This window comes from Lampetra fluviatilis, chromosome 69 (genome assembly GCF_964198595.1).
Source record: "Lampetra fluviatilis chromosome 69, kcLamFluv1.1, whole genome shotgun sequence".
Lineage (NCBI taxonomy): Eukaryota > Metazoa > Chordata > Hyperoartia > Petromyzontiformes > Petromyzontidae > Lampetra > Lampetra fluviatilis.
This window is the reverse complement of record NC_136343.1, coordinates 4890464-4951411: the sequence shown is the minus strand read 5'-3', so window position 1 is coordinate 4951411 and position 60948 is coordinate 4890464. Positions and strand designations below refer to the sequence as shown.

Here is a 60948-nt window from a genome sequence, read left to right as displayed (position 1 = left end):
TAACATCTCATAGCCAACGTGGCGTTCTGGAACGGTGGCCAAGAGACATAAGCCGACACGCCACAAACACTACCACTGTTCATTCCCCCAGTCGCTCCCACTGATCCAGCACTGAATGCATGTAAACACGTATATCGCAGACATTGTATATTGGTTTAGCCTAGATTTACTCTTCAAAAACGCTAAATTTTACGTTAATAAAACATTTACTTGTAAAATATCATTTTACACATCTGTTGAGACAAATAATAGTGTTCTGATAACGAATTCATAAAATAACCTTTTTCTAATCTGAATCAACAATGAAAGTATTCTGTACCCATCAACGCATTAATCTGAATTTCAAGTCCGAGGATACAGGGCGGCCATTCTGCGCATTTTAAAAATGAAAACTGATAAAATAAAAAACATTTAACAACCCGAATAATGGCCTCTGTTTTTTGTTTGTTCACTAACCATAATGTATTAATCACCTTCCGATTACTGTATACGCCTTAATTCACCTCCGATTGACCAAAAACAGCGAAGTTATTTATGCTTTTGAACGTAATTCAACAAAGGCGGCCATTGAGGGGGATCTCGGACGCCATTTTGTTTAGATACACTTTGGGGGCCAAAAAACGCGGCCCGGCCAATTACACAATAATAAACACCGAAAGTTCAGATCTCGTCCCTGCAAGTTGCCAAGAGACACTACATCAGCCCAAACGCCACGCAACATCACGCTGCTCAATCCTCCCATAGACTGAATCAAGCAAAGAGGTGCTTTGTGGATGGACAGTATGTTGAAATTATTTTGCAGTGTATGTAGTCAACCATTTTGAGACCGCTGCTGGCAAAAATCGCCAGAGCTGCACATTCAAATGCCCAGAATCGACTATGAGCACATATATTCATCATTCATTATGCCTTCCAAGCCTCCCTTGCATCACAGGGGGAAAGGGTGAAATCTGATTAATGCCGGAAACAAGAACGACCCAACAGATGTCACTACTCAATAAAATCAACAGTCAGCATTGCTTTTTATTGAGATATTCTAATTTGACAATATTAATGAGTGTCAATGAGTGTCAATGATGTCAGTAATTTTGGACGGGTCGCTGCAGCCAAACCGCTTGAGCACGAATCCGTGCAGGTGCCTGTCTGGGCGTGGCCTATACACGTGCACGTGACTCAGGAGCCAATCCCCGAGTCGACGTTTTGCGTCACGTGACGGAGCGGGCGACCGACCCTGTCAATTACACACCGAGAACGAGAACGCAACGGCAGCGAGATGCAGGGCAAGACGAATACTACTGGGCACCGATGGACTGAAATAAAAACCCCAGCTTTGTTCGGTTTAACATTCAGGCCAAATAATAAAGTCTGTTTTGGGGGTTAGATCCCTTGAATATGAATGTCTCATTCAGACTCTGCCTTCTCGACAGACCTGTTCTCCACCTGAAGACGGCTGCTTGCGTTGTGGCCGAAACGTCGTGAGAATTATTTTATGTTTTATTTTTATTATTTTCCTTCTACGTGACTTTACCGAAAGAACCAAGAAGTAATATGAATGTCTCGTTAACCCACCACCAGTCGACAGAATACGTTAACGGGTTTGTCACGCAAACGAAACGTATTAATTAAGTTACTTCGGCACTCGCTGGTGTTGTAAATGTTGTGGATTCAGAGAAAATAGGACTGCGTATCTTCGTCGTGTGAATATACTTTACGTGTGTGCATTTGGAAATATGACCGTACTGTATATACGCGTTGGTGTGTCCATGTGTATGTTTTAATTAGTGAGGTGCACTATAAAAACGTTGCCACTGGTGGAGACATGGGCGGTCGGAAGTGTTGGCTACAAACTCCCTCGTGTACGGTGTGGGCCGACAAGTGCTCGCTAACAGCACTTGCCCCAACAGTCTGTTAAGGCTATACGGGCGAGCTTTGTCTAATTAATGTACAAAGCTCATGCGAATATATATTTGCATGTATATGTCTGCATGCTGTACGTGTGCGCGTGTATGTCAATTAATCTGAATCGGTGTATGTGGCAAGCTGTTAACTACCTCGCCTTGTACACAGGAAATCGTGGGTTCGATCTCGACCCTGATGCCTGTATATTTGGAGTTTGCATGTTCTCCCCGTGGTCGTGTGGATTTGTTTCCCTCCGCATTAAGAAACATGCGTTTAGAGTGGCTGCTGCTACAGTTTTACACGTGTTAAGCCACTTCTGAAAAAGTGCTACCTCGCTCAATGCGTCTTACCTGAAAAAATAAAAAATAAACTTTTTTTTAATATGTGAAAGTAAATATAAGCTTATAAAAGTATGTGTACATATACACAGAATGTATGTTTATGCGTGATGAACGGTGGCCAGGAAAAACAGGTTGTGCGTGGTGGCGGTTACAGAAGGCCAAGTCAGGTTGTGAGTTGAATGGTTAAAAGCAAACCCACCCCCCCCCCCTAAAAACTAGTGCAAAACTAGTATTAAGATCAATGAAATGAAATAGATTACTATATAAAAGGGTGAAAAAGATACGAAATAATAGCAGCCGGCAACAGAGGCATGCTTGCTTCTGCAGCCGTCTGGAACACTTCCGATACTAGGAAAGCACTGGGAGCTGTGCGCTCTTAAATCTCGATTGAAAACCAATTTCTAAAGAACTGCTTTTCGTGTTTAGTTGATTGTCCTTCCCTCGCACCTCTAATTATCACGTTTTCAAACGTACGGCGCAGAAGAAGTTCAACATACATACACACGCTTTGGTTTTTTCAGTAAAGTCACAGTTCTTGCAGTCACGAAAGCTCCAAATCATTCATACACACATTCTTGTCCACGTCCCCTGCTAGTCTCATTTAATTTGGATGAGGTCCTAATACAATAATACCTCGATTCACATCTCCCCCTTTTGCATCGTTTCGCCAAGACTTCATCACTTTATGAATACCGCTCCCCGATTTGCGTCACCTCAATCCCATACTTGCGTCGACAGCATCGTTCATCCTTTCTCATTATCCGTCGTCTCTCAGCCTTCGCCTCCACCACCGTACCCTGTAGACCGCTTCATCAGCCACTTCGTTGTACTATCATTTGTGATGGCCAGGTTGTTTCTGAAAGAGCCATATTAACAGTGGACCTTACCTGGTAAAAAAAATAGTTTAGTTTTAGTTTAATATCGAGGCAAATGCGACATTTAGTGGTGTCGAGTGGAAATGTACTGAAACTCAAGTAAAAAAAAACCCAAAACCCCATAAATATTTGGAGAGGCTTCAATGCCTCCCGTATTTTGACAGGAAATAGACGCGGTGCTTTGCTTTTGGCGTTTGCCAACGCTACACTGGAGCTATTGAGGCTCGGTCTTGTCTTGGCTGGGTCAAAGCCAAGCCAGCCCCTGGTTGCTGCCTTTAAAAGCTGGGGCTCAAACTCCAGGCTCGTCACTCCGAAGTGAAGCTTCATCAGCCTCAACTCAAGCCCTTCTTTCTTGTCGTCGACAGCGAAAGCAGAAAACCCCGAAAGCAAAATGGCCGCCGCTATTCAAGCTCTCCTCGTCCTCGCCCTCCTTCACCTCGCCACTGCGACGCGTAAGTTGGATGGAATCTCTGTGTGAGTGTGAGTCTGTGTCTTTGTGTGTCTATCTGTGGATCTCTGTGTGAGCCTGTGTTTATGGATATCTGTGTGTGAATCTATCTTTGACTGTATGTGTCTATGGATGTTTGAGTGTGAGTCTGTGTCTTTGATCTTTCACTTTGTGCGAGTCTGAGTATGTGAGTATCCTTGACTTTGTCTCTATGCATGTCTGTGAGTGTTTTTGTGTCTCTCTGTGGATCTCTGTGAGTGCGAGACTGCGTCTGACTTTGCGTGTCTATGGATGTATCTGTGCGAGTCTGTGTGGTGGTGAGGATTTTTATCCAGGTTCTCTAATTTTCCCCTCCACATTCAGAAACATGTGTTTAGAGTGTTTGGCTGCTGCTATACATTTTCACATCAGCCACTTTGTTAAGCTATCATTCGTGACCAGGTCGCTTCTGAAAAAAAGCTACATAGCTCAATCGACCTTACCTGGTAAAATAATACAATATTAAGTCAGTGCATCTATTTGTGTGTCCGTGTGCACGCGTCTATGGCTGTCTCTATCTTTTTGATTTCTGTGGTGCTGGTCATTCACCCGCTTGTGTGCCGTTACTTGCCTAAATAATTGCTACTCGTGAACGACGCTTGCCCCAACAGTTTGTTAAGGCTATAGGGGGAATCCTTGTGGGAGCGTTGTGGTGTAGTATTTAGCGCACTGTGCTATACACCAGTGACCTGAGTTCGATTCCCGCTCACAACTAATAACGGTAGAGAATATTTGAACTGGTCCTGGGCCTTTCTTTAACTCAGCATTAAAAATAATTGTAGGGGTCAGTGTATAAACATCACCAGTGGGGAGACAAAGGCGGCTGGCCGTTATGCCTTCTAACAGCACTTGCCCTAACATGCTATGCAGGCTATGAAGGGGATTGTTTTTGTCTCTGTGTCTATTTGTGTTGCGTGCGTGTCTCTGCCTTGCCACAGCTGTCGTTGGCAAGCAGACTGTGAGCACTTTATCTACGGGATTCCTGGGCCACCCTGTGGGTGAGTGAAGTTCATTACAACTCAGCGAAACTACACTCAATGAATCACAATGCTAAACGGTCTAAACAGTGATGTTGCCAGTGCATTGGAAAAATGTGAATGAATGGAGTGCCCAATTAGTGCGGTTATGATGCCTCTAACCTTCGATTAACACGGTTGGCGATGTAGGGTGCGAAAGATGTTCAACATAGTGACAGAGTCATATCGTATATTATATTGCTCTAAGGCGATTTTAGTTAACGTGTTGCATGGTCTAAAATCTAAATAGACAAGTGGGCGACGGGGCATGATGAAAAAGCCCAAATAAGTGACCTCCAATTAAAAAAAAAAATCTGTAACTTGCAAAAAAATGGCGACATGTTAAAAACACACAAACAACCCATATAAAGGAGGAACCCTTCAAATAAATGAAAGCATAGGCCAGCAGGCAGCATAGTTCAGCAGGCGGCAGCATCTTAATGTTTCAAATGTGGTCACAGGCCAACACGCACACTCATATTGTCACGCATACATAGTCGCTCACATCCTAACACTCACTCACATTTTCATGCACCCACTCACACATGCTCACAAACACTCACACATTCTTACATGCACTTAAACACTCATTTGTGTACGCATATAAACGTGTTTTTTTTACAATGTGTCTCCATACCTCCCGATGTCTCATCGTTAACCCGTGGACAACTTATAGTGGGCAAGTCGTTGGCCCATCTCACTCACATCAGTCTCACGAATAACCCTGTTCTATATACTTCTATATGCAACGCATGATAGACATAATCAACGTTTTTGGGTTTAGATCGCGTTATTTATAAATGTGTCGTAACCCTCCACCACCCGACACGGCCAATCAGTAAAAATGTGTCACGTTGACAAAAGACAAATAGTTCACTGCTTTAGCCCACCGGTGTGTTGAAGCCACAACATTTACAATTTGAGTACGACGTTTCGCTGGTAATTGCATCCAGCATCATCGAGCAATTCGCCAGAATTGCCCGATGATGCTGGATGCAATTACCGGCCGTGTCGGGTGGTGGAGGGTTACGACACATTTATAAATAACGCGATCTAAACCCAAAAATGTTGATTATGAATAACATTGGTCGCGAAAGCCTACGTGTTAAACTAACGCATGATAGAGCCTGAACCCACATTCTCCATTCTATTCCCTCTCGCTATTACAGGAGGTCTGGGCTATGGAGGCCTGGGCTATGGAGGCCTAGGCTATGGAGGCCTGGGCTATGGAGGCCTGGGCTATGGAGGTCTGGGCTATGGTGGTCTGGGCTATGGTGGTCTGGGCTATGGTGGTCTGGGCTATGGTGGTCTCGGCTATCACGGAGCGGCCCTTGGAGGTGCCTACACGCACCATGCTTGTAACAGATCCATACACTATGCCACACACTCGACCACCCGTACAAAACAAGTCATGGTGAAATTAGCATTGGAAATTCCACACTCCCATGGCAAGGGGAGAGTTGATCCACACGACAAACCACTGTTGATCTTCCCTACTAAGTGTACTTGTTTTAGCCATCAACCAAGATTTTAACTCTCAACTTCATGATTGCGAGCTGCTCAGCTCTATGGCGGAGCCACCTGGTCAGTTAGGCTCAGCTGCTCTCTAAACGAACGTCAGCACCCGCCCTCTTCGGACAGCCACGCCCACTCGACCCATCTGGACCAGTCAAAGCAGAGCGGTTTGGTAGACCCACTAAGATATGCAGCTATTTTTCAGAAGCGACCTGGCCACAAACGATAGCCCAACGAAATGTCTTATCACGTGGAAAATTAAATCAGGCAAACACTCTGAACGCATGTTTCTCAATGTGGAGATGAAATACAACCCCCACGTGACCACCACGGGAGAGAACACACAAACTCCAAATACAGAACATGCATCGTCTGGGTCGGAATCGAACCCATGACCTCCTCTATACCAGGCGAGGTAGTTAACATCTAAACCACCGTTTCACATCAATCCCTCGTCAACTTCACATCGAATCTCCTCCCCCGCCCATTAAACACAGAACTGTCTTTCCCTGGCAGCTGAGCTCGTTCACCCTTATGGTGGGCTCGGATACCATGCACCCCCAATCACCGCGGTGGGTATGCTGCATGTGCATGCCCTTGCATGTGCCCCCCACCCCTACCTAATTGTTTGAATTGAATCTTAAAATCCCCTCCCCTACTAACACCATCACCACGACATCCAAAGATGAACGTGAGTCACGAGCAAAATTGGTTTGCCATGATTGCAGTCAACATTGAATCTATTACGGTAGAAGGGAGTGGAAAAATGTATGTATAGGAATAAGGATACATCCTATTCTGAAGAATAGGTTTTCCCATTTTTTCTGGCAACAAAACAGGTGTTAAAATGTTAAAACACCAAACTTAAACCTTTTGCAAATAATTATATCTGCATTAACCACATGTTCTTTTGGTGAAAATACAAACAAAAAACATGCTCTGAAAATATATGATGCATTGTCTTTGAAACTGATTGGTCCACACCAGAGAAAGCTTTCTTTTAGAGCTTAGTCTCAAACAGTGTTAGACCAGAGGACGCCAAATCATATTCTTATTCTCATCATGGATGAAGGTGCAGCAATACAACTGCCACCGGTGGCAGGTGCCTCAATGAGAGGTGAGCTCTACAGGATATTTGATTTATCCGGTTTAATTTTCAATGCCGGCACGTAGGAGTTCACGGAGGTGGGAGTCACTTCCCACAGTTCCCCTCCACCGCACGCAATCTGGCGATCGGCAAAAACTGTGCCGAGCCTATTTAATATTTCCGGGTGAAGAGATGCAGAACTGCATTTCCTCAATGAAATCATATCTCAGAAGTTAAGCAGATCTTGAGCCTGGATAGATCTTTGATTGGGCGAAAAACCGCCAAGCATGGACCAGGTGTCAAGGGCTGTTATAATTGGTTCTGTAAAGTTATTGCCACGTTAATTCAGTGGCGACCGGTTCTATTTGTGCGGAATATTTTCGCTTCGAAACGCAAAGGCTCAAACGTTCGGGAATGTCGTGTCGGTGGTGTATGGGGATTTAAACAGAATAGTCTAATCTTTAACGATCATCATCGATATCATTAATTTCAACAACCACTGTTGTTGTTTTATAATGAAACCTAACCGGTAGTTTGTCCGAGGTTAAAGCAACAGCAACCGATGACAAGACGGTAGTTGGACCATGAATATTTTGTGGAATAAAAGTGACGACGTTTCGATCACAACACAAGCAATGACGATCGCTTGTGTTGTGATCGAAAACTCGTAATTTTGATTTAATTAACTTTTCGTTTTCATATTTTTTCATATCTACGTGACTTTACCGAAATAACCAAGAATATGAATTCCTGCAGTTTTAAGTCAAACCACAAAACACGTACCTAGCCAACTGTGCTAATCGGAGGTGTGGAGGAAGGACAACTAAATACGAGAAGTAGTTCGCAAGAAATCAGTTTTCAATCTAGATGATGTAAAATTACCACAGCTCCAGTGGCTTCCTAATATCGGAAGAGCGTTGCAGATGGCCGCAGAAGCGCATCTGAAAGGGCCGCGCGATGATGCGGTGACGGTCTTTGTTCGATGGCCAGCCAAAAGCCGCTGCGAGCGTGTGTATGTTAGAACAACTATCACACCCGTTCGTTGCAAACCGTGCTAATTCGAAACGTGCTGGGTGAGGTTTAATGTTTAACCACCATTTAACCCTCCCTCCTGTGTGTGTTGTTTGCAGCCCTCGGCGGACTCGGCTACCCCCTCGGCATTGGCGCCGGTGTGGTGGCTCCTCACGCGGTGAAAAGCAAAATCGGTGAGGGTTTCTCTTTCCCGCCGGCAAATTCCCGGCGCATAAATGTTCCTTCGTTTATACAGCTCAGCTACGGAGTGTTGTTTAATGCGTGTATTAAGGACTGTGCTCGTTGACTGTTGGATGCGTCATTTACTCTCAAAAAAGTCTGCTGTGGTCAATATTATATTGTAACAGGCACGTGAATCTCCGTTAACCTTTGTACTGCGATATGTGCTGTGTATGCAGCTGCCCCGTTGGCGCCTTTTGTTGGTGCCATCTAGGTCGTCACCGGTAAGTGAAGGTCGCAGAGACACCAGAGGCTCACGCAGAGACCCGTACACTAAGACAGAGACTCATACACCTACCGAGACACCCAAAACACTTATCCAGAGACCCATAACTGTTCCCAGACAACCATACACTTACAGAAACTCAAAGATTTATGCAGAGATCCTCAAACTTGACAAAATAATAGCCAAAACCTCCCGAACCGAGTATAACCTTCCCAAATAGAGTATTGAAGCTCCTGGGTGGATTGGTGGCAAAGCGATTAAAAGTGTAGAGATGCACATTTCTCGACACAGTGGAGGGACACGTGGATTAGAGATCACATGAAGGTTATTGTCCCCCCCAACGACAACAATAGGGGGTAACGCTCACAATGACCAGAGCAACCAGATGGATGATAAAATGTGTCAAGTTAACACAGTGATGAGCACATCTGCAAGTCATCTCAGTCAGTGCATAGCAGCTCGGTTTGTAACCATGACCTGCTAGCATCAAGTGCCTCCCAAACATCACCTGACCCCGTCAACGTGCACCTAGCCTAGCAAAAGCACCATTGTGACCATCACTTTAGTGGTGATTCGACCGGGGCTGTTGTTGCTGTTGTTGCTGTTGTCTAAATGTGTCGTGTATGTGTTTGTATGTCTGTGTACAGTGACAGAATTGCTAGGCGATCGTTGACTTGCCGCACCAGGTAACTATTCCATGTAATTGTTCCATTATTCTTGGCACCAATTGGCCCATGCCCGCATTTGCGGCATTAAGTTCGTGCTGCCTTCTGCACTTATTTGACGCGATGCATTAATTTCCTTAGATCATCTGGAAAGTTCGTGGTTCACGAATTCCTCCTCTGTATGTGGAGTTTTATTCCCCAGGCCCCATCCCTTTATCATTATGCCTCACCCATCCCCCCAGACAAGGCATGGCTTGTTCTTTTAAAAGGAAGTGGCAATTAGTTTTCACCCCACGTGGGAACTAGCAAACTCTGGGCTAAACCCGAGTCGATTTCAGTGAAAAATTGTGAGAGTGTATGATCGGGGTTTTGGAAGGAGGGGAGGGGACACGTATTATGTATATGTTGAACTTCTTTGGCGCCGTACGTAGCCAACCGCACTCATCGGAAGTGCGGAAGGACAACCAACTGAACACAAAAAGTTGTTCTAAAGAAATGCGTTATAAATCTAGATGATTTAAAAGTTTATAGCTCCAGTGGTGAAGGGTTCTTAAAATATTCTTAGAGATACAGGTTTGGTCCGATCTTTATGTGGGCCTAACCCACAGATTGATGATTTATAATGCTGGCTATGAAGGTAGACTACGTTTGTTGAGTGCAATTTAATGATCTGGGATGCGTGCGCGTCTGTGCCCAGCCCTGCGTCCCATCTGCAGTCACTTCAAACAGAAGTGGTGCCTGTGGAAGTGACTCAAGACTCCGGTGAAGAAGTGACTTGAGGAAGGTTATGGACAGCCTCGCCAACCACCACCCACCAAAGGGAGCATAGGTTCACCACCTACTCCCCTCCCATACCTGCCCATTCATACCGACTGACCCACCCATCCTACCCAAGCCCTTGACTCTCACACGAATGCTCATCGGTGCAATACTATCATTTCGCCGTTCGTTAAGTTCCTCACCCCCTACTCCTATGCCAATTTCCTGCAAATTACGCCATTCGGACCCTTGAGTGCGTGCGTGAGTGAGTGTGTCATCGTGTGACAGAGTGAGTGTCGTGATGCAAGTGGGTGGGCGGGTTTGCCGGCGTCTGTCCATAATGTTTTTCTGAACTTCTCGGCATTAACACAAATGACGATGAATGAAAACGACCTGGAAAACAAAATCTACCACGAATAGAAAAAAAAATATATATTCTTTTTTTAAAACGAACCCTGACATTAATCGTAAAAAAAAAATATCTGGTGGCGAGGGAAGCACGCACACGGATTCCGATTCTGAAATTTGGGGGAGTAAATACATTTGGTGGCTGAAATTAGTCTGTGATGAAAGCTGTTAAAGAAAATATATTAACATTTTAATCATAATGGGACTTAGGAATCGACTCTTCGACTGGACAGAAACCAAACATAAATCAGCTGGATTGGGATGGTGGGTGCAATGCCAATGGGAGTTTGATTCACAGATGAATATATATACACGAATGATATCTGGGTTCCAAACGCCCGCTCCCCCATCTCTGTGTGTGCCCCCCTCCCCCTGCACTGAGTATACACCTATCGTTACTTAGCTCTTGTCAGCTCCAGAGTTTTGTTTTAACCGGCCGTGAAGTGAGGACACCTCCAAATCCTCCTCCAAGAATTCTAGATCATTGTGGGTCAAATATCTGGTTGACTTTGGCCCCAAAACGTTTGATAGTGGTCGGTCGAAAATTTTCGACACCGGATTATGTGTGTCTGCTCACGCCAAGTGTCATTAACAGCTGTCGTGGTTTTGTCATTCACGATTATGATTTCATTGGCCGGGAATTCAGTTGCACTGTGGATAACGGATGTAAAGTTACGAGTGGCTTAACGATTGAATTACTCGGCCGATGAGATGGGACAGGTGTCTGTTGGATAGTATGATGAAGGTTGTTAAGTTCTGGATTGATCCGACGCGACTTGGGTGGGTATGTTCTGTGAAACGTCCTTCTTGTGTTCCGGATTAAAATAAAAATCTGTACTCAATGCCCTTACGCGTGCCATTGCGTCATAAACCAACTACCGTGTATGTGCATGCAAACGGGTGCATGGAGTACATTGTTACACACCAACTCTCACATGACCCAATCGTTAACCAAAGCAACCAAAGTATGGAAATCGTACACAGTAGTAAACCGTTTACCTTCTAGTCCATTCACGTATAAAAGAGATTAACCTGCCAGACACCTGGTCACCCAGACTTCAGTGCAGTTAAACTGTTACGGCTTGAATTACAGATACAGCTTGCACAGATTCAGCATAGCCACACAGCAGATTAGCTTCACAAGAATTCTATGAAAGGGAAAAACCAGAGGAATCAGAGAAAAATCCACGCAAGCACAGGCAGAACATGCAAACTTCAAATATAAAGTCATTAAGAGTCGGGATCGAACCCACATCCTCCTGTATACCAGGCAAGGTAGTTAACATACTGCCATCAAGGCGATATGCTGGGAGACCAGCACTGAGGCTTCACGCCTGCAGTCTCTAACTTTAGGTAATATGCTGATCCGCCCTTATTGGACTTATGTGAAAAAGAGCTTCATAGCTGATCCATTCCTCTCGTCTAAATAAAGATTCTGATTCTATTGGCATTTGAAATGTATTGCTACAGGATACTGCGTCTGAACTGGAGCCATAGAGTAACCAATGTCGAAGTAAGAAAAGGGTCGCGCATAAAAGAAGACGAATTGATGATGCAGGCAGTAATGAGAAGGAAACTTGCACTATCCGGACACACATGAGGATGGACAAAAGGAACAAGTAAATTATGTTAAGCAAAATTGAAGGAACCAGAAAGAGGAAGACACCCACTACGGGACATCTGCCCATGGATCATGATTCTTCTATCGTATATTCTTTGGGTCTTTCGGTAAAGTCACGGAGATAGGTTCAAATTAAATTAAAAAAAAATATTTTATTTTTCATCAATTTGAACCTATCTACGTGAAAAAATTTCTCTCCGCCTGATGACGACCACTTGTGTTGAGATGGAAACGTCGTAGTTTTATTTTATTTCTATTAATTTTAACCTATCTACGTGACTTTACCGAAAGATGCAAATAATATGAATTTCTGCAGTTACGAAAGCTTTAAGTCAATATGCTCTTTCGTACACCATGGGAGGCGTGAGGGAGATTAGAAGCAACAGTTTGTACAGATGACGTCTTAGTTGAATATCAAGGTTTTTTAATTATTCCATGGCAGCAGTAACTGCTGTACGGATTGCAGCGATACCGCCAGGGTGTGGAGTGGAAGGTGCAACTCTTCGGCTATGGGTTTGACGGTTTGGTGCTTCACCACGGTCGCAGTTTGGCGATTCTTTGACATTTTCTATTCATGGAACGACGTGTACGCCGAGCGTCTCCCGTGCTTGCTTCCGAGCGCGGTTCAGTGTGGATCCAGAGCTGTCGTCAAAGACAAATGATCCCGATTACTTCCACTTTTGGGTGGTCGATAATTTTTTTGTTTGCTACGGTCATAGATGCCCCCACCATTCGGACCAATAGATTGTGACGATGAGACACTGCCCTATGTACGTGTGTATGTTGAACTTCTTTCAGACGGTAGGTAGCCAACCATACAAATCGCAGGATGCTGGGAAGAACAAGAAACCAAATACAAAATCAGTTTAAAAGAAATGTTTTTTTCTACGAGTTTTCCTGTGTTCTCTGCTGCCCAAAGCCATCATGCTTAACCACACAATGGAAAGATGTCGGCGTGGGGTAGAAATCAATTTATTTTAAAAAGTGTTTTGAAAACAATGGTTTTATTCAACGGTTCGATTAACTAACGGTCGAGAAGTACGTCAATGGCGCCTGAGACACGTGGCGCCTGTTTTTGTGCGAACCGATTCCATAGTTTAGGGACCGCGGCGTTTTTTACATACACAAATATATAAATAATAAGGCGTTCATGCAAAATGTCAATTGCTAACACTTTATTCAAAAGTACTCTCTTGAGTCACTTTTGTATCTAAAACATTGCACATTTTTACATTATCAAGTAAGACCGACTGAGCAACCTGGCTATCACAGATCACAGCTCAAGGAAATGACTCATCACGCGGCAAAAATACTTCCAATGCATGTTTCTACAAACTCAAGAGACCCAGGAGATCAAGATTCATATATAACCCGAGACCCACAGAAATCCAGAGACCTGTGAAGACCAATTGAGACCCATGCTCTTCGAGACTCATACTAAAATGAATCTAATTTTAATTTCTACCAGGCAAGGCCATCCCACTGGGAGATGAAGCTCTTTTTCAGAAACGACCTGGCCACAATATAATCGTTCAACGAAGTGCCTTGTCACGTGGAAATGTATAGCAGCCAAATACTCTTAAACACACGCCGATTATGAATATGGAGGGATATACCGGACAGGTAAACAAAATGGGAAAATGTCAAAACTGGGTGGTTTTTAACTTTTGCCGACAAAACTGGATCCCAAATGTCAAAACTGGGTGCACCCTGGGTGGCCAAAAACTTGAGTTTTGGACACTCAGGGTGCACCCAGTTTTGACATTTGTCAAATACACTTGATAATTGTATACTAGCACAGTGTGCCAGCACCCCATTCATCCAAACACTTGGTATTTGTATACTGGCACACTGTGCCAGCACCCCATTCATCTAAACACGTGGTATTAGTATGCTGGCACAGTGTGCCAGCACCATATAACTACACACACTTGATATTTGTACGCTGGCACAGTGTGCCAGCACCCCAACGACCAACATTTCAAGCTACGGCTCGGACTCGGAAGTGAGCTCGGGGCGGGCTTGCGACCAGGCGGGCGCACTGCCACCTTGCTCACATTCGAATGGCAACCCTCCACCCCAAGAAGACTTTTACCACGCGCCGCGAGGCCATCCACGGCATCCAAGACTTTGCTTTGCAACAAGGCAAGCGCGCGGTCCTTGACCTCAAGCGAAGCGGCGGACGGCACGTTGCCATCGTCTGCTCTAGTTCAACACCTTGTTCCTTCAAGGTGAAGCTGACGAAGCTCACGGGGGAACGACGCGGCTTCCGCGTCTCGGCGCTGTGCACGGATCACCACGGCTGCACAGGCACTACCAAGATCACGCAGCGCCAAGTGGAGGCGAACACGACAGCCCGTTCGGCCTTTCGCGCCAACCCCCGTACCTCCGCACCGACTGTCATTGCCCAGGTCGCCGTCATTGCTCGCGTCATTGTCCCGACCCGGATGATGTACCGCGCCAAGGACACGTGCATCGCGGCGAACGAGAGTGCGGCCCATGCAGGCTTCGAGTTCATCAACTCGCTGGTGGAGACATTCGGCAAGCTCAACGCGACGACCTGCAGTGTGCGAGAAGATGCGGGCATCTTCTGGGGTGCGTTCATCTGCAACCCGATCGCACGCTCGTTACAGCCAAGTCTTCAACGCGTCGTCGGCATCGACGGGTCGCACATGAAGGTGCGCGCCTACAATGGAACCATGCTCGTCCTCGTTGGGCGCGACGGCAACAACCGCAACGTCCTTCTCGCCGTGGCGCTGGTGCCGTCCGAGACGGCAGTGGCCTACGACTGGTTTCTCAACTGCTGCACGACCAACGACATCGAGCTCGACGGCACGCCGGTCTTCTGCGATCGTGGCACGGGCATCCTAGCCTCCGACTGGAAGGACCTCATGCTCATCCACTGCACGCGGCATTTGATCTGCAACGGCGTGGACAACATCGGCTCCGCGTTCACGCCCGACCTCCAAGGCATCATCTACGATGCCCAAGGGTGCGCCTCCGAGGCCGCGTTCCGCAGCTCCTTGGGCTGCTTGGGCGTAGCTCTGCCTGCGGCGGCCACGTACTACAAGATCGACCCCCACACGTGGGCGCTCTACCCGCACCTGCACACGACGCCATTGTACGGCTGGCGCACGACGAACTTTGTGGAGTCCACGAACAGCGAGGCCCTGCCGGCTCGCGAGATGGACCCCTTCCACTTCCTCATGCACCACATGGAAGACATGATGACGACGGCCTTTGCCCACCGCAGCGACGCCGAGAAGTGGGCCGCTCAAGGGCGTGTCATTACGCCGTACGCTCAAGGACTCATCGACGCTCAGCAGGCGTTGGCCCCGAGGTACAAGGTCTACGAGAGTACCTCGACGCGTGCATACGTCAAGGATCCAGACGCCTACGCCTCTGCCAAGCGCCGAGTCGATCTCAGCTCTCGGTCGTGCACGTGCGGGTACATGAAGCAGATGGGCTTGCCGTGTCGGCACTACATTCGTGCCCTCATGGCGTTTGGGCGGATGCCCGAGCTCTACGACGCATGTGCGGTGTGTTACCAAGTCTCTGCCATCAACACGACATGGACCTCGGTTGCCGGTATCGAGCTGCCCATTGCCGAGGAGCTGCAACGCGACAACACCATGATGCCACCTCCTCGCCAGAAGAAGGCTGGCCGCCCGAAGAAGCATCGGATTCGCAAACGTGGCGAAGGTGGCCCATTGGGCCTCACGCGGTGCTCCTTCTGTCGCGCCAAGGGCCACAACAAGCGCTCTTGCCCGTCGAAGTAGTTATATATATGTAACAAACATGTTTTGTTCTAAGTGTGCAGCACCATACTTCTCGACGCAAACACTATCTACCGTTGTTCTACTGTAGTAGGTGTAGCATGCAAGCTGGCACACTGTACCAGTATACAAATGGCAAGTTCGTGTATGTTCGCGAGCTGAAAGTGTTACTGTAGTTGCAAGCTGGCACACTGTGCCAGTATACATATGGCAAGTAAGTGTTACTGTAGTAGCGAGCTGGCACACTGTGCCAGTATGCAAACGGGAAGTTTGTGGTGCAAGGTATGGAACATGAGCCACGAAAAACATCATTTGGAACGCTCTAAATCTGTGGCGACATATGGATGAATAACGCAAGGACCTAAACGTGTACAAAATGATACATTAAATCGTACACCTTCTTCACCCAGTTTTGACATTTGTCCACATTGAACATCACCCAGTTTTGTCATATCAAAAAGCACCACCCTGTTTTGCCTGTCGTTTTCCAAGACCACCCAGTTTTGACATTTGGGATCCAGTTTTGTCGGCAAAAGTTAAAAACCACCCAGTTTTGACATTTTCCCTAAACAAAATCCACGCGACCACATGGAGAGAGAGACTTTTAGAAACAAATGATAGGCTAATGAAGTGGCTTATGTGGAAATTTAGAGCAGTAGCTAAATACTCTAAACCTGTTTTTGATTCTACATCTGGAGGAACCAGAAAAAAATCCGCACGACCACGGGGAGAACTTGCAACTCCAAATACGCAGCATGCCTAAGGGTCGATCGGTATCGAAGCCACGATATTCTGTATACCAGGCAAAGTAGTTAACATCTCATAGCCAACGTGGCGTTCTGGAACGGTGGCCAAGAGACATAAGCCGACACGCCACAAACACTACCACTGTTCATTCCCCCAGTCGCTCCCACTGATCCAGCACTGAATGCATGTAAACACGTATATCGCAGACATTGTATATTGGTTTAGCCTAGATTTACTCTTCAAAAACGCTAAATTTTACGTTAATAAAACATTTACTTGTAAAATATCATTTTACACATCTGTTGAGACAAACAATAGTGTTCTGATAACGAATTCATAAAATAACCTTTTCTAATCTGAATCAACAATGAAAGTATTCTGTACCCATCAACGCATTAATCTGAATTTCAAGTCCGAGGATACAGGGCGGCCATTCTGCGCATTTTAAAAATGAAAACTGATAAAATAAAAAACATTTAACAACCCGAATAATGGCCTCTGTTTTGTTTGTTTGTTCACAAACCATAATGTATTAATCACCTTCCGATTACTGTATACGCCTTAATTCACCTCCGATTGACCAAAAACAGCGAAGTTATTGATGCTTGTGAACGTAATTCAACAAAGGCGGCCATTGAGGGGGATCTCGGACGCCATTTTGTGAAATCTGATTAATGCCGGAAACAAGAACGACCCAACAGATGTCACTACTCAATAAAATCAACAGTCAGCATTGCTTTTTATTGAGATATTCTAATTTGACAATATTAATGAGTGTCAATGATGTCAGTAATTTTGGACGGGTCGCTGCAGCCAAACCGCTTGAGCACGAATCCGTGCAGGTGCCTGTCTGGGCGTGGCCTATACACGTGCACGTGTGGCTCAGGAGCCAATCCCCGAGTCGCCGTTTTGCGTCACGTGACGGAGCACGCGACCGACCCTGTCAATTACACACCGAGAACGCAACGGCAGCAAGATGCAGGGCAAGACGAATACTACTGGGCACCGATGGACTGAAATAAAAACCCCAGCTTTGTTCGGTTTAACATTCAGGCCAAATAATAAAGTCTGTTTTGAGGGTTAGATCCCTTGAATATGAATGTCTCATTCAGACTCTGCCTTCTCGACAGACCTGTTCTCCACCTGAAGACGGCTGCTTGCGTTGTGTCCGAAACGTCGTGAGAATTATTGTTTTATTTTTATTATTTTCCTTCTACGTGACTTTACCGAAAGAACCAAGAAGAAATATGAATGTCTCGTTAACCCACCACCAGCCGACAGAATACGTTAACGGGTTTGTCACGCAAACGAAACGTATTAATTAAGTTACTTCGGCACTCGCTGGTGTTGTAAATGTTGTGGATTCAGAGAAAATAGGACTGCGTATCTTCGTCCTGTGAATATACTTTACGTGTGTGCATTTGGAAATATGACCGTACTGTATATACGCGTTAGTGTGTCCATGTGTATGTTTTAATTAGTGAGGTGCACTATAAAAACGTTGCCACTGGTGGAGACAAAGGCGGTCGGAAGTGTTGGCTACAAACTCCCTCGTGTACGGTGTGGGCCGACAAGTGCTCGCTAACAGCACTTGCCCCAACAGTCTGTTAAGGCTATACGGGGGAGCTTTGTCTAATTAATGTACAAAGCTCATGCGAATATATATTTGCATGTACAGTATATGTCTGTGCATGCTCTACGTGTGCGTGTGTATGTCAGAATTCATCTGAATCGGTGTATGTATGTGGCAAGCTGTTAACTACCTCGCCTTGTACACAGGAAATCGTATTTGGAGTTTGCATGTTCTCCCCGTGGTTGTGTGGATTTTTATCCGGGTCCTCTAGTTTTTCCCTCCGCATTAAGAAACATGCGTTTAGAGTGGCTGCTGCTACAGTTTTACACGTGTTAAGCCACTTCATTAGCCAATCATTTGTGGGCAGGTCACTTCTGAAAAAGTGCTACATCGCTCAGTGCGTCTTACCTGAAAAAATAAAAAATAACCTTTTTTTTATTTGTGAAAGTAAATATAAGCTTATAAAAGTATGTGTACATATACACAGAATGTGTGTTTATGCGTGATGAACGGTGGCCAGGAAAAACAGGTTGTGCGTGGTGGCGGTTACAGAAGGCCAAGTCAGGTTGTGAGTTGAATGGTTAAAAGCAAACCCACCCCCCCCCCCCCCTAAAAACTAGTGCAAAACTAATATTAAGATCAATGAAATGAAATAGATTACTATATAAAAGGGTGAAAAAGATACGAAATAATAGCAGCCGGCAACAGAGGCATGCTTGCTTCTGCAGCCGTCTGGAACACTTCCGATACTAGGAAAGCACTGGGAGCTGTGCGCTCTTAAATCTCGATTGAAAACCAATTTCTAGAGAGCTGCTTTTCGTGTTTAGTTGATTGTCCTTCCCTCGCACCTCTAATTAGCACGTTTTGCTACGTACGGTGCAGAAGAAGTTGAACATACATACAGTAAAGTCACATAGAAAGAAAAAGATATTAATTACCGAAAGAACCAATAAGCAATTCCTGCAGTCACGAAAGCTCCAAATCATTCATACACACATTCTTGTCCACGTCCCCTGCTGGTCTCATTCCTAAAACAACAAAACCTCGATTCACATCTCCCCCTTTTGCATCGTTTCGCCAAGACTTCATCACTTTATGATTACAGCTCCCCGATTTGCGTCACCTCAATCCCATACTTGCGTCGTCGACAGCATCGTTCATCCTTTCTCATTATCCGCCGTCTCTCAGCCTTCGCATCCACCACCGTACCCTGTAGACCGCTTCATCAGCCACTTCGTTGTACTATCATTTGTGATGGCCAGGTTGCTTCTGAAAAAGAGCCATATTATCAGTGGACCTTACCTGGTAAAAAATAATAATTTAGTTTTAGTTTAATATCGAGGCAAAGGAAACATTTAGTGGTATCGAGTGGAAATTTACTGAAACTGAAGTAAAAAAAACCCAAACCCCATAAATATTTGGAGAGGCTTCAAAGCCTCCCGTATTTTGACAGGAAATAGACGCGGTGGTTTGCTTTTGGCGTTTGCCAGCGCTACACTGGAGCTATTGAGGCTAGGTCTTGTCTTGGCTGGGTCAAAGCCAAGCCAGCCCCTGGTTGCTGCCTTTAAAAGCTGGGGCTCAAACTCCAGGCTCGTCACTCCGAAGTGAAGCTTCATCAGCCTCAACTCAAGCCCTTCTTTCTTGTCGTCGACAGCGAAAGCAGAAAACCCCGAAAGCAAAATGGCCGCCGCTATTCAAGCTCTCCTCGTCCTCGCCCTCCTTCACCTCGCCACTGCGACGCGTAAGTTGGATGGAATCTCTGTGTGAGTGTGAGTCTCTATTTTTGTGTGTCTATCTGTGGATCTCTGTGAGTGCGAGACTGCGTCTGACTTTGAGTGTCTATGGATATCTCTGTGCGAGTCTGTGTGGTGGTGAGGATTTTTATCCAGGTTCTCTAATTTTCCCCTCCACATTCAGAAACATGTGTTTAGAGTGTTTGGCTGCTGCTATACATTTCCACATCAGCCACTTTGTTAAGCTATTATTCATGACCAGGTCACTTCTGAAAAAAAAGCTACATATCTCAGTTGACCTTACCTGGTAAAATAAAAAAATATTAAGTCTGTGCATCTATTTGTGTGTCCGTGTGCACGCCTCTATGGCTGTCTTTATCTTTTTGATTTCTGTGGTGCTGGTCATTCACCCGCTTGTGTGCCGTTACCTGCCTAAATAATTGCTACTCGTGAACGACACTTGCCCCAACAGTTTGTTAAGGCTATAGGGGGAATCCTTGTGGAAGGATTGTGGTGTAGTGTTTAGCACACTGTGCTATAAACCGGTGACATGAGTTCGATTCCCGCGCACAACTAATAACGGTGGAGAATATTTGATCTGGTCCTGGGCCTTTCTTTCACTCAGCATTAAAAATAATTGTAGGGGTCAGTGTATAAACATCACCAGTGGGGAGACAAATGCGGCTGGCCATTATGCCTTCTAACAGCACTTGCCCTAACATGCTATGCAGGCTATGAAGGGGATTGTTTTTGTCTCTGTGTCGATTTGTGTTGCGTGCGTGTCTCTGCCTTGCCACAGCTGTGGTTGGAAAGCAGGCTGTGAGCACTTTATCTACGGGATTCCTGGGCCACCCTGTGGGTGAGTGAGGTTCATTACAACTCAGCGCCACTACACTCACTCACTGAATCACAATGCTAAACGGTCTAAACAGTGCTGTTGCCAGTGCATTGGAAAAATGTGAATGAATGGAGTGCCCAATTAGTGCGGTTATGATGGCTCTAACCTTCGATTAACACGGTTGGCTATGTAGGGTGCGAAAGATGTTCAACATAGTGACAGAGTCATATCGTATATTATATTGCTCTAAGGCGATTTTAGTTAACCCGTTGCATGGTCTAAAATCTAAATAGACAAGTGGGAGACGGGGCATGATGAGAAAGCCCAAAAAGTGACCTCCAATTAAATAAAAAAAACAAATCTGTAACTTGCAAAAAAATGGTGACATGTTAAAAACACACACACAACCCATATAAAGGAGGAACCATTCAAATAAATTAAAGCATAGGCCAGCAGGCAGCATAGTTCAGCAGGCAGCAGAATCTTAATGCTTCAAATGTGGCCACAGGCCAACACGCACACTCATATTCTCACACGTACATAGTCGCTCACATCCTAACACTCACTCACATTTTCATGCACCCACTCACACATGCTTACAAACACTCACACATTCTTACATGCACTTAAACACTCATTTGTGTACGCATTTGAACGTGTTTTTTTTACAATGTGTCTCCCTACCTCCCGATGTCTCATCCTTAACCCGTGGACAACTTATAGTGTGCAAGTCGTTGGCCCATCTTACATCAGTCTCACGAATAATCCTGTTCTATATACATCTATATGCAACGCATGATAGAGCCTGAACCCACATTCTCCATTCAATACCCTCTCACTATTATAGGAGGCCTGGGCTATGGAGGCCTGGGCTATGGAGGCCTAGGCTATGGAGGTCTGGGCTATGGAGGCCTGGGCTATGGAGGTCTGGGCTATGGTGGTCTGGGCTATGGTGGTCTAGGCTATCACGGAGCGGCCCTTGGAGGTGCCTACACGCACCATGCTGGTAAGAGATCCATACGCTATGCCACACACTCGACCACCCATAGAAAACAAGTCATGGTCAAATTAGCATTGGAAATTCCACACTCCTATGGCAAGGGGCAAGTTGATCCACACGACAAACCACTGTTGATCTTCCCTACTAAGTGTACTTGTTTTAGCCGATCACTTGTGTTGTGATCGAAACCTCGCAATTTTAATTTAATTTACTCACATTTTTTCTTTTTTTTATATCTATGTGACATCACCGAAAGAACAAAGAATTTGAGGAAGGACAACTAAATACGAGAAGCAGTTCGCAAGAAATCAGTTTTCAATCCAGATGATGTAAAAGTACCACAGCTCCAGTGGCTTCCTAATATCGGAAGAGCGTTGCAGATGGCCGCATAAGTGCGCGATGATGCGGTGACGGTCTTTGTTCGATGGCCAGCCAAAAGCCGCTGTGAGCGTGTGTATGTTGGAACATCTATCACACCGTACGTTGCAAACCATGCTAATTCGAACGTGATGGGCGAGGTTAAATTTTTAACCACCATTTATCTCTCCCTCCCTCCTGTGTGTGTGTTGTTTGCAGCCCTCGGCGGACTCGGTTACCCCCTAGGCATTGGTGCCGGTGTGGTGGCTCCTCACGTCGTGAACAGCAAAATCGGTGAGGGTTTCTCTTTCCCGCCGGCAAATTCCCAGCGCAAAAATGTTCCTTCGTTTATACAGCTCAGCTACGGATTGTTGTTTAGTGCGTGTTTTGAGGACTGTGCTGGTTGACTCTTTTGTAGGCGTAATTTCCTCTCAACAAAGTCCGCTGTGGTCAATATTATATTGTAACACGCGCGTGAATCTCCGTTAACCTTTGTACTGTGATGTGTGCTGTGTATGTAGCTGCCCCGTTGGCGCCTTTTGTTGGTGCCATCTAGGTCGTCACCGGTAAGTGAAGGTCGCAGAGACACCATAGGCTCACGCAGAGACCCGTACACTAAGACAGAGACCCATTGCCCTACCCAAAAACCCATAATATCCAGAGACCCATAACTGTTCTCAGATATCCATACACTTACAGAAACCCACAAACTTATACAGAGATCTTCAAACTTGCCAAAATAATTGCCAAAACCTCCCCAACCAAGTAGAATCTTCCCAAACAGAGTATTGAAGCTCCTGGGTGGATTGGTGGCACAGCAGTTAAAACTGTGGAGATGCACATTTTTAGATACAGTGGAGGGACACGTGGATTAGAGAACACGTGAAGGTTATTGTTCCCCCGAACGACAAAAATAGATGGCCAACGCTCACAACAATGAGCGGAACAACCAGATGGATGATAAAACGTGTTAAATTTACACAGTAAGAAGCACATCTGCAAGTCACCTCAGTCAGTCAGTGCATAGCAGCTCGGTTTGTATCCATGACGTGCCAGCAGAAAGTGCCTCCCACACATCACCTGACGCCCTCAACGTGCACCTAGCCTGGCAAAAGCACCATCGTGACGTCACTATCACTTAATGGATTCTTAGAGACAGGTTTGTTCCGATCATCGTTTGGGCCTAACCCACAAATGGATAATTTATAACGCTGGCCGTGAAGGCCGACTACGTTTGTTGAGTGCAACTTAATGATCTGTGATGTGTGTGCGTCCGTGCCCAGCCCTGCATCCCCGTCTGCAGTCACTTAAAATAGAAGTGGTGCCTGCGGAAGCGACTCGAGACTCCGGTGAAGAAGTGAATTGACGAACGTTATGGACAGCCACCGCGACCCACCACCCACAAAAATGGGCATAGGTTCACCACCTACTCCCTTCCCATACCTGCCCATTCATACCCATTGACCCACCCATCCTAACCAAGCTCTTGACTCTTACACAAATTCTTATCATCTGTGCAATGTCCTTCTTGTGTTCCGGATTCAAATAAAAATCTGTTCTCACTACACTTATGCGTGTTATTGCGACGTAAACAAACGACCGTGTGTGTGTGTAAACGCGTCCAACTCTCACATGACCAACTCTCACATGACCCAATAGTTAAGGAAAGCAACCAAAGTAGGGAAATGGTACACGGTCATAAAGCGTACATTTCTCTCCAGATTACCTTCCATTCTATTTACGTATTAAAGAGATTAACCTGCCAGACACCTGGTCACCGAGAGTATTAAGCGGATTTAAGCTGTCACGGCTTGCATTACACGCACAGCCTGCACAGATTCAGCATAGCTGCACAGCACATTAACTTCACAATAATCCTATGAAGGGACAAAACAGAACCTGGAGAAAATGTAACCATGGGGAAAAAATGCTAATTTCAATTATACAGGAGTCAGGGTCAGGATCGAACCCACAGCCTCCTGTATATCAGGCAAGGTAGTTAACATCTCACTACTGCAGGGAGATCCTGGGAGACCAGCTCTAAGGTTTGAGGCTGGCAGTCTGTAACTTCAGGTAGGCAGTCGATAAACATGCTTACCCGCCCCTACTGGACATCTGTGAAAATGAGCTTCATAGCTGATCGCATTCCTCCAATCTTAAACATTTAGATTCTATTGACATTCGAAATATATTGCTACAGAAGGATACTGCATCTAAACTGGAGCCAAAGAGTGACCAACGTAGAAGAAAAAGGTTGCATATAGAAGATGACCTGATGATGCAGGCAGAGAGGAAAAGGAAACTGCCACTATTTGGACACATAGGTAGGATGGACAATATCACAATTTGAATAGTTTCAGGGTTTATGCGGAGTGTGATTTCTTGGGGAGGGACATAACACACCAAGCGGGTTTGTCGTTTTGCCACAATGTTATAGGGGCTACTTTAATGCACAATTATAGACAGACTCCCACAAGTATTGTCTGACTTGTATGCTCTGTATGGAAAACCCGTTTGTACATGCAATGCAACCGAATGACTCAATCCCCCATAACCACCCACCATCGCTCTCGCTTACAGGGACCCACGGTCCTGAGTGTCCCAGTTTTTATTAGTCAGCCTATAGCAATATGCAGAGCTTTACTGCCTTCTTTGTAGTGTCTCAAGTCTAGCAGTAGGTAAAGCAATTGTGGCTCCCTCTGTGTGGCGTGTCCACCTTCCAATGGTAAGGAGAGCACTGCTGTCTCACTTGGTGTGGTGTATCCAACACCTTAGCGGTCGGTAGAGCAGGTGGCTCCCTTGGGGATGGTGGATGCAGAACTCAAAATTCTTGATGTTTCCCTACACATGAAATTTGATAATGAGGCCCTTGCCGCTATTGATGTCCTCGTCCTTGGCACTCCGTAGAGTCGACACCACTCACCCAGCTCTTGAAGTGGTCTCTCCGCACTCCAACAATTGATAAATCCCTCCTCGTGGCCCTAGGTGTGGCATAAAGGACAAGTTGCCTGTGTTCTCTGCTGCTGCCCAGACCCATCCTTCTATACCACACAATGTGAAGATGGCTGTGTGGGGTAAAAAAAAAAAAAGGCACTGTGGCATAGTATCGGTGAGGCTCTATTTTTGCAACTCCCGACTCTACGGGACATCTGGCAAAAAAAATATTGCAAAGCTGCATCATGTACAAAACTCCGTGGCACGTATCGTGCTCACCGAGCTGCATTGGCTTCTGGTTGCCACGTGACTATATTATAAGGTCACATTCATTAACTCAAATTACATGCCACAAATGAACCACAATACCTTGCTGAGCTTGTCAAAGAGCATAAACCGCCATGCAAATTCTGGTCATCCTCGCAGTGGCTTTAGGGTAGCCGTTGAACAAAGAAGGTCATTGAATTGCGTGCATTCTGAAGCGCTTCCACAGCCATCTGGAACGCGCTTCCTTCCGATATAAGAAATTCACTGGAACTATACACTTTGAATCTTCTAGATGGAAAACTAATTTCTTTAGAACTGCATTGTGTTTAGTTTGTGGTTCTTAAATTAGGATGGTTGGCTACATACAGTACAAAAGAAGTTCAACATATATACATTCTGGCCAGATCTATATTATAATTTTTATTTAGACTGGAGGAATGCAATGAGATAAGAAGTTTTTTTAATAGATGCCAACGATGGGCGCATCAGCAAGTGACAACAAACAATACATATACACAATCGAAGTGCAAAACAGAGAAAATTGTAAGCAATTCACTAAGTACAAATGCATTTTTTGTTCATTCAAAATATAAGTCCGATTCATCAAGATTGGGCAAGGCAGGAAAAACAACTAACCAATCCCAGAACACACCAGGACAACACATCAGCAGATGTCCCTCAATGAAATGGCACATTAGCATTGAACTATCGATATACTACACAGGTAATGAACAAAGTTACGAATGACATTTGCAAATGCGGCTGTTCGATATTCAGCACTCATATTCCTGCTTTAGATGTTTAGCTGCAGACTCAAGTAAAGCGTCAATAGTTGGTGCAATGAACGAATAAAAATTATTTCAGTGTCAGAAAACTCCCTCCCCCTAGAAATTCACCGAGAAAGTGCACGGTCCTTCATTTCATCACAACGGCGAAGGTTAAATTGCACCTGTGAATCACTGTCTCCAAGCGGTTATTCCACGCACCAGTGTTGACATACCAGAGAAGGTGGCAGAACTTTAGTAAGACAGATTAATTTACATGGCCAAAACACGCGAATCAATTGTGAACCACAATCATTTCAAATGGTTAAACCATTAAACCATTAAGGTAATGACCCCTTTTCTAGTACCGACGAGTGACACCTGGGCTGGGCTCAAATGTACGTATGTATGTATCTTGAACTGAATTCTCATCGTACATAGCCAACCGTGATATTTGGAGTTGCTGGGTACAGACTACAAACTAAACACTGAAAGCACTTATAAATAAATAACTTTTCAATCTAGATGATTTGAAAGTGCATATCTCCAACGGCTTCCTAATATCGGATGGAAGAGCATTGCATATGGCCGCAATAGCGCATCTGAAAGAGTGATGCAAAAAACAAACAGCTGCAGGCCACGGTGCATCCCCTGCTGCCACAGGAGGCATTTGATTGATCTCCCCTCATAATGCGATCATTTTGCTAGTTATGCGAAAAAAATTGGGATAAATTAAAATTGCTCGTTAGAGCGAATTCTCATAAAAAAACGCTCGTTAAGCAAAAAACGTCTGTAACTCTTGCAACCAGCGTCACGTGGCTGCTTGAGGTGACTGGACAGCCTCACGATGAAATGACATGAGAGGGTCATGTGATGGCAACACTTTATTCGAAAGTGCTCTCCTAGGTCGCTTTTGATATATTTTGCAAGGCCAGTGAGAGGTGACGTCACATCTGTGATGTCGCCCGCATGCGGAAGCGTTACACAGTGTGCCTGCTGACGTCAACCCCCCTACCCTCGGCGAAGGCCTGTATTAATCCAAGACAAGAATCGACAAGAATCTAAGTCTCGGGCGAAGCCGGGTAGTAAAGCTAGTTACCAATGTCCCACGCGTGACGTCACTTAACACGAGCCCCCCCTCCCCCCCCCCTTATGAATAATCAGCTGACCAATTTTTCTATTGAATATATCAGATTTACTGCAATACACCCGTCCTTGGACGGGCAAACAAGCTAGCATCTCATAGCCACCGTCGCGTTCTCGAACAGTGACCAAGAGAAATAAGCCCACACGCCACAAATACTACCACTGTTCAATCCCCGTGTCGCTTCCATTAATCCAGCACTGAATACATATTAACACGAATATCTCAGACATTGTATATTGGTTTAGCCTCGATTTACTCTTCAAAAACCACTATCGTCATTCATAAATGTAACATTTACTTGTAATATCTCATTTAACGCATCTATTGGGGCATATAATACTGTAATTACAATAAATGCATAAAATATTTTTTTTTCTGTCTGAAGCAACAATTAAAATGTTCTCTACCAATCAATGCATCAATCTCAATGCCAAATCAGAGGCTCCACATCAGCCATTGTTTTAACCATAAACTCTGAAAATGTAATAAACATTCAATAGAACAAACTACCCGTATGGCCTTATTTTTGGTTTACCATCCATAACGTATTAATCACCTTCTGATGACTGTATATGCCTTAATTCTCCTCCGATTGCCCCAAAACAGCGAAGTTATTCAAGCTCGTGAACGTAATTCAACATAGGCGGCCATTGGGTGGGATCTCGACCGCCATTTTGTTTTGATACACTTTGGGGGCCAAAAAACGCGGCCCGGCCAATTCCTCAAAAATAAACACCGAAAGTTCACATCTCGTCCCTGCAACAGTTGCCAAGAGTCACCACATCAGCCCAAACGCCACGCAACATCCCGCTGCTCAATCCTCCCATAGACCGAATAGAGCAAAGGGGTGTTTTGTGGAAGTACAGTAGTGTTCAAATTATATTATTGGGTATTTCGGTAAAGTCACGTAGATAGTTGACTTTACAGAAATACCCTAGAATATGAATTGCTGCAGTGACGAAAGCTTTAAGTCAAGATTTAGTGTTTAAATTATTTTGTACCCTTCATAGTCGAGACCCCGCTAGCTGAAATTGCACCAGCTGCACATTAAAATGATCAGAATCAACTTTAACATCACCGTTAATTATTCATCTATTCAGTATCCTTTATGCCCTGCAAAATGTGTCCATTTGTTTTTTTGATATCGGAATGCCTCCCTTGCATTATTGCCAGAAAGGGTAAAAGCCGACTATTAATGCCGAAAAGAATATCCATCATCATTACTCAATTAAATAAACAATCAGCATTGATTTTTATCGAATAATTATGATTTGGCGACATCAACATGAATATTAATGATTTAACTTTGGACCGTTCGGGGAAGTCAAACCTCTGAACACGAATCCGCGCGTCGTATCTGGGCGTGGCCTGTACACGTGCACGTGTGGCTCAGGAGCCAATCCCCGAGTCGCCGTTTTGCGTCACGTGACGTGGCACGCGCCCGAGCTTGGAAATTACACAACGAGAACGCAACGGCAGCAAGATGCAGGACAAGACGAATACTACTGGGCACCGATGGACTGAAACAAAAACCCCAGCTTTGTTCGGTTTAACATTCAGGTCAAATAATAAAGTCTGTTTTGGGGGTTAAATACCATGAATATAAATGTCGTTAACCCACCACCAGCCGACACAATAAATAAACGGGGTTGTCACCTAAACGAAACATTAAGTTTCTACTTCAACACTCACTGGTGTTGTAAATGTTGTGGATTCAGAGAAAATAGGACTGCGTGTCTTTGTGAATATACTTTACGTGTGCACATTTGGGAATATATGACAGTACTGTATATATGCGTTGGTGTGACTATGTGTATTTTTAAATATTGAGGTGCACTATTAAAACTTTGCCACTGGGTAGACACGGGCGGTCGGGAGTGTTGGCCACAAACTCCCTCGTGTACGGTGGGGGCCGACAAAAGCGCTCGCTAACAGCACTTGCCCCAACAGTCTGTTAAGGCTATACGGGGGAGCTTTGTCTTATTAATGTACAAAGCTCAAGCGAATATATATTTGTATGTATATATGTCTGTGCATGCTCTATGTGTTCGTGTGTATGTCAGAATTCATCTGAAGTTTGCATATTATCTACCATGGTCGCATGGATTTTTTTCTCCGTGTCTTATGTTTTTTGTCCTCCACATTTAGCATCAACATCACGACATTTATAGTATTTACCTGCTATACATTTCCACACAATGACATTAGCCACTTCGTTGTGCTTTCATTTGTGATGGCCAGGTTGCTTCTGAAAAATATCAATATTAGCAGTGGACCTTACCTGATAAATGTTTTTGTTTAGTTTTAGTTTATTATCGAGGCAAATGCGACATTTAGCGATATCATGTGGAAATGTACTGAAACTCAAGTAAAAAAACCCAAAATATTTAGAGATGCTTTAATGACTCCTATATTTTGACAGGAATTATACAGGGTGGTTGCTTTTGGCGATTGCCAGCGCTACACTGGAGCTATTGAGGCTAGGCCTTGTCCTGGCTGGGACAAATCCAAGCCAGCCCCTGGTTGCTGCCTTTAAAAGCCGGGATTCAAACCCCAGGCTCGTCACTCCGAAGTGAAGCTTCATCAGCCTCAACTCAAGCCCTTCTTTCTTGTCGACAGCGAAAGCAGAAAACCCTAAAAGCAAAATGGCCGCCGCTATGCAAGCTCTCGTCGTCCTGGCCCTCCTTCACCTCGCCACTGCGTCACGTAAGTTGGATAGAATCTCTGTGTGTGCATCTTTGTCTATCTGAGGATCTCTGTGAGTGCGAGTCTGCGTCTGACTTTGTGTCAATGGATGTCTGCAAGTCTGTGTGGTGGCGTGGATTTTTATCCAGGTTCTCTAATTTTCCCCTCCACATTTCCACATCAGCCACTTTGTTCAGCTATCATTTGTGACCAGGTCGCTTCTGAAAAAGAGCGACATGGCTCAGTCGGCCTTATCTGGTAAAATAAAAAAGATTAAGTCTGTGCATCTATTTGTGTGTCCGTGTGCACGTGTCTATGACTGTCTTCATATTTTTGTATCTGTGGTGCTGGCCATCCACCCGCTTGTGTGCCGTTACTTGCCTAAATAATTGCTACTCGTGAACGACACTTGCCCCATCAGTTTGTTAAGGCTATAGGGGGAATCCTTGTGGGAGCATTGTGGTGTAGTGTTTAGCGCACTGTGCAATAAACCGGTGACCTGAGTTCGATTTCCGCTCGCAACGAATCACGGTGGCGAATATTTGAAATTGTCCTGGGCCTTTCTTTGACTCAGCATTAAAAATAAGTGTATGGGTCAGTGTATGAACATCACCAGTGGGTAGACAAAGGCGGCTGGCCGTTATGCCTTCTAACAGCACTTGCCCCAACATGCTATGAGGGCTATGAAGGGGATTGCTTTTTTCTCTGTGTAAATTTGTGTTGCGTGCGTTTCTCTGCCTTGCCACAGCTGTCATTGGCAAGCAGACAGTGAGCACTTTATCTACGGGATTCCTGGGCCACCCTGTAGGTGAGTGAGGTTCATTACAACTCAGCGCCACTACACTCACTCACTGAATCACAATGCGAAACGGTCTAAACAGTGCTGTTGCCAGTGCATTGTAAAAATGTGAATGAATGAAGTGCCCAATTAGTGCGGTTATGCTGGCTCGAACCTCCAATTAACACGGTTGGCTATGAAGGGTGCGAAAGATGTTCGACATAGTGACAGAGTCATATCATATATTATATTGCTCTAAGGCGATTTTAGATATCGTGTTGCATGGTCTAAAATCTAAATAGACAGGTGGGCGACGGGGCATGATGAGAAAGCCCAAATAAGTGACCTCCAATAAAATCTGTAACTTGCAAAAAATGGCGACATGTTAAAAAAACACACACAAAACCCATATAAAGGAGGAACCCTTCAAATAAATGAAAGTATAGGCCAGCTGACAGCATAGTTCAGCAGGCGGCAGAATCTTAATGCTTCAAATGTGGCCACAGGCCAACACGCACACTCATATTCTCACGCGTACATAGTCGCTCACATCCTAACACTCACTCACATTTTCATGCATCCACTCACACATGCTCACAAACACTCACATATTCTTATATGCACTTAAAACTAATTTGTGTACGCATTTTAATTTTTTTTTACTGTGTCTCCCTACCTCCCGATGTCTCTTCGTTAACCCGTGGACAACTTATAGTGGATAAGTCGTTGGTCCATCTCACTCACATCAGTCTCACGAATAACCCTGTTCTATATACATATATATGCAACACATAATAGAGCCTGAACCCACATTCTCCATTCTATTCCCTCTCGCTATTACAGGAGGCCTGGGCTATGGAGGCCTGGGCTATGGAGGTCTGGGCTATGGTGGTCTGGGCTATGGTGGTCTCGGCTATCACGGAGCGGCCCTTGGAGGTGCCTACACGCACCATGCAGGTAAGATATAACCCCCCCCCCCCATTATGCCAAACTCAACCTCATACCAAAAGAGTTGTGGTCAAATTAGCATTGGACATTCCACACTCCTATGGCAAGGGGTGAGTTGATCCACACGACAAACCACTGTTGATCTTCCCTACTAAGTATACTTGTTTTAGCCATCAACCATGATTTTAACTCTCATCATGAATTCTTGCAGTCACGAAAGTTTTAAGTCAAAACACAACACACGAACATATGTTGAACTTCCTTCGCATCGTACCTAGCCAATTGTGCTAATCGGAGGTGTGGAGGAAGGACAACTTAACACGAGATGCAGTTCGCAAGAAATTAGTTTTCCATCTAGATGATCTAAACGTACCACAGCTCCAGTGGCTTCCTAATATCGGAAGAGCATTGCAGATGGCCGCAGAAGCGTATCTGAGAGAGCCACGCGATGATGCGGTGACGGTCTTTTTTCGATGGCCAGCCAAAAGTCGCTGCGAGTGTGTGTACGTTGGAACATCTATCACACCTTACGTTGCAAACCGTGCTAATTCGGACGTGCTGGGCGAGGTTAAATGTTTAACCACCATTTAACTCTCCCTCCCTCCTGTGTGTGTGTTGTTTGCAGCCCTCGGCGGACTCGGCTACCCCCTAGGCATTGGTGCCGGTGTGGTGAACAGCAAAATCGGTGAGGGTTTCTCTTTCCCGCGGGCAAATTCCCGGCGCAAAAATGTTCCTTCGTTTATACAGCTCAGCTACGGATTGTTGTTTAGTGCGTGTTTTGAGGACTGCGCTGGTTGACTCTGTTGGAGGCGTAATTTCATCTCAACAAAGTCCGCTGTGGTCAATATTATATTGTAACACGCGCGTGAATCTCCGTTAACCTTTGTACTGTGATGTGTGCTGTGTATGTAGCTGCCCCGTTGGCGCCTTTTGTTGGTGCCATCTAGGTCGTCACCGGTAAGTGAAGGTCGCAGAGACACCATAGGCTCACGCAGAGACCCGTACACTAAGACAGAGACCCATTGCCCTACCCAAAAACCCATAATATCAAGAGACCCAGAACTGTTCTCAGATATCCATACACTTACAGAAACCCACAAACTTATACAGAGATCTTCAAACTTGCCAAAATAATTGCCAAAACCTCCCCAACCAATTAGAATCTTCCCAAACAGAGTATTGAAGCTCCTGGGAGGATTGGTGGCACAGCAGTTAAAACTGTGGAGATGCACATTTTTAGATACAGTGGAGGGACACGTGGATTAGAGAACACATGAAGGTTATTGTTCCCCCGAACGACAAAAATAGATGGCCAACGCTCACAACAATGAGCGAAACAACCAGATGGATGATACAACGTGGTAAATTAACATAGTAAGAAGCACATCTACAAGTCACCTCAGTCAGTCATTGCATAGCAGCTCGGTTTGTATCCATGACGTGCCAGCAGAAAGTTCCTCCCACACATCACCTGACGCCCTCAACGTGCACCTAGCCTGGCAAAAGCACCATTGTGACGTCACTATCACTTAATGGATTCTTAGAGACACAGGTTTGTTCCGATCATCGTTTGGGCCTAACCCACAAATGGATAATTTATAACGCTGGCTGTGAAGGCCGACTACATTTGTTGAGTGCATCTTAATGATCTGTGATGTGTGTGCGTCCGTGCCCAGCCCTGCATCCCCGTCTGCAGTCACTTAAAATAGAAGTGGTGCCTGCGGAAGCGACTCGAGACTCCGGTGAAGAAGTGAATTGACGAACGTTATGGACAGCTGCCGCCACCGACCACCCACAAAAAGGCGCATAGGTTCACCACCTACTCCCCTCCCATACCTCCCCATCCATACCCATTGACCCACCCATCCTACCCAAGCCCTTGACTCTTACACAAATTGTTATCATCTGTGCAATGTCCATCTTATGTTCCGAATTCAAATAAAAATATTTACTCACTGCACTTATGCGTGTTATTGCGACGTAAACAAATGACCGTGTGTGTGTGTGTAAACGCGTGTGTGCAGTACATTGTCACACGTCCAACTCTCACTTGACCCAATAGTTAACCAAAGAAACCAAAGTAGGGAAATGGTACACGGTCATAAAGCGTACATTTCTCTCTAGATTACCTTCTATTCTATTTACGTATTAAAGAGATTAACCTGCCAGACACCTGGTCACCGAGAGTATTAAGCGCAGTGAAGCTGTCACGGCTTGCATTACACGCACAGCCTGCACAGATTCAGCATAGCCGCACAGCACATTCACTTCACAATAATCCTATGAAACGAAAAACCAGAGAACCCGGAAAAAAACCATGGGGAGAAAATGCTAACTTCAATTATACAGGAGTCAGGGTCAGGATCGAACCCACAGCATCCTGTATATCAGGAAAGGTAGTTAACATCTCATTACTGCAGGGAGATCCTGGGAGACCAGCTCTGAGGTTTGAGGCTGGCAGTCTGTAACTTCAGGTTGGCAGTCGATAAACATGCTTACCCGACCCTACTGGACATCTGTGAAAAAGAGCTTCATAGCTGATCGCATTCCTCCAATCTTAACAAACATTTTGATTCTATTGATATTCCAAATATATTGCTACAGAAGGATACTGCATCTAAACTGGAGCCAAAGAGTGACCAACGTAGAAGAAAAAGGATGCATATAGAAAAAGATGACCTGATGATGCAGGCAGAGACGAGAAGGAAACTGCCACTATTTGGACACAGGTAGGTTGGACAATATAACAATTTGGAATAGTTTCAGGGTTTATGCGAAGCGTGATTTTTTGGGGAGGGACGTAACACACCAAGCGGATTTGTCGTTTTGCCACACTGTTATAGGTGCTACTTTAATGCACAATTATAGACAGACTCCCACAAGTATTCTCTGACTTGTATGCTCTGTATGGAAAACCCGTTTGTACATGCAATGCAACCGAATGACTCAATCCCCCATAACCACCCACCATTGCTCTCCCTTACAGGGACCCACGGTCCTGCGTGTCCCAGTTCTTAGTAGTCAGCCTATAGCAATATGCAGAGCGTTATTGCCTTCTTTGTTGTATTGCCTCAAGTCTAGCAGTCGGTAGAGCAATGGTGGCTCCCTCTGTGTGGCGTGTCCACCTTCCAATAGTAAGGAGAGCACTGCTGTCTCACTTGGTGTGGTGTATCCAACACTTCAGCGGTAGGTAGATCAGGTGGCTCCCTTGGGGATGGTGGATGCAGAACTCAAAATTCTTGATGTTTCCCTACACATGAAATTTGATGAGGCCCTTGCAGCTATTGATGTCCTCGTTCTTGGCACTCCGTAGAGTCGACACCACTCACCCAGCTCTTGAAGTGGTCTCTCCGCACTCCAACAATTGATAAATCCCTCCTCGTGGCCCTAGGTGTGGCATAAAGGACAAGTTGCCTGTGTTCTCTGCTGCTGCCCAGACCCATCTTTCTATACCACACAATGTGAAGATGGCTGTGTGGGGTAAAAAAAAAACAAGGCACAGTGGAATAGTATCGGTAACGCTCTATTTTTGCAACTCCCGACTCTACGGGACCTCTGGCAAAAAATAATGCCATGCTGCAGCATGTACAAAACTCTTTGTACATGCTGCACCAAGCAGGATTGGCTTCCGGTTTCCACGTGACTATAATATAAGGTCACATTCATTAACTCAAAATACCTGCCACAAATGAACCACAATACCTTGCTGAGCTTGTCAAGGAGCATAAACCGTCATGCAAATTCTGGTCATCCTTGCAGTGGCTTTAGGGTAGCCGTTGAACAAAGAAGGTCATTGAATTGCGTGCATTCTGAAGCGCTTCCACGGCCATCTGGAACGCGCTTCCTTCCGATATAAGAAATTCACTGGAACTATACACTTTGAATCTTCTAGATGGAAAACTAATTTCTTTAGAACTGCATTGTGTTTAGTTTGTGGTTCTTAAATTAGGATGGTTGGCTACATACAGTACAAAAGATGTTCAACATATATACATTCTGGCCAGATCTATATTATAATTTTTATTTAGACTGGAGGAATGCAATGAGATAATACGTTTTTTTTAATAGATGCCAAGGATGGGCGCATCAGCAAGTGACAACAAACAATACATATACACAATCGAAGTGCAAAACAGAGAAAATTGCAAGCAATTCACTAAGTACAAATGCATTTTTTGTTCATTCAAAATATAAGTCCGATTCATCAAGATTGGGCAAGGCAGGAAAAACAACTAACCAATCCCAGAACACACCAGGACAACACATCAGCAGATGTCCCTCAATGAAATGGCACATTAGCATTGAACAATCGATATACTACACAGGTAATGAACAAAGTTACGAATGACATTTGCAAATGCGGCTGTTCGATATTCAGCACTCATATTCCTGCTTTAGATCTTTAGCTGCAGACTCAAGTCAGGCGTCAATAGTTGGTGCAATGAACGAATAAAAATTATTTCAGTGTCAGAAAACTCCCTCCCCCTAGAAATTCACAGAGAAAGTGCACGGTCCTTCATTTCATCACAACGGCGAAGGTTAAATTGCACCTGTGAATCACTGTCTCCAAGCGGTTATTCCACGCACCAGTGTTGACATACCAGAGAAGGTGGCAGAACTTTAGTAAGACAGATTAATTTACATGGCCAAAACACGCGAATCAATTGTGAACCACAATCATTTCAAATGGTTAAACCATACAACCCTTAAGGTAATGACCCCTTTTCTAGTACCGACGAGTGACACCTGGGCTGGGCTCAAATGTACGTATGTATGTATGTATCTTGAACTGAATTCTCATCGTACATAGCCAACCGTGATATTCGGAGTTGCTGGGTACAGACTACAAACTAAACACTGAAAGCACTTATAAATAAATAACTTTTCAATCTAGATGATTTGAAAGTGCATATCTCCAACGGCTTCCTAATATCAGATGGAAGAGTATTGCATATGGCCGCAATAGCGCATCTGAAAGAGTGATGCAAAAAACAAGCAGCTGCAGGCCACGGTGCATCCCCTGCTGCCACAGGAGGCATTTGATTGATCTCCCCTCATAATGCGATCATTTTGCTAGTTATGCGAAAAAAATTGGGATAAATTAAAATTGCTCGTTAGAGCGAATTCTCATAAAAAAAACGCTCGTTAAGCAAGAAACGTCTGTAACTCTTGCAACCAGCGTCACGTGGCTGCTTGAGGTGACTGGACAGCCTCACGATGAAATGACATGAGAGGGTCATGTGATGGCAACACTTTATTCGAAAGTGCTCTCCTAGGTCGCTTTTGATATATTTTGCAAGGCCAGTGAGAGGTGACGTCACATCTGTGATGTCGCCCGCATGCGGAAGCGTTACACAGTGTGCCTGCTGACGTCACCCCCCCTACCCTCGGCGAAGGCCGTGTATTAATCCAAGACAAGAATCGACACGAATCTAAGTCTCGGGCGAAGCCGGGTAGTAAAGCTAGTTACCAATGTCCCACGCGTGACGTCACTTAACACGAGCCCCCCGTCCCCCCCCCCTTATGAATAATCAGCTGAACAATTTTTCTATTGAATATATCAGATTTACTGCAATACACCCGTCCTTGGACGGGCAAACAAGCTAGCATCTCATAGCCACCGTCGCGTTCTGGAACAGTGACCAAGAGAAATAAGCCCACACGCCACAAATACTACCACTGTTCAATCCCCGTGTCGCTTCCATTGATCCAGCACTGAATACATATTAACACGAATATCTCAGACGTTGTATATTGGTTTAGCCTCGATTTACTCTTCAAAAACCACTATCGTCATTCATAAATGTAACATTTACTTGTAATATCTCATTTAACGCATCTATTGGGGCATATAATACTGTAATTACAATAAATGCATAAAATATTTATTTTTCTGTCTGAAGCAACAATTAAAATGTTCTCTACCAATCAATGCATCAATCTCAATGCCAAATCCGAGGCTCCACATCAGCCATTGTTTTAACCATAAACTCTGAAAATGTAATAAACATTCAATTGAACAAACTACCCGAATGGCCTTATTTTTTGTTTACCATCCATAACGTATTAATCACCTTCTGATGACTGTATATGCCTTAATTCTCCTCCGATTGACCCAAAACAGCGAAGTTATTCAAGCTCGTGAACGTAATTCAACAAAGGCGGCCATTGGGTGGGATCTCGACCGCCATTTTGTTTTGATACACTTTGGGGGCCAAAAAACGCGGCCCGGCCAATTCCTCAAAAATAAACACCGAAAGTTCACATCTCGTCCCTGCAACAGTTGCCAAGAGTCACCACATCAGCCCAAACGCCACGCAACATCCCGCTGCTCAATCCTCCCATAGACCGAATAGAGCAAAGGGGTGTTTTGTGGAAGTACAGTAGTGTTCAAATTATATTATTGGGTATTTCGGTAAAGTCACGTAGATAGGTGACTTTACAGAAATACCCTAGAATATGAATTGCTGCAGTGACGAAAGCTTTAAGTCAAGATTTAGTGTTTAAATTATTTTGTACCCTTCATAGTCGAGACCCCGCTAGCTGAAATTGCACCAGCTGCACATTAAAATGATCAGAATCAACTTTAACATCACCGTTAATTATTCATCTATTCAGTATCCTTTATGCCCTGCAAAATGTGTCCATTTGTTTTTTTGATATCGGAATGCCTCCCTTGCATTATTGCCAGAAAGGGTAAAAGCCGACTATTAATGCCGAAAAGAATATCCATCATCATTACTCAATTAAATAAACAATCAGCATTGATTTTTATCGAATAATTATGATTTGGCGACATCAACATGAATATTAATGATTTAACTTTGGACCGTTCGGGGAAGTCAAACCTCTGAACACGAATCCGCGCGTCGTATCTGGGCGTGGCCTGTACACGTGCACGTGTGGCTCAGGAGCCAATCCCCGAGTCGCCGTTTTGCGTCACGTGACGTGGCACGCGCCCGAGCTTGGAAATTACACAACGAGAACGCAACGGCAGCAAGATGCAGGACAAGACAAATACTACTGGGCACCGATGGACTGAAACAAAAACCCCAGCTTTGTTCGGTTTAACATTCAGGTCAAATAATAAAGTCTGTTTTGGGGGTTAAATACCATGAATATAAATGTCGTTAACCCACCACCAGCCGACACAATAAATAAACGGGGTTGTCACCTAAACGAAACATTAAGTTTCTACTTCAACACTCACTGGTGTTGTAAATGTTGTGGATTCAGAGAAAATAGGACTGCGTGTCTTTGTTGTGTGAATATACTTTACGTGTGCACATTTGAAAATATATGACAGTACTGTATATATGCGTTAGTGTGACCATGTGTATGTTTTAAATATTGAGGTGCACTATAAAAAAAACGTTGCCACTGGAGAGACACAGGCGGTCGGGAGTGTTGGCCACAAACTCCCTTACTTGCCCCAACAGTATGTTAAGGCTATACGGGGGAGCTTTGTCTTATTAATGTACAAAGCTCAAGCGAATATATATTTGTATGTATATATGTCTGTGCATGCTCTATGTGTTCGTGTGTATGTCAGAATTCATCTGAAGTTTGCATATTATCTACCATGGTCGCATGGATTTTTTTCTCCGTGTCTTATGTTTTTTGTCCTCCACATTTAGCATCAACATCACGACATTTATAGTATTTACCTGCTATACATTTCCACACAATGACATCAGCCACTTCGTTGTGCTTTCATTTGTGATGGCCAGGTTGCTTCTGAAAAATATCAATATTAGCAGTGGACCTTACCTGATAAATGTTTTTGTTTAGTTTTAGTTTATTATCGAGGCAAATGCGACATTTAGCGATATCATGTGGAAATGTACTGAAACTCAAGTAAAAAAAACCAAAATATTTAGAGATGCTTTAATGACTCCTATATTTTGACAGGAATTATACAGGGTGGTTGCTTTTGGCGATTGCCAGCGCTACACTGGAGCTATTGAGGCTAGGCCTTGTCCTGGCTGGGACAAATCCAAGCCAGCCCCTGGTTGCTGCCTTTAAAAGCCGGGATTCAAACCCCAGGCTCGTCACTCCGAAGTGAAGCTTCATCAGCCTCAACTCAAGCCCTTCTTTCTTGTCGACAGCGAAAGCAGAAAACCCTAAAAGCAAAATGGCCGCCGCTATGCAAGCTCTCGTCGTCCTGGCCCTCCTTCACCTCGCCACTGCGTCACGTAAGTTGGATAGAATCTCTGTGTGTGCATCTTTGTCTATCTGAGGATCTCTGTGAGTGCGAGTCTGCGTCTGACTTTGTGTCAATGGATGTCTGCAAGTCTGTGTGGTGGCGTGGATTTTTATCCAGGTTCTCTAATTTTCCCCTCCACATTTCCACATCAGCCACTTTGTTCAGCTATCATTTGTGACCAGGTCGCTTCTGAAAAAGAGCGACATGGCTCAGTCGGCCTTATCTGGTAAAATAAAAAAGATTAAGTCTGTGCATCTATTTGTGTGTCCGTGTGCACGTGTCTATGACTGTCTTCATATTTTTGTATCTGTGGTGCTGGCCATCCACCCGCTTGTGTGCCGTTACTTGCCTAAATAATTGCTACTCGTGAACGACACTTGCCCCATCAGTTTGTTAAGGCTATAGGGGGAATCCTTGTGGGAGCATTGTGGTGTAGTGTTTAGCGCACTGTGCAATAAACCGGTGACCTGAGTTCGATTTCCGCTCGCAACGAATCACGGTGGCGAATATTTGAAATTGTCCTGGGCCTTTCTTTGACTCAGCATTAAAAATAAGTGTATGGGTCAGTGTATGAACATCACCAGTGGGTAGACAAAGGCGGCTGGCCGTTATGCCTTCTAACAGCACTTGCCCCAACATGCTATGAGGGCTATGAAGGGGATTGCTTTTTTCTCTGTGTAAATTTGTGTTGCGTGCGTTTCTCTGCCTTGCCACAGCTGTCATTGGCAAGCAGACAGTGAGCACTTTATCTACGGGATTCCTGGGCCACCCTGTAGGTGAGTGAGGTTCATTACAACTCAGCGCCACTACACTCACTCACTGAATCACAATGTGAAACGGTCTAAACAGTGCTGTTGCCAGTGCATTGTAAAAATGTGAATGAATGAAGTGCCCAATTAGTGCGGTTATGCTGGCTCGAACCTCCAATTAACACGGTTGGCTATGAAGGGTGCGAAAGATGTTCGACATAGTGACAGAGTCATATCATATATTATATTGCTCTAAGGCGATTTTAGATATCGTGTTGCATGGTCTAAAATCTAGATAGACAGGTGGGCGACGGGGCATGATGAGAAAGCCCAAATAAGTGACCTCCAATAAAATCTGTAACTTGCAAAAAATGGCGACATGTTAAAAAAACACACACAAAACCCATATAAAGGAGGAACCCTTCAAATAAATGAAAGTATAGGCCAGCTGACAGCATAGTTCAGCAGGCGGCAGAATCTTAATGCTTCAACTGTGGCCACAGGCCAACACGCACACTCATATTCTCACGCGTACATAGTCGCTCACATCCTAACACTCACTCACATTTTCATGCATCCACTCACACATGCTCACAAACACTCACACATTCTTATATGCACTTAAAACTAATTTGTGTACGCATTTTAATTTTGTTTTTTTACTGTGTCTCCCTACCTCCCGATGTCTCTTCGTTAACCCGTGGACAACTTATAGTGGATAAGTCGTTGGCCCATCTCACTCACATCAGTCTCACGAATAACCCTGTTCTATATACATATATATGCAACACATAATAGAGCCTGAACCCACATTCTCCATTCTATTCCCTCTCGCTATTACAGGAGGCCTGGGCTATGGAGGCCTGGGCTATGGAGGTCTGGGCTATGGTGGTCTGGGCTATGGTGGTCTCGGCTATCACGGAGCGGCCCTTGGAGGTGCCTACACGCACCATGCAGGTAAGATATAACCCCCCCCCCCCCCCATTATGCCAAACTCAACCTCATACCAAAAGAGTTGTGGTCAATTTAGCATTGGACATTCCACACTCCTATGGCAAGGGGTGAGTTGATCCACACGACAAACCACTGTTGATCTTCCCTACTAAGTATACTTGTTTTAGCCATCAACCATGATTTTAACTCTCAACATGAATTCTTGCAGTCACGAAAGTTTTAAGTCAAAACACAACACACGAACATATGTTGAACTTCCTTCGCATCGTACCTAGCCAATTGTGCTAATCGGAGGTGTGGAGGAAGGACAACTTAACACGAGATGCAGTTCGCAAGAAATTAGTTTTCCATCTAGATGATCTAAACGTACCACAGCTCCAGTGGCTTCCTAATATCGGAAGAGCATTGCAGATGGCCGCAGAAGCGTATCTGAGAGAGCCACGCGATGATGCGGTGACGGTCTTTTTTCGATGGCCAGCCAAAAGTCGCTGCGAGTGTGTGTACGTTGGAACATCTATCACACCTTACGTTGCAAACCGTGCTAATTCGGACGTGCTGGGCGAGGTTAAATGTTTAACCACCATTTAACTCTCCCTCCCTCCTGTGTGTGTGTTGTTTGCAGCCCTCGGCGGACTCGGCTACCCCCTAGGCATTGGTGCCGGTGTGGTGAACAGCAAAATCGGTGAGGGTTTCTCTTTCCCGCCGGCAAATTCCCGGCGCAAAAATGTTCCTTCGTTTATACAGCTCAGCTACGGATTGTTGTTTAGTGCGTGTTTTGAGGACTGCGCTGGTTGACTCTGTTGGAGGCGTAATTTCATCTCAACAAAGTCCGCTGTGGTCAATATTATATTGTAACACGCGCGTGCATCTCCGTTAACCTTTGTACTGTGATGTGTGCTGTGTATGTAGCTGCCCCGTTGGCGCCTTTTGTTGGTGCCATCTAGGTCGTCACCGGTAAGTGAAGGTCGCAGAGACACCATAGGCTCACGCAGAGACCCGTACACTAAGACAGAGACCCATTGCCCTACCCAAAAACCCATAATATCAAGAGACCCAGAACTGTTCTCAGATATCCATACACTTACAGAAACCCACAAACTTATACAGAGATCTTCAATCTTGCCAAAATAATTGCCAAAACCTCCCCAACCAATTAGAATCTTCCCAAACAGAGTATTGAAGCTCCTGGGTGGATTGGTGGCACAGCAGTTAAAACTGTGGAGATGCACATTTTTTGATACAGTGGAGGGACACGTGGATTAGAGAACACATGAAGGTTATTGTTCCCCCCAACGACAAAAATAGATGGCCAACGCTCACAACAATGAGCGAAACAACCAGATGGATGATACAACGTGGTAAATTAACACAGTAAGAAGCACATCTACAAGTCACCTCAGTCAGTCAGTGCATAGCAGCTCGGTTTGTATCCATGACGTGCCAGCAGAAAGTTCCTCCCACACATCACCTGACGCCCTCAACGTGCACCTAGCCTGGCAAAAGCACCATTGTGACGTCACTATCACTTAATGGATTCTTAGAGACACAGGTTTGTTCCGATCATCGTTTGGGCCTAACCCACAAATGGATAATTTATAACGCTGGCTGTGAAGGCCGACTACATTTGTTGAGTGCATCTTAATGATCTGTGATGTGTGTGCGTCCGTGCCCAGCCCTGCATCCCCGTCTGCAGTCACTTAAAATAGAAGTGGTGCCTGCGGAAGCGACTCGAGACTCCGGTGAAGAAGTGAATTGACGAACGTTATGGACAGCTGCCGCCACCGACCACCCACAAAAAGGGGCATAGGTTCACCACCTACTCCCCTCCCATACCTCCCCATCCATACCCATTGACCCACCCATCCTACCCAAGCCCTTGACTCTTACACAAATTGTTATCATCTGTGCAATGTCCATCTTATGTTCCGAATTCAAATAAAAATATTTACTCACTGCACTTATGCGTGTTATTGCGACGTAAACAAATGACCGTGTGTGTGTGTGTAAACGCGTGTGTGCAGTACATTGTCACACGTCCAACTCTCACTTGACCCAATAGTTAACCAAAGAAACCAAAGTAGGGAAATGGTACACGGTCATAAAGCGTACATTTCTCTCTAGATTACCTTCTATTCTATTTACGTATTAAAGAGATTAACCTGCCAGACACCTGGTCACCGAGAGTATTAAGCGCAGTGAAGCTGTCACGGCTTGCATTACACGCACAGCCTGCACAGATTCAGCATAGCCGCACAGCACATTCACTTCACAATAATCCTATGAAACGAAAAACCAGAGAACCCGGAAAAAAACCATGGGGAGAAAATGCTAATTTCAATTATACAGGAGTCAGGGTCAGGATCGAACCCACAGCATCCTGTATATCAGGAAAGGTAGTTAACATCTCATTACTGCAGGGAGATCCTGGGAGACCAGCTCTGAGGTTTGAGGCTGGCAGTCTGTAACTTCAGGTTGGCAGTCGATAAACATGCTTACCCGACCCTACTGGACATCTGTGAAAAAGAGCTTCATAGCTGATCGCATTCCTCCAATCTTAACAAACATTTTGATTCTATTGATATTCCAAATATATTGCTACAGAAGGATACTGCATCTAAACTGGAGCCAAAGAGTGACCAACGTAGAAGAAAAAGGATGCATATAGAAAAAGATGACCTGATGATGCAGGCAGAGACGAGAAGGAAACTGCCACTATTTGGACACAGGTAGGTTGGACAATATAACAATTTGGAATAGTTTCAGGGTTCATGCGAAGCGTGATTTTTTGGGGAGGGACGTAACACACCAAGCGGATTTGTCGTTTTGCCACACTGTTATAGGTGCTACTTTAATGCACAATTATAGACAGACTCCCACAAGTATTCTCTGACTTGTATGCTCTGTATGGAAAACCCGTTTGTACATGCAATGCAACCGAATGACTCAATCCCCCATAACCACCCACCATTGCTCTCGCTTACAGGGACCCACGGTCCTGCGTGTCCCAGTTCTTAGTAGTCAGCCTATAGCAATATGCAGAGCGTTATTGCCTTCTTTGTTGTATTGCCTCAAGTCTAGCAGTCGGTAGAGCAATGGTGGCTCCCTCTGTGTGGCGTGTCCACCTTCCAATAGTAAGGAGAGCACTGCTGTCTCACTTGGTGTGGTGTATCCAACACTTCAGCGGTAGGTAGATCAGGTGGCTCCCTTGGGGATGGTGGATGCAGAACTCAAAATTCTTGATGTTTCCCTACACATGAAATTTGATGAGGCCCTTGCAGCTATTGATGTCCTCGTTCTTGGCACTCCGTAGAGTCGACACCACTCACCCAGCTCTTGAAGTGGTCTCTCCGCACTCCAACAATTGATAAATCCCTCCTCGTGGCCCTAGGTGTGGCATAAAGGACAAGTTGCCTGTGTTCTCTGCTGCTGCCCAGACCCATCTTTCTATACCACACAATGTGAAGATGGCTGTGTGGGGAAAAAAAAAAACAAGGCACAGTGGAATAGTATCGGTAACGCTCTATTTTTGCAACTCCCGACTCTACGGGACCTCTGGCAAAAAATAATGCCATGCTGCAGCATGTACAAAACTCTTTGTACATGCTGCACCAAGCAGGATTGGCTTCCGGTTTCCACGTGACTATAATATAAGGTCACATTCATTAACTCAAAATACCTGCCACAAATGAACCACAATACCTTGCTGAGCTTGTCAAGGAGCATGAACCGTCATGCAAATTCTGGTCATCCTTGCAGTGGCTTTAGGGTAGCCGTTGAACAAAGAAGGTCATTGAATTGCGTGCATTCTGAAGCGCTTCCACGGCCATCTGGAACGCGCTTCCTTCCGATATAAGAAATTCACTGGAACTATACACTTTGAATCTTCTAGATGGAAAACTAATTTCTTTAGAACTGCATTGTGTTTAGTTTGTGGTTCTTAAATTAGGATGGTTGGCTACATACAGTACAAAAGATGTTCAACATATATACATTCTGGCCAGATCTATATTATAATTTTTATTTAGACTGGAGGAATGCAATGAGATAATACGTTTTTTTTAATAGATGCCAAGGATGGGCGCATCAGCAAGTGACAACAAACAATACATATACACAATCGAAGTGCAAAACAGAGAAAATTGCAAGCAATTCACTAAGTACAAATGCATTTTTTGTTCATTCAAAATATAAGTCCGATTCATCAAGATTGGGCAAGGCAGGAAAAACAACTAACCAATCCCAGAACACACCAGGACAACACATCAGCAGATGTCCCTCAATGAAATGGCACATTAGCATTGAACAATCGATATACTACACAGGTAATGAACAAAGTTACGAATGACATTTGCAAATGCGGCTGTTCGATATTCAGCACTCATATTCCTGCTTTAGATCTTTAGCTGCAGACTCAAGTCAGGCGTCAATAGTTGGTGCAATGAACGAATAAAAATTATTTCAGTGTCAGAAAACTCCCTCCCCCTAGAAATTCACAGAGAAAGTGCACGGTCCTTCATTTCATCACAACGGCGAAGGTTAAATTGCACCTGTGAATCACTGTCTCCAAGCGGTTATTCCACGCACCAGTGTTGACATACCAGAGAAGGTGGCAGAACTTTAGTAAGACAGATTAATTTACATGGCCAAAACACGCGAATCAATTGTGAACCACAATCATTTCAAATGGTTAAACCATACAACCCTTAAGGTAATGACCCCTTTTCTAGTACCGACGAGTGACACCTGGGCTGGGCTCAAATGTACGTATGTATGTATCTTGAACTGAATTCTCATCGTACATAGCCAACCGTGATATTCGGAGTTGCTGGGTACAGACTACAAACTAAACACTGAAAGCACTTATAAATAAATAACTTTTCAATCTAGATGATTTGAAAGTGCATATCTCCAACGGCTTCCTAATATCGGATGGAAGAGCATTGCATATGGCCGCAATAGCGCATCTGAAAGAGTGATGCAAAAAACAAGCAGCTGCAGGCCACGGTGCATCCCCTGCTGCCACAGGAGGCATTTGATTGATCTCCCCTCATAATGCGATCATTTTGCTAGTTATGCGAAAAAAATTGGGATAAATTAAAATTGCTCGTTAGAGCGAATTCTCATAAAAAAAAAAACGCTCGTTAAGCAAGAAACGTCTGTAACTCTTGCAACCAGCGTCACGTGGCTGCTTGAGGTGACTGGACAGCCTCACGATGAAATGACATGAGGGGGTCATGTGATGGCAACACTTTATTCGAAAGTGCTCTCCTAGGTCGCTTTTGATATATTTTGCAAGGCCAGTGAGAGGTGACGTCACATCTGTGATGTCGCCCGCATGCGGAAGCGTTACACAGTGTGCCTGCTGACGTCAACCCCCCTACCCTCGGCGAAGGCCGTGTATTAATCCAAGACAAGAATCGACAAGAATCTAAGTCTCGGGCGAAGCCGGGTAGTAAAGCTAGTTACCAATGTCCCATGCGTGACGTCACTTAACACGAGCCCCCCCTCCCCCCGCTTATGAATAATCAGCTGAACAATTTTTCTATTGAATATATCAGATTTACTGCAATACACCCGTCCTTGGACGGGCAAACAAGCTAGCATCTCATAGCCACCGTCGCGTTCTCGAACAGTGACCAAGAGAAATAAGCCCACACGCCTCAAATACTACCACTGTTCAATCCCCGTGTCGCTTCCATTGATCCAGCACTGAATACATATTAACACGAATATCTCAGACATTGTATATTGGTTTAGCCTCGATTTACTCTTCAAAAACCACTATCGTCATTCATAAATGTAACATTTACTTGTAATATCTCATTTAACGCATCTATTGGGGCATATAATACTGTAATTACATTAAATGCATACAATATTTCTTTTTCTGTCTGAAGCAACAATTAAAATGTTCTCTACCAATCAATGCATAAATCTCAATGCCAAATCAGAGGCTCCACATCAGCCATTGTTTTAACCATAAACTCTGAAAATGTAATAAACATTCAATTGAACAAACTACCCGTATGGCCTTATTTTTGGTTTACCATCCATAACGTATTAATCACCTTCTGATGACTGTATATGCCTTAATTCTCCTCCGATTGCTCCAAAACAGCGAAGTTATTCAAGCTCGTGAACGTAATTCAACAAAGGCGGCCATTGGGTGGGATCTCGACCGCCATTTTGTTTTGATAAACTTTGGGGGCCAAAAAACGCGGCCCGGCCAATTCCTCAAAAATAAACACTGAAAGTTCACATCTCGTTCCTGCAACAGTTGCCAAGAGTCACCACATCAGCCCAAACGCCACGCAACATCCCGCTGCTCAATCCTCCCATAGACCGAATAGAGCAAAGGGGTGCTTTGTGGAAGTACAGTACAGTGTTCAAATTATATTCTTGGTTCTTTCGGTAAAGTCACGTAGATAGGTGACTTTACAGAAATACCCTAGAATATGAATTGCTGCAGTGATGAAAGCTTTAAGTCAAGATTTAGTGTTCAAATTATTTTGCACCCTTCATAGTCGAGACCCCGCTAGCTGAAATTGCACCAGCTGCACATCAAAATGATCAGAATCAACTTCAACATCACCGTTAATTATTCATCTATTCAGTATCCTTTATGCCCTGCAAAATGTGTCCATTTGTTTTTATTTATATCGGAATGCCTCCCTTGCATTGTCAGAAAGGATAAAAGCCGACTATTAATGCCGAAAAGAATATCCATTATCATTACTCAATTAAATCAACAATCAGCATTGATTTTTACAGAATAATTCTCATTTGGCGACATCAAAATGAATATCAATGATTTAACTTTGGACAGTTCGAGGAAGGCTGAACACGAATCCGCGCGTGGTGCCTGGGCGTGGCCTGTACACGTGCACGCGTAGCTCAGGAGCCAATCCCCGAGTCGCCGTTTTGCGTCACGCGATGGAGCACGCGCCCAACCATGTAAATCACACACCGAGAACGCAACGGCAGCAAGATGCAGAACAAGACGAATACTACTGGGCACCGATGGACTGAAACAAAAACCCCAGCTTTGTTCGGTTTAACATTCAGGTCAAATAATAAAGTCTGTTTTGGGGGTTAAATCCCATGAATATAAATGTCGTTAACCCACCACCAGCCGACACAATACATAAACGGGGTTGTCACCTAAACGAAACATTAAGTTTCTACTTCAACACTCACTGTTGTTGTAAATGTTGTGGATTCAGAGAAAATAGGACTGCGTGTCTTTGTTGTGTGAATATACTTTACGTGTGCACATTTGAAAATATATGACAGTACTGTATATATGCGTTAGTGTGACCATGTGTATGTTTTAAATATTGAGGTGCACTATAAAAAAAACGTGGCCACTGGAGAGACACAGGCGGTCGGGAGTGTTGGCCAGAAACTCACTTACTTGCCCCAACAGTATGTTAAGGCTATACGGGGGAGCTTTGTCTTATTAATGTACAAAGCTCATGCGAATATATATATATTTGCATGTATATATGTCTGTGCATGCTCTATGTGTCCGTGTGTATGTCAGAATTAATCTGAATCGGTGTATGTATGTGGCAAGATGTTAACTACCTCGCCTGTTACACAGGAAATCGTCCGTTCGATCTCGATCCTGTATATTTGGAGTTTGCACACTCTAAACATGCGTTTAGAGTGTTTGGCTGCTGCAGTGTTAAGCCACTTCATTAGCCAATCATTTGTGGGCAGGTCACTTCTGAAAAAGTGCTACCCCGCTCAGTGGGTCTGAGCGAAGGCCAAGTCAGGTTGTGAGTTGAATCATTAAAAGCAACCCCCCCCCCCTATTAAAACTAGTGCAAAAAAATGATTAACATCATTGAAATGAATTAGATTATTATATAAAAGAGTAGAAAATATGCTAATACAAGCCGATAACAGTGGCATGCTTGCCTCTGCAGCCGTCTGGAACACTTCCGATACTAGGAAACAACTGGGAGCTATGCGCTTTTAAATCGCGATTGAAAACTCATTTCTTGAGAACTGCTGTTCGTGTTTAGTTTGTTGTCCTTGCTTAGCACCTCGAATTAGCACGGTTGCATCGTTTCGCAAAGACTTCATCACTTTATGAATACCGCTCCCTGATTTGCGTCACCTCAATCCCATACTTGCGTCGTCGACAGCATCGTTCATCCTTTCTCATTATCCGTCGCCTCTCAGCCTTCGCCTCCACCACCATACCCTGTAAACTGCTTCGATGGACGTTGTTTCCATAATCGGAAAGCATCCCCCACGTATACTAGGGTATTGATGTTTTATAATGTCTATACTTTACAATGGTTGGATGGAACTATGGCATTAAGCAGCCTACCAAGGCAACGGAATACCTAGGTCGGGGTTTTAAAGCAGCCACGCACGGTTGGCGAGATGTTAACTACCTCGCCTGGTATACAGGCAGTTAAAGGTTCGATCCTGACCATTACCCCTGTATAATTGAAGTTTGCATATTCTCCACCGTGGTCGCATGGATTTTTTCTCTGGGTCTTCTGTTTTTTGTCCTCCACATTTAGCATCAACATCACGACATTTATAGTATTTACCTGCTATACATTTCCACACAATGACATCAGCCACTTCGTTGTGCTTTCATTTGTGATAGCCAGGTTGCTTCTGAAAAAAATCCATATTAGCAGTGAACCTTACCTGGTAAAACATTTGTTTAGTTTTAGTTTATTAACGAGGCAAATGCGACATTTACCGGTGTCGTGTGGAAATGTACTGAAACTCAAGTAAAAAAAACAAAACCCAAAAATATTTTGAGATGCTTCAATGCCTTCTATATTTTGACAGGAATTAGACAGGGTGGTTGTTTTTGGCGTTTGCCAGCACTACACTGGAGTTATTGAGGCTAGGCCTTATCCTGGCTGGGACAAATCCAAGCCAGCCCCTGGTTGCTGCCTTTAAAAGCCGGGACTCAAACCCCAGGCTCGTCACTCCGAAGTGAAGCTTCATCAGCCTCAACTCAAGCCCTTCTTTCTTGTCGTCGACAGCGAAAGCAGAAAACCCTAAAAGCAAAATGGCCGCCGCTATGCAAGCTCTCGTCGTCCTGGCCCTCCTTCACATCGCCACTGCGTCACGTACGTTGGATAGAATCTCTGTGTGCGCATCTTTGTCTATCTGAGGATCTCTGTGAGTGCGAGTCTGTGTCTGACTTTGTGTCAATGGATGTCTCTGTGCGAGTCTGTGTGGTGGCGTGGATTTTTATCCAGGTTCTCTAATTTTCCCCTCCACATTTCCACATCAGCCACTTTGTTCAGCTATCATTTGTGACCAGGTCGCTTCTGAAAAAGAGCGACATGGCTCAGTCGGCCTTACCTGGTAAAATAAAAAAAGATTAAGTCTGTGCATCTATTTGTGTGTCCGTGTGCACGTGTCTATGACTGTCTTTATATTTTTGTATCTGAGGTGCTGGCCATCCACCCGCTTGTGTGCCGTTACTTGCCTAAATAATTGCTACTCGTGAACGACACTTGCCCCAACAGTTTGTTAAGGCTATAGGGGGAATTTTTGTGGGGGCAATGTGGTGTAGTGTTTAGCGCACTGTGCTATAAACCGGTGACCTGAGTTCGATTCCCGCTCGCAACGAATAACGGTGGCGAATATTTGAAACTGTCCTGGGCCTTTCTTTGACTCAGCATTAAAAATAAGTGTATGGGTCAGTGTATGAACATCACCAGTGGGTAGACAAAGGCGGCTGGCCGTTATGCCTTCTAACAGCACTTGCCCCAACATGCTATGAAGGCTATGAAGGGGATTGTTTTTTTTCTCTGTGTAAATTTGTGTTGCGTGCGTGTCTCTGGCTTGCCACAGCTGTCATTGGCAAGCAGACAGTGAGCACTGTGGGTGAGTGAGGTTCATTACAACTCAGCGCCACTACACTCACTCACTGAATCACAATGCGAAACGGTCTAAACAGTGCTGTTGCCAGTGCATTGTAAAAATGTGAATGAATGAAGTGCCCAATTAGTGCGGTTATGCTGGCTCGAACCTCCGATTAACACGGTTGGCTATGAAGGGTGCAAAAGATGTTGAACATAGTGACAGAGTCATATCATATATTATATTGCTCTAAGGCGATTTTAGATATCGTGTTGCATGGTCTAAAATCTAAATAGACAGGTGGGCGACGGGGCATGATGAGAAAGCCCAAATAAGTGACCTCCAATAAAAAAAAATCCGTAACTTGCAAAAAATGGCGACATGTTAAAAAAACACACACACAACCCATATAAAGGAGGAACCCTTCAAATAAATGAAAGTATAGGCCAGCAGACAGCATAGTTCAGCAGGCGGCAGAATCTTAATGCTTCAAATGTGGCCACAGGCCAACACGCACACTCATATTCTCACGCGTACATAGTCGCTCACATCCTAACACTCACTCACATTTTCATGCACCCACTCACACATGCTCACAAACACTCACACATTCTTATATGCACTTAAAACTAATTTGTGTACGCATTTTAATTTTTTTTTACTGTGTCTCCCTACCTCCCGATGTCTCTTCGTTAACCCGTGGACAACTTATAGTGGGTAAGTCGTTGGTCCATCTCACTCACATCAGTCTCACGAATAACCCTGTTCTATATACATCTATATGCAACACATAATAGAGCCTGAACCCACATTCTCCATTCTATTCCCTCTCGTTATTACAGGAGGCCTGGGCTATGGAGGCCTGGGCTATGGAGGTCTGGGCTATCGTGGTCTAGGCTATGGTGGTCTAGGCTATCACGGAGCACTCCTTGGAGGTGCCTACACGCACCATGCAGGTAAGACATAACCCCCCCCCCCCCCCCCCCCCATTATGCCAAACTCTCAACCTCATACCAAAAGAGTCGTGTTCAAATTAGCATTGGACATTCCATACTCCTATGGCAAGGGGTGAGTTGATCCACACGACAAACCACTGTTGATCTTCCCTACTAAGTATACTTGTTTTAGCCATCAACCATGATTTTAACTCTCAACATGAATTCTTGCAGTCACGAAAGTTTTAAGTCAAAACACAACACACGAACATATGTTGAACTTCCTTCGCATCGTACCTAGCCAACTGTGCTAATGGCAGGTGTGGAGGAAGGACAACTAAACACGAGAAGCAGTTCGCAAGAAATTAGTTTTCCATCTAGATGATGTAAACGTACCACAGCTCCAGTGGCTTCCTAATATCGGAAGAGCGTTGCAGATGGCCGCAGAAGCGCATCTGAGAGAGCCCCGCGATGATGCGGTGACGGTCTTTTTTCGATGGCCAGCCAAAAGTCGCTGCGAGTGTGTGTACGTTGGAACATCTATCACACCTTACATTGCAAACCGTGCTAATTCGGACGTACTGGGCGAGGTTAAATGTTTAACCACCATTTAACTCTCCCTCCCTCCTGTGTGTGTGTTGTTTGCAGCCCTCGGCGGACTCGGCTACCCCCTAGGCATTGGTGCCGGTGTGGTGAACAGCAAAATCGGTGAGGGTTTCTCTTTCCCGCCGGCAAATTCCCGGCGCAAAAATGTTCCTTCGTTTATACAGCTACGGAGTGTTGTTTAGTGCGTGTTTTGATGACTGTTCTGGTTGACTGTTGGAGGCGTCATTTCCTCTCAACAAAGTCCACTGTGGTCAATATTATACTGTAACACGCGCGTGAATCTCCGTTAACCTTTGCCTGCGACGTGTGCCGTGTCTGCAGCTGCCCCTTTGGCGCCTTTTGTTGGTGCCATCTAGGTCGTCACCGGTAAGTGAAGCTCGCAAAGACACCAAAGACTCACGCAGAGACCCATAACACTTATCGAGACCCATACACGTACCCAGACATCCATACACTTAGAGAAACCCACAAACATATCCAGAGATCCTTAGACTTGACAAAATTATTGCCAATACATCCCGAAATTAGTATAACCTTCGCAATGAAAGTATTGAGACTTTTATTGGGAAAGTCTTGAGACTTTCATTGGGAAGTCTCAAGACTCTACCAATCCTGGGTGGAGATTCACATTTCTCTACAGAGTAGAGTGACACGTGGATTAGAGAACACATGCAGGTTATTATCCCCTCCCAACAACATCAACAACAGAGGGCCAACGCTCACAACAATGAGCAGAGCAACCAGATGAATAAATAGTGGGAAGTTAACACAGTGGGAAGCATATCTGCAAATCATCTCAGTCAGTTAGTGCATAGCAGCTCGGCTTGTAACCATGATCTGCCAGTAGCAAGTGATTTCCACACATCACCCGATGGCCTCCACTTGCACCTAGCCTGGCAAGAGCACCATTGTGACATCACTATCACTTTGGTGATGATTTGACAGCGGCTGTTATTGTTGTTGTGTAAATGTGCCATGTGTGTGTGTTTGTCTGTCCGTGTACAGTGACAGGAGAATTGCTGGATGATCGTTGCCTTGCCGCACCAGGTAACTATTATACTAGGCACGTTGCATTATACTAGGCACGAGTTGGCCTGTGCCTGTGCCTGCAGCATTAAATTCGTGCTGTCTTCTGCAAATATTTGACGAATTGCTTTCATTTTTTTAGATCAACAGGGAAGTTCGTGGTTGACGCATTCCTCCTCTGATGCGCAGTTACTTTTTTTCCCCGGGCCCCGCCCCTCTGGAGGCCCCGACCCTTCATCATTAGAACCCACCCATTCCCCCAAACACAGGGATGGACTTGTTGTTTTTTAAAGGAAATGCCAACTTAGTGTTTACCCGCTGCAGGAATTAGCAAACTCTGTGCTAAACCCGAGTCGATTTCAGTGAGACATTGTGAGAGGATAGTGATCGGGGTTGTGGAAGGAGGGGAGGAGATACGTATTATGTATATGTTGAACTTTTTTGGAAACATACGTAGCCAACCACGATTATCGGAAGTGCGGGGAAAGGTCAACGAACTGAACGCAAAAGCTGTTCTAAAGAAATTAGTTGTCAATCTAGATGATTTAAAAGTGTATAGCTCCAGTGGTAGAGGGTCCTTAAAGGGTTCTTAGAGACACAGGTTTGGTCAAATCTTTTTGTGGGCTTAACTCACAAATGGATGATTGATAATGCTGGCCCAGAAAGGCTGACTACGTTTGCTAAGTGCAAGTTAACGATCTGTGATGCGTGCTCATCCGTGCCCAGCCCTGTGTCCTGTCTGCAGTCACTTCAACCAGAAGTGGTGCCTGCGGAAGTGACTCAAGACTCCGGTGAAGAAGTGACTTGACCAATGTTATGGACAGCCGTCGCCAACCACCACCCACCAAAGGGGCATAGGTTCACCACCTACTCCCCTCCCATACCTGCCCATTCATACCGACTGACCCACCCATCCTACCCAAGTCCTTGACTCTCACACAAATTCTTGTCATCGGCGCGATGGTATCTTTTCGCCGTTCATTAAGTTCCTGACTACCTAAACACATGCTAACTTCCTGAAAATCAAGCCCTTGAGTGTGTGACTGAGTATATGAGCGTGTGTCAGAGTGAGCAAATGAGTAGGCGGGTGTGCCAGCGTCTGTCCGTAACGTTTTTCTGAACTTCTCGGCATTAACACAAACAACGATGAATTAACACGACCTGTAAAAACGAAATATACCACGAATAGCCAAAATTTTAATATATATTTTAAAACGAACCATGGCATTAATCGTAAAAAAATCTAAATCTGGTGGCGAGGGGAGCACGCACACTGATTCTGATTCTTTAATCAAGGGGAGTGAATCAAACGGGCAGTTGAAATTACTCTGTGATAAAAGCTGTTAACGTTAACTAAAATATATGAAAATGTTAATAATAATGGGACTTAGGAATCGACTGTTCGACAGTAACCAACAAGAATTCAGCTGGATTGGAATGGTGGGTGCAACGCCGATGGGAGTTTGGTTCACAGATAAACATATATACACGAACAATATCTGGCGTCATTTTACGGCAAGTCGATACCATCATGGTGGAAAAACCTTAGCCCTAATTCACGATGTCACCACCGTTTAACACGGAGTCACCTTAGTGCAGCAGTTACACTCAGCTGTAAGCCCTGGCTTCCCAAATCCCCCTCCCCCGATCTCCATGTGTGCCCCCCTCTCGCACTCAGTATATGCCTATCGTTATTTAGTTCTCGTCAGTTCCAGAGTTTTGTTTTAATCGGTAGAAAAGTGACGATACCTGAAAATTCTCCCCCAAGAATTCGAAATTGTTGCGGGTCAAAGGTCTCGTCGACTTTGGCCCCAAAAACGTTTGATAGTAGTGGGTCGAAATTTGTGTGTCTGCTAACGCCAAGTGTCATTAACAGCTCCCGTGGTGAGTCAACTCACGATTACAATGTCATTGGCCGGGGACTCAATCGCACTGTAGATAACGGATGCTGTTATGTTGCGAGTGGTTTCACGATTGAATTACTTGGCCGATGAGATAGGACAGGTGTATGTGTGATAGTTTGTGAAAGGTTGTTAATTCCTGGATAGATCCGACGCGACTTGGGTGGATATGTTCTGTGCAACGTCTTTTTTCTGTTCTGGATTAAAATAAAAATCTGTACTCACTGCCCTTATGCGTGCTATTGCGACGTAAACAAACGACTGTGTGTGTGTGTGTGCGTGCGAACGCATGCGTGCAGTACATTGTCACTTGTCCAACTATCACGTGACCCAATAGTTAAGCAAAGCGACCAAAGTACAGAAATCGTACGTAGTCATGAAGCGTGCATTTCTCACCAGTTTATCTTCCAGTTCATTCACGTATAAAATAGATTAACGTGCCAGCCTCATGGTCACCCAGACCCTTAAGTGCAGTTAAGTTGTCACGGCTTGCATTACAGATACAGACCCGCACAGCTTCAGCATAGCCGCACAGCACATTAGCTTCACAAACATTCTATAAAACTAAGCTTTTTTTACCAGGTGAGACCCACTGAGCTATATAGCTCTTTTTCAAAAGTGAACTGGCCAAAAGTGATAGATCAATGAAGTGGTTTTTCATCAAGTGGAAATTTATAGTCGAAGCCAAATAATCTAAAAGCATATTTCTAAATATGGAGGGAAAACCCAGAGGACCTGGAGAAAAATCCACGCAACCACGGGGAGAACATATAAACTTGAAATATACAGGCGTCGAAGTGGGGATCAAACCCAAGACTTCCTGTGTACCAGACGAGGTGGTTAACATCTCGCCACTGCGGCAAGATGCTGGGAGACCAGCTCTGAGGTTTCAGGCTGGCAGTCTGTAACTTGCTGACCCGCCCCTCCTGGACACCTGTGAAAAAGAGCTTCATTGCTGATCGGATTCCTCCAGTTTAAATAAAGATTCTGATTCTGATATTGGCATTCGAAATGTATTGCTACGGTAGGATACCGCATCTAAACTGAACCCAAAGAGTGACAAACATATCAAAAAAGGTTGAACATCGAAGACGACCTGATGATGCAGATAGCAATGAAAAGGAAATTGGCGCTATTTCGACACAAATGTAGGATGGACAACAGGAACATTAAAACTGTGTTTGGAAACATTTAATGAACCAGAAAGAGAGGAAGACCTAAGAGAGAATGGCTTGATGATGACCTTAGAGATGTGTGCCAGAAAGACGTGAATGACTTGACCATAGTGACCATATTGGGACAAGACATTTCGTCATTTGTTTCCAAATGACGAAACGTGCAGTGGATACCTTCGATCTTCCCATGGATCATGATTCTTTCATATGGCAAGGAGGTGGGGGTGGAGCAACAGTTTGTATACATGATGTCATAGTTGAATGCTAAGGTCCTTCAATCACTCCAAGGCGGCAGGTAGCCATTACAGATTTCGGCAAATCAACACGACTACGGTGAGAACATGCAAACTACAAATGTAAAGGCATCAGGGTTGGGATCGAAGTCACGACCTCCTGTATACCAGGCGAGGTAGTTAACATCTCCTAGCCACCGTGGCGTCCTGCAACGGTGGCCAAAAGACATAAGCCCACAAGTCACAAAACACCACCACTGCTAAATTTCCCAGTCGCTCCCACTGATCTAGCACTGAATACATATTCACAAACAGGGGCGGTTTCTTCATTAGGGCGATTGGGCGACGCACCACCAATGTCATTCAACCACAGAGTCACGCTAGCCGTCACTGTGCCTCTGGATATCAGAGGTGGGACAAAGTCATTGTTATGCAAGTCCAAGTCGAGTCGCAAGTCATCAAATTCATGACTCGAGTCTGACTCGAGTCCAAGTCACATGACTCGAGTCCACATCTCATAGGTGGGACAAAGTCATTGTTATGCAAGTCCAAGTCGAGTCGCAAGTCATCAAATTCATGACTCGAGTCTGACTCGAGTCCAAGTCACATGACTCGAGTCCACATCTCATAGGTGGGACAAAGTCATTGTTATGCAAGTCCAAGTCGAGTCGCAAGTCATCAAATTCATGACTCGAGTCTGACTCGAGTCCAAGTCACATGACTCGAGTCCACACCTCTGCTGGATATAGTCCAATCAGCGTCATGCTACGTTATGTGGAGTACCGCCTCTTTTTGGGCGATTTCCCTCCAGCTGAGAATCGCCCCGAGTGGTCCCATAGACTTACATTCAAAGATGTTTTTTTTCGAACGGGGGCGCTGCAATGCATTCTCTATGGCTTCCGGGAGGGCTCGCCCTAACGTGCTTACGTCATCATACGTGCTTACGTCATCATACGTAAGCACGTTTCATCCAACAATATAATTTGTCGCCACCTAGTGGAATCTTTAATAAAAGAAACTTGAGTGGTTTGTTTTAATAGTGAGTATAGAAACAAACAAGATGTATTGTAAGAGTCACTTTATTTTTCATTAATATTAAAGAAGTGAAGTTGCCTTTACATGCTTAAGCTGTTAATTTATCCATTGCATGGGTGGACCTTATCCTTATCAATCATCCAGACATTTGCCCCCCCTGAGAGATTTTGCAGGAGCCGCCACTGTTCACAAATGTATCTAAGAAGTAGTTTTACCCTGAATTTACTTTCAAAAATCACTGTGACTGCAGCAAGATGCAGTGCAAGACAGCTACTACTGGCCACCGATGGACTGAAAAAAACCCCTGCCTTGTGCGGTTTAACATTCAGGCTAAATAATAAAGTTAGTTTTAGTGGGGGGGGGGGGGGGGGGTAGATTGCGTAAATTTGTCGTTCACCCACCACCAAACGACAGAGCCAATTGGTAAGGGTTGTCACGTGACCAAAACGTGCTAATTTGTTACTACTTCACACACAAAGACAACGATAACCCGTATAGCCTTGACAGACCGTTGGGGAAAGTGATGTTAGCGAGTAGCACCTATGAAGGCAAACGCACGCACGCACACGTTTACACCCACATACAAAACAAAGACCCCCCTCCCCTATACAGAGGCGGAGCCAGGATTTTCAGGAAGGGGGGGCAATCCCTCCAGCAATGAAAAATGATAGGAATTGTTCGTAAGTAAGGACTTGTCCCTTGCTTTTTATTCGATGCGTGTGCGGCGATGGTGCATTGCCTGAAAGTATGCAAAATGCCGATGTATCTCCATATATATAAAAGGCAAAGTTGTGGTTATGTGTATCTGTTCAAAATGTTTAGCGTACTTCCTGACGTGCAACAAACTTGAAATTTGCTATGTGGGTACTTTCCAGACTGTGCACCATGCAACAATTATAAAAATACACTTTTTTTGGAGGGGGGGCTCAATAATGCATATATTTTTTGCACAAGTGAGCTGTGACGTCAAATCTGTCACGTGACCCGCGCATGTGGAAGCGTAACGCATTGTAGTGTAGCGGTTAGCGCGCTGCGCTACGAACCCGGCGACCCTCGTTCGATTCCCGCTCACGGCCACCGGTGACGATTATTTCAACCGGTCCTTGGCCTCCCCTTGGTCGACTCAGCCTCAAAACGAGTAACTGCTGTGGTGTGTGAACATCGCTACTGGGGAGACAAAGGCGGCCGGGCGTGGTGAATCCAAGTCCCGGGCGAAGCCGGGTAGTAAGGCTAGTTACTAATAAACCCCAATGATCCGATCGAAATTATGGATTTCGATCGGATCATTGGGGGGGGGGGGGGGGGGCACGTGCCACCCCCCCTCCCCCACTGGCTCCGCCACTGCCCCTATAGCCTGAACAGACTGTTGGGTGCTGTGAGAGCGAGCAACTTTGAAGGCTGCCACAGCACACGAAGGATTGGGTGGCCAATATCACACCTGGCTACATTTGTTTCCCCATTGGCAAAGTTTACCCATCGCACCAGATACTCACTTGAGGGAAATAATAAAATAATTAAAATAAAACATAATAAAATCATTCTCACGACGTTTCGGCCACAACGCAAGCAGCCGTCTTCAGGTGAAGAACAGGCCTGTCGGAAAGACAGCGTCTGTCTTTCTGACAGACCTGTTCTTCACCTGTCTTTCCGACAGACCTGTTCTTCACCTGAGGACGGCTGCTTGCGTTGTGGCCGAAACGTCGTGAGAATTATTTTATTATGTTTCATTTTTATTATTTCCCTTCTACGTGACTTTACCGAAAGAACCAAGAAGATGAATCCCTGCAGTCACGAAAGCTTTAAATCGAAACTCATTTGAGGCTGAGTCTTTTTTCTAGGAAAGGCCCAAGATCGATTTAGATAATCGTCGCTGGTATTGGCCGTGAGCGAGAATCGAACTGGGTTAGCCAGGCGAGGTAGTTAATATCTCACCACCGTCACGCCCATATCGATATCTATTGATACAGAAAATGCGACTGCGTATCTTTGTCTTGTGTGAATATACGCAACGTGGGTATAAACGCAAATATATGAGAGTACTGTTACACAGAGGTCGCAAACGGGTTTTGATTCCTTACCCGTACCCGTGCCCGGCCGCACCAGGGTTGCAAATGGGTACCCGTACCTGGCCGGGTACGGGTATCCATTCCCTACCCGTACCCTACCCGAAATGAGTGACAAACGGTGACTCACCAGTGACTCACGGCCTACCCGTACCCGGCCGCACCAGGGTCGCAAACGGGTACCCGTACCCGGCCGGGTAGCCGGGTATCGGGTAGGGTATCGGGTACCCGGTTGCGACCTCTGGTACTGTATATGCGCCGCGTGTGCAGGCAGCGTCTCCCCGCTCCCGCTCTGTCTCCGTTTCATTTCTTGCCCCTCTTCCTGGCCCCCTCCATCACATTCCATTAAGTTAGGTTTTTTTTTGTTCATTACTTTTGAATTTTCTTTTGCTTCCGCGGCAGCGGCGGCGGCCCCTGATGTTGGCCGCCTGCCGCTCTCGTCAGCCTGCCCATTGAAGCCATTGGTCTCCATAATACGTCTTAGATACATTTGTGAATGTATTCAGTGCTAGATCAGTG

At 45.0% G+C, this 60948-nt stretch overlaps 4 protein-coding genes and 1 long non-coding RNA gene across 8 annotated transcripts; all 5 read left to right on the top strand.

Annotated features, from left to right (window-relative positions):
• The first annotated feature begins 1556 nt into the window (after window positions 1–1556).
• Window positions 1557–11369, top strand: LOC144952621 (lamprin 1.8-10-like). 2 transcript variants are annotated; one of them, XM_078883105.1, is made up of 8 exons: window positions 1557–1595; window positions 3481–3567; window positions 4541–4600; window positions 5788–5955; window positions 8351–8425; window positions 8651–8695; window positions 9345–9383; window positions 10060–11369. In XM_078883105.1, exons 2-6 carry the CDS (start codon window positions 3507–3509, stop codon window positions 8683–8685), a joined length of 399 nt encoding a protein of 132 aa, XP_078739231.1. In that variant the 5' UTR covers window positions 1557–1595; window positions 3481–3506; the 3' UTR covers window positions 8686–8695; window positions 9345–9383; window positions 10060–11369. The 2 variants fall into 2 exon arrangements, with proteins under 2 accessions (XP_078739231.1, XP_078739232.1); XM_078883106.1 differs by lacking the exon at window positions 1557–1595 and having other exon boundaries at window positions 3386–3567.
• Window positions 11370–17864: 6495 nt separating this feature from the next.
• LOC144952748 (lamprin 1.8-10-like) lies at window positions 17865–23696 on the top strand. Of its 2 annotated transcripts, XM_078883237.1 has the most exons (7): window positions 17865–17967; window positions 19901–19987; window positions 20779–20838; window positions 21665–21823; window positions 22394–22468; window positions 22696–22740; window positions 23458–23696. In XM_078883237.1, exons 2-6 carry the CDS (start codon window positions 19927–19929, stop codon window positions 22728–22730), a joined length of 390 nt encoding a protein of 129 aa, XP_078739363.1. In that variant the 5' UTR covers window positions 17865–17967; window positions 19901–19926; the 3' UTR covers window positions 22731–22740; window positions 23458–23696. The 2 variants fall into 2 exon arrangements, with proteins under 2 accessions (XP_078739363.1, XP_078739364.1); XM_078883238.1 differs by lacking the exon at window positions 17865–17967 and having other exon boundaries at window positions 19806–19987.
• A 6184-nt stretch (window positions 23697–29880) lies between these two features.
• Window positions 29881–33577, top strand: LOC144952750 (lamprin 1.8-10-like). 2 transcript variants are annotated; one of them, XM_078883241.1, is made up of 6 exons: window positions 29881–29992; window positions 30720–30779; window positions 31593–31706; window positions 32323–32382; window positions 32610–32654; window positions 33374–33577. In XM_078883241.1, exons 1-5 carry the CDS (start codon window positions 29932–29934, stop codon window positions 32642–32644), a joined length of 330 nt encoding a protein of 109 aa, XP_078739367.1. In that variant the 5' UTR covers window positions 29881–29931; the 3' UTR covers window positions 32645–32654; window positions 33374–33577. The 2 variants fall into 2 exon arrangements, with proteins under 2 accessions (XP_078739367.1, XP_078739368.1); XM_078883242.1 differs by having other exon boundaries at window positions 29882–29992; window positions 31593–31685.
• Window positions 33578–39780: 6203 nt separating this feature from the next.
• Window positions 39781–43500, top strand: LOC144952749 (lamprin 1.8-10-like). Its single transcript, XM_078883239.1, has 6 exons — window positions 39781–39892; window positions 40620–40679; window positions 41496–41609; window positions 42229–42288; window positions 42516–42560; window positions 43280–43500. Exons 1-5 carry the CDS (start codon window positions 39832–39834, stop codon window positions 42548–42550), a joined length of 330 nt encoding a protein of 109 aa, XP_078739365.1. The 5' UTR covers window positions 39781–39831; the 3' UTR covers window positions 42551–42560; window positions 43280–43500.
• An 8805-nt stretch (window positions 43501–52305) lies between these two features.
• Window positions 52306–55245, top strand: LOC144952752 (uncharacterized). The gene is made up of 5 exons (XR_013640681.1): window positions 52306–52411; window positions 53039–53098; window positions 53318–53362; window positions 54002–54043; window positions 54749–55245. It is a non-coding gene; the product is annotated as an uncharacterized LOC144952752 (long non-coding RNA).
• The last annotated feature ends 5703 nt before the right edge of the window (window positions 55246–60948 follow it).

Coding starts and splice junctions, on each gene's coding strand:
- LOC144952621 (XM_078883105.1), top strand. CDS start 3,507: ATGGCCGCCGCTATTCAAGCTCTCCTCGTCCTCGCCCTCCTTCACCTC. Junction 3,568..4,540: donor TCACCTCGCCACTGCGACGC/GTAAGTTGGATG, acceptor GCCTTGCCACAG/CTGTCGTTGGCAAGCAGACT. Junction 4,601..5,787: donor ATTCCTGGGCCACCCTGTGG/GTGAGTGAAGTT, acceptor TCGCTATTACAG/GAGGTCTGGGCTATGGAGGC.
- LOC144952748 (XM_078883237.1), top strand. CDS start 19,927: ATGGCCGCCGCTATTCAAGCTCTCCTCGTCCTCGCCCTCCTTCACCTC. Junction 21,824..22,393: donor TGCCTACACGCACCATGCTG/GTAAGAGATCCA, acceptor TGTTGTTTGCAG/CCCTCGGCGGACTCGGTTAC. Junction 22,469..22,695: donor CGTCGTGAACAGCAAAATCG/GTGAGGGTTTCT, acceptor CTGTGTATGTAG/CTGCCCCGTTGGCGCCTTTT.
- LOC144952750 (XM_078883241.1), top strand. CDS start 29,932: ATGGCCGCCGCTATGCAAGCTCTCGTCGTCCTGGCCCTCCTTCACCTC. Junction 29,993..30,719: donor TCACCTCGCCACTGCGTCAC/GTAAGTTGGATA, acceptor GCCTTGCCACAG/CTGTCATTGGCAAGCAGACA. Junction 30,780..31,592: donor ATTCCTGGGCCACCCTGTAG/GTGAGTGAGGTT, acceptor TCGCTATTACAG/GAGGCCTGGGCTATGGAGGC.
- LOC144952749 (XM_078883239.1), top strand. CDS start 39,832: ATGGCCGCCGCTATGCAAGCTCTCGTCGTCCTGGCCCTCCTTCACCTC. Junction 41,610..42,228: donor TGCCTACACGCACCATGCAG/GTAAGATATAAC, acceptor TGTTGTTTGCAG/CCCTCGGCGGACTCGGCTAC. Junction 42,289..42,515: donor TGTGGTGAACAGCAAAATCG/GTGAGGGTTTCT, acceptor CTGTGTATGTAG/CTGCCCCGTTGGCGCCTTTT.